Raw genomic sequence first — 72089 nt, forward strand, 5'->3', positions numbered from 1 at the left:
CCTCGAAATAGTGTTGATGAACTGTGGTTGGTAATACTGGGGAAAATGCCTAGAGGAGAAATGTCGTGAAATTCGCAGACTCTGGGCTCAATCAGTGGATGGGAAATCCTGGTATGCTAGCGGAAATGTAATGCTTTTAACCAGGACTACGAATGCTGTCGAAGGCTGGTGTGAGAAACTAAACTCTTTAATGAATCAAAAAAACTTTTGATAAGTACGCTGAGGAGGAAACAGTAAATGCTAAAACTGAAAAAAAGACTTCATTGTTCCACCTCTTCAAAGAAAGAAGAAAAACATACAAACTGCTTGACAAAAGTTAAGGCATTGTAAGATTATGTAACGATTCTGGGGATTTAGAAAGGTGTTTAATGGCTTTCGCCTTATAACCAAAAACAGGGTCAGAAATTATTTATGAAATAAATGCAGTAATGTTGCATAAAGAAAAAAGGAAAAAATATAAATGCGTTTGAACGTACGTACGAGCTGTGTGCACAGCCAGTAGTTAATATGGATAAATTTGAAGGAATGTTTTTATTATGAAACGGTCGATAGGGCCTGTCCCACTGTGGCGGTTTCTCTGACGGCCGGACAATCCCGGATAAAATAGGTGTGGTCGGAAACGTCAAGTCGACACGACGGGTCGCAAAGTCCACGTTTGGGAAGCCCACGACACCGCGGACGCCGGTGTTGTCTTCCGGCCCCCGGGGCCGTGTCCAGGTAAAGAAGTCGCACTTTTGTCGGCGCGCCGGCCTAATGAGGGCGGCACTCGTAATGAGGTTCATTAGCGGGCGGTGGGCGAGCAGTCCGGCCTCGGGGCTGCCGACGCCGCAGCGGCCAGTCCTTCCCTGCCTGCAGGGCCCGGATCTTGTGGAAACGGACAAGAGGTGCGCGGCTCTCTAAATAAAGCGGCGCGGCTACACTACGAACAGCCGTGCGGCGCTAGGTAAGCTGACATCCGATGAGGGTTCCTCACCTGACAATATACGAGCAAAGAAATTACGACGGTGAGTCACTGAAATCATATATTTACATGGGTCTCTAACAGAGGGCGGCTCCGGAGAGCCGTGAGTGTTAAAGCGCCACTTCCGGGACGTGGAGATGAGCCGACCGCGGTTCGAATCCGGCCGGCGGACTGATGACGCGAGTCAGTGTGTCGGCCAGACTGGATGTGGTTTTTGTGGTATAAGACTTCGTACGAGATGTGGGCTACAGAATGTTGCGGAAACTGTCGTCACAGGAAAGCTGGATAGGAGCAGAAATGATCGGCGAACAAGTTAACACAACAAACAGAAGATTTAATTAAGTTCTACTTCTCAAAGTGTACGAAGACTCATTACAAATAAAGCAGCAAGAAATGAAGTCCAGCTATCAAGGACGAGGCTCGCTGTACTAAGTACGAATGATGGTGTAGTAGTGATGAGGCTCCAAGTGGGATGAGCGGCTGCCGCCAACCGTCTCTTATCGCGGCAGATGACCTAACTCATAGTCCAGCGCCGCTAGAGGCGTCCGTCAGTGGGCCTACCTCCCGTGCTACCCACATCGGCGTCAGGTGGACATCTGTTATTTCGCTGCCTGCTTCGCGATTCCCGTAGTGTGGTATCAGTACGTGCTACCAAAGTTTTTATGACGTTTACAACATATTTCTAGGTGAATACCGGGCTGGTACCCAAGACCCGCCTCAGCTCCACGACTCGCAAACATTTGGAGAACGTTCACAATCCTTCACATGGATTACACTACACGCATACAGCTGGAGCATACCTATACCTTCCCAGGCGACAAAGGTGTGGCGACAGCAGAAAGAGCATCGTGCCTCCCCTTAAATTAATCATACCAAATCAGATAATAACCATGCCGACCCCTAATACATGCAGGACAAAGCCCAAACTAAAAAGAGGAATAAAACTGTAACAGAGTGCGATTGAGCCAGTGGTGCAAAGTGCAGTGATTACGAATGTGTAGGGACCACATAATGAGCTTGCAACAGTGTGTTTATACAGCAAAAAAGAGGTCTGCGGTTTAGTTTACGATACTGAATTCTTAAACACTGTAAACATGACGACAGGGCGGCGCCGACCGCCACAGTTCGTGCAACGAATTCAATTTCTGCGAGGACGTTTTGTGGTCTGAAACAGTCTGCTACTGGTCCAGGATAAATTGACGAGTTTACTGGTGCTGCCAGAAGTGCAGAAAATTGGCACTAGTTAATAGATCTAAACGCTAAGCTGCCCCTAGATGCGAAGTGTTACTGGGCACATTTTCACAAGTAACGGTGCCAGCACTGTTGCAAGCAAGCTCCTCCCCTCTCGCCAGTTTTAATGCGGGAGCAAGACACGCCTCCTACCGATTTACTTTACTGTTCAGCATGACGGCCTAACCCGAATCTTTCGTGTTACACTAGGGCGTCGGAAGTGTTGCAGACCATTTCGCCCGAAAACCTAAACCTAACAGCAAACACTCTGTATGTTTTGGTAAGACTGGAAACAACTACCGCCTCTAATGTACTACAGTCTACTGAAAAGCTTTCCCTAGAGTATACCCGCTACTATACACTGCTCAATTATGTTTTGCACTCTTTCACGACATGCATAATTCATTATTGTTGATCGAAACCTCTTTCTCAATTGTCTTTCGACCGCAGGAAATCCCTAACGGAGGCAAAGGTAACTGCATTCTCAGTGTAATCCGATAAAGCGCGATGCGTCCCCGTCGTGAACAAGACTGCGACTGGCCAGAGGACACTGTTCACTATGCCGACAGTCTAGGATCCATGCACGATTGGTTTAACACAGCAGATAAACGAGAAATAACGAGGAGCAACGAGGTCGTCACGGGGTCGTTTAGTTGCCGTTAAAGCATAAGGAGATGATCAACAAATTATGATCTGCCTCGTAGTAATAGCACGGTTTAGAGACACCAGGTAATTACAAAGTATGGCTGTTGGCTACCCATAGTAGAGTTTAGTGAAACTGCGTGCTGTCTTGTAGAGGCAACTGTGAGGCATGTGTCGACCTGGGCAGCACGCAACCGCCTCCATATTATGCATTTGGTCTGCAGGCATCCATGACGAACAGTACAAACACCAAAGCACTGTACGGTAAAAGTGAAGAAGATGGAGAAAGGAACACCTGGATCAATGGTGCCCGGTTCTCTTCACCGGCCAGTGCCTAATTTGTCTCTCACACGCGATTATCATTGTAGAAGAGTACAGTGGCGGACAGATACCAACGCACATTTGAGGCACGTAATCACACGGGTTCAGCAGGAAGGTGGATCACCCGTCTCTTAAACTAGAACCATGTGATGTCGGGCACCACTCACCGATATCGAGAATAATTTGAGGGTTGTGCAGTATTCTGTGACGGAATCCGCCAACCGATTCTACAGCCATACATCAATACTATGGAGATAGGTTCGTTTTTTAAAGAGGATATTGCATGAGCAGACCGCGCCCAAGCCCTTCAATTGGTGAAAATGGAACAGAAGATGATGACGTGAGATTTCTGCTAACATGAACTCAATTCAGCACGATAAGGAGCAGTTCAAACTATGATACGTCACAGAAGTCCTGTTCACACAACGGATAATCTCAGGATTGACACCGCAGAAGAAGCAGACATAAGGAGCCACGTTTCGAGTATCTTTTCGGCTGTATGCCAAGAAGGATTCAAGTTTGTCATTATGTTTGAGATGCAGCACTGCAATAGGATACCAAATGTTATTCATGAGTAGATTTTGTTTGTTAAATGTGCAAGGATATGTAGTTTCTAAATACTGCCTCCATGCTGGTTATTATTTTGTTCTCATTCCGCAGCAAAGTTATTACTTTAGTTTTATAAATTTTATTCTTCAAATTCCTACTCCCATCGAATCAAATCCCACACACTTTCTCAGAACTGCATATGGCGAAACACATTTTTTGAGCATTTTGTTAGCACAAAGAATTTTTTCAAGCTGTTATACATATTACTGGCGTCCTTGGAGCGAACATCTACGAATGGCCGGAGACTTTTGACCAAATAACGAATATCGTTCACGTCCCTGCTATCTCGATCTCTGCACCTGGTTCTAGCTGGGTACTGTTGACTTCTTATCCCTGCAAATACGACTCTGACATATTCCTTTTGTTACTGCATTCCTTCACTGCTGTCCTGAAACGGACAGCTATACTTTTTAATTTTTCCAAAATGATGCTTCGACAAATTTAAAGAACTTCTTTTCAGCTTAGTCACATTTTTACTGTTGTCCTACTGTGGATACGTTATTCAAACTGATCGAGAGCAATACGATTAAGAGATATTTCTTGGACGTGGATGGTCTTGTTCCACAACGCGAATGACTCTGTGAAAATAGCACAAGAATCGCTTGAAAAATACGATTGAAACTTTCGGTGACCCATTTCACTTTAAGACGTACATTTTTGAAAAATCAAATGATTACCCTTTGTTTAGCGTCTTTTCTGCACATAATACTGTTACCCTAAATGCTGCAGATGCTGTTTCTTATGTGCGATGAGGTGAATAAAGGAGATGTCATAGTTTAGTGAAAACATAGAGTCTTGTTTGCTGTTGGACGTTAAAAGACGACGGACGGTGAAGTACGACTACAGAACCGATTGAAATACATTATCGACGTTCACACAGGAGGCACAATGCCTGCGTCCCGTTTTCTTTAGATGCCTCTCTAAATGAATGCCTACATTAGTCGCAGATATTCACGATTTATATCGAGCTAATGGAAGTAAGCAATTTTTGATTTACTTAGGAGCCATGTCAAGACAATAATGACGAGAAATACTCCGAGGTATTTATTCAGATGTAAGTAATGATAACTTCATAAAAAACGGGAATAGTATTGCATGAAACTGCCAAATGAGCTTTAAAACGTTGCAAACGAAATTTCGGTAACACAGAAAGTGCAACTGACTAAGCAGAAAAGCGGCCGTCAAGGGTGTTCGTACTGCAGATGCTTTATTTTGGGTTTTCAAGAACTTACTGAATATTCATCTAGGTCACAAAGCGCGCAGTGCAATAAAGTACTCTTTCAGTTTATGACACTGTATTTCTGCAGTTGCACAATACAACTTTACGGTAGTATTCAGCAACGGAAATGTTCCCTCTACATGCAATCAGTTACGTTTAATGCATTTTTATAATGGTACAATTGCTGCGCCATTATAATAAATTTCGTTGAGCCATGAATATTAAATATATCGTTGTTTCTTGCAGACGGAAATCCTGGAAATTCCACAAAGAGGAAACCTGAAATTTTTTTATTACTTTCTATATTCTTTCGCTACTACATTGTTCCTAAAGCTGCTTCAAAGCTTTTAAACATCAACACGTAAACTCTGTTTCAGAGGAACTTCGGCAGTTTACACCAGATTCAGAACACGGACATCAGCAAGGGCGTACCCAGTGAGAGACAGGGCTGCCCTCACCCATCTTCATAAAAGAAAAAGATTCCCACCACAGAGATAAATCAATTCAATATCAGTCTGAAAATTCAACACCTAATACATATTGACTAGTTCCAAGTATAAACAGACCTGTAGCGAAATCTCACAGCCACCCGTCATCCACCACGCAATTAACGCCGTTGCTAAATTTGTAGGATATCGCACACGTGGACGTGAATCATTAGAGTGAGGGCAAGAACACCAATTGCATCATGTCTGCAAAGAGTCGGCGGTTCTAATAGAAGGTATAGTCTGTGTTTACAGTAGTAAATTTGTAATGAAATGGCGTTGTACCCGGTAGCGGAATTATTAGACACGCTTTTAGTGTAAGAACAAGCATACGGAAACCGTTTGCAGGTGGATTGGTTGTGTAAGGCCAAACTCCCATATAGAGACATCCGACATATGCTAACCTTGCAAGACTTTACCAACAAGCAAGGAAAACTGCACACATGATATCACAGGAGGTCGGTCATGGAGGACAACGAATTACATAAACGCTTCACTTGAAAGAATTGGTTTACCAGTTGCTCGTGATATTGATGTCATATGGACTGCTGTGTGGAAAGTGATGCGAGAACAGCGAGTACACGACTACCACTCACTGCAGGCTGCTGACTTTATACTTCGTGTCGCGTTGAGTTACGGCTGCTGCAGCGCTGTATGGTAGATGACACCTTCCTGCGTAGCAGAAACGGAATGTTCAATAATTACTTCGACATAAATTCTGAGAGCGAGGGAAGAGTGATTGTCGATAAACACCTCCGTAAGGATTTTATTTCTTGGATTTTCACGTTACGGTCCTTTCGTGAGGAGTGTATAGGAGGAAATAATATGTTACCCGACTCTTACCGCAACCTACTCTTTCGTAATTTCAATAGTAAACCTCTGAGTGACGCACAACGCCTCTCTTGTAGCGTTTGCCACTGGATTATACTGTGCATCTCGTAATTTTCTCGAGCAAGCTAAGCGATCCCGTGACGAAACGTGGCACTGTTCGTTGGATCTTGTCTACCTCTTCTATTAATCTAACGTAATAAGGATCCCAGGATATGAGCAAGAATATCTCAAATACATGTTTTGTATGCTACTTCTTTCGTGGATGAATTACATTTCCTTAAGACTACTCCTTTGATTCTCAGTCTGGCACCTGCTTTCAAATTACTGTGTTTATGTTACGTAGTCATTCCATTAATTCCACTTAAGGTTGCTCCAGATTGTTACTCCTATGCATTTTACGGTAGTTAGTGATTCCATAAATTTGTCGCCACTAGTGCAATTGTACAGTAAAGGATTTCTTCATCTACGTATACGCAATTTGTTGGGTTTATTTACGTTCAGCATCAGCCGCCAGTCACTGCATCATTAATCAATCCTCTGCAGGTCTTCCTGCCAATAGCTACAGCCTTCTGACGTTACTACCTTTTTACAAGTATAAAGAACTTACGACGATATCCGTAGATCATTTAAATACAAGCTAAGGAAAAAAAAAAAAAAAAAAACGACGCACCACGAACGAATTATTCGAAAGGGACGGAAATCGGTAGACGATGATGAATCTGTAGGGACAAAGAAATTATCACAATTTCAGAAAAATCGGATGATTTATTGAAGAGAAAGAGTTTCATAAACTGAGGAAGCCAATAACGCGCTGGTCCACCTCTTGCCCTTGTGCAAGCAGTTATTTGGCTCGACACTAATAGAGTAGTTGGATGACTTACTGAAGGATAGCGTGCCAAATTATGCCCAACTGGCGCGTTTTATCTTCAAAATCCCGCAATAGCTGGATGGCCCTGCCCATAATGCTCCAAACATTCTCAATTTGGAAGAGATCCAGCGACTTTGTTGGCCAAGGTAAGGTCTGACAAGCACGAATGCAGGCAGTAGAAACTCTCCACGTGTGTGGGCGCCATTATCTTGCTGAAATGTAAGCCCAGGATGGCTTGCCATGAAGGGTAACAAAATTTGGTTAGAATATCGTCGACGTACGGTTACACTGAACGAGTGCCGCGGATGAGCCTGCTATGGAAAGAAATGACAACCAAGTTCATCATTTCTGACTGTCGGGCCGTACGGAGAGCGACAGTTACGTTTTAATATGTACATTTGTGCAGTGCGTGACTTAATACTATTTTCCAGTCTCCTGGAAACTTTTCTGTTTTCCAAATATTCTTTCGTTGTGATCACTTCAATTATTCTGCCATAATGGCGTCTTCCCCACTTGCTTTGTTGTTTTGATGACTTCAAGAAGTTCTAGAACTGTTTGTGGGACCTACTCCTCAATATTTTCCCGTTTTGCCGGAAATTCTAATTTAACTGTCGAACTGGACGGTTTAAGAGCTGTCAAATAATTTTGCTAAAACTGCATACTTTTGTTATTTATTCATATTTTTCCATTTTCATCTTTGAAACAAATATTTGGCGTTTGATAGCTCCTAAGTATGAGTGTAAAAGTTTGGTTACAATTTCTAAAATTATTTTTGGTGGTGTTCCTAGATTTCTATCTGCTGTAATTTTACAAATCTACTCTTTGATTTTTCGAGTTATTTTTTGTGTTTGTTTTCTTTATTGTTTAAATTGTTCTAGGAGTTCTTCTTTGTCTGAACATCACTACTTTCTCCATTTTCGAAGTCCTTTATTCTAGATGTTCTTCACACACGTCGTTTCACCATGCTGCCTTGTTGCTCTTGGCCAATCCTGACATTTTCCGTGCCGATTTAGTAAGTTGTACCTGGAGTTCATGCCAATAACCTTTCTTTTCTCAATTTATCTATATTTTCTGTTATAATATTGGCACTACTGGAGCTGTATCTGATTACTTTTTCAGTTTTATTTTTTGTTTTAGATGGGAGAAATCTTATTTTAACCTTAGAGAGACCTGAATCGAGTACTCTACTTCTCATCACCTTAACAGTCATAATTTATTCTGGATTCATTATAGATACGGCTGTGTGATACAGTTGAATTTCTCCTAGATTTGAATTTGGAGATGTTCAAGTTCTGATTATTTTTGGAAGATTGCGAAAATATGGACACATCAGTTTTAATACGCATACTGATCGGTCTTTTACGATTTCTATTTGTTCTAAGTGTGCTGGATATTCGTCTACAATATTCTTGAATTTCTATTCTTTCGCAATTTACCAAGTCGTCGAGAAGTATCTTAACATTGTTTCTGAGTATGTTGGAGATGTTACATTCTAAAAGATCCTAACGTTTATTTACTTTCTGCCAATTTCTTGTGTTATCGTCATTTGTAAGTACATGACAAACACAATTTGTAAGGGCGTAAATTTTATTCTTGCACTTTATAGTCAGTGTAGATATTCTTTCTGATTTTGACTTAAACTCTGTCATATTATCTACGATTTTTTTCCTTACATAAAATGCTGTTCCTAACATTAGTATATTTTGTATTATTCTTACTGCTGGTAATGTTGTGTATCAACTACATTCTCATCTGATAATCTCGTGTCCTGCACTGCTAAAATTTGCAAATGGTAATTCTGTAGAAGTAACTCCAATTCCTTCCGTTTTCCAATTTTCAGGAGCGAATGTACATGTAATGATCGAAAGTAGTACTTTTTTTTAACTTTAAGTAGGAAGACGTATAAATATATTTAATTTCTTCTAACAACAAATATTGTGACTCACCAGAATCGTAGATCGTAATGCATGAAACGATATAATGGTGGGCCGGCCGCGGTGGTCTCGCGGTTCTAGGCGCGCAGTCCGGAACCGTGCGACTGCTACGGTCGCAGGGTCGAATCCTGCCTCGGGCATGGATGTGTGTGATGTCCTTAGGTTAGTTAGGTTTAAGTAGTTCTAAGTTCTAGGGGACTGGTGACCTCAGATATTAAGTCCCATAGTGCTCAGAGCCATTTTGATATAATGGTGGACTCGACATCAGTGTTATTAAAAGGGGTAGTGCATCCATAAGAGAAGTTTCCGTTTTGCGAACTGAAGTTTTAAATTATAGGGAGCAGCAAATCCAGGGTCATCACTGATTTCCCAAAATAAGACTACGTTGTTAGCCACTAATATGTGGAACTGGTGCTCCTGGGGTACTATCACGAAAATGTGAAACAGCCATGCACTCTCTCTGTTATAGTCTTGGACAAAACGCAATAATAATAATAATAATAATAATAATAATAATAATAATAATATACTGAAGATGCATTTACTATTGTAGGTTTTTTATTTTACTCTGTGTATTTTATTTTACTTTATTTACTTGCTGGTACTACCTGCGGGTTTGATGTCAAGGTTCTACATCTGGTAGTTTATGCTTCTATCACAACAAACTCAAAGCTATCAGGCATCTTTTCAGAAGTTCAGTATGCGGTTTTAATACGTTTAGTATTTTTTGCGTAAGTATGGTGGTGTAACATATCTAGGCGAGTCATGTGAAACCAGTGGTTCGTTAGTATCAAATCGTTAGAGTACATGAACTGAAGTACATGAACTGAACTCCGATCTACGTGATAACTATTTTCATAATTTTGTGTTATTTAATTTTTACTTTGTGTGCTGAAATTTTTCAAGGATTATGTCTGCCGTACGTAAGAATCGTGGAAACGTATGCACTCAGTTTCATCTCCAACTCACATGGCAAAAACTTTTCTTTTGCGTCTTTCAGCTGGTTTTTTTGCTTCCGACCTGCATTTCTAGGAGAGACGACGTGTCGTGGACGCGCAGACCCGCCAGCGACCGCAGTCGCCTTCCCCCTCACCGCTGTGGTCCACCCATTTTCGGTTCGTCCCAGGCCTGTGTCCCCAGCGTCGCGTGGCCTTATTTACGTGAGAGCCGCATCGTCTGTCTCCTGCAGACAGCTCGCGCCGGCCCTGCAGCAGTCTATTCTCGCGACGCGCTTTTGGCTTCCCTGCCTCCTCCGTGCTACTTTCTCCTCGGAATACATCAGTGACGCAGATCCTCAGTTCCGCCAGTAAGCACTGATGTGTTTCCTGATGTAAACGGTGTTGACGAGGTTCTTCATTTTTTGTATCACTTGAAACCTTTCGCAACGATGACCGAATTTCCTCGACATCGCGTTTATTCACTACTGACATAACTTTCACCTATAAGTTCACATATAGCATCGTTTTGATACTGCTCCAGTTATTCTTTTTCATTCATGTAGATAGTTTCATGGACATTATACAGGTGTAAAACATTTGAAGTAAATCCTTTGGCAACCACATTGCATAGTTCCTACGTAAATCATAAGTCGTTTACTTAAGATTATTAAAGTTTTCAGTTTCTTTCTCTAGGACAGAACGTCAGGGCAATTAAGCTGTTGTTGTTGTTGTTGTTGTGGTCTTCAGTCCTGAGACTGGTTTGATGCAGCTCTCCATGCTACTCTATCCTGTGCAAGCCTCCTCATCTCCCAGTACCTACTGCAACCTACATCCTTCTGAATCTGCTTAGTGTATTCATCTCTTGGTCTCCCCCTACGATTTTTACCCTCCACGCTGCCCTCCAATACTAAATTGGTGATCCCTTGATGCCTCAGAACATGTCCTACCAACCGATCCCTTCTTCTGGTCAAGTTGTGCCACAAACTCCTCCCCAATCCTCTTCAGTACCTCCTCATTAGTTATGTGATCTACCCATCTAATCTTCATCATTCTTCTGTAGCACCACATTTCCAAAGCTTCTATTCTCTTATTGTCCAAACTATTTACCGTCATGTTTCACTTCCATACATGGCTACACTCCAGACAAATACTTTCAGAAATGACTTCCTGACACTTAAATCTATATTCGATGTTAACAAATTTCTCTTCTTCAGAAACGCTTTCCTTGCCATTGCCAGTCTACATTTTATATCCTCTCTACTTCGACCATCATCAGTTATTTTGCTCCCCAAATAGCAAAACTCATTTACTACTTTAAGTGCCTCATTTCCTAATCTAATACCCTCAACATCACCCGACTTAATTCGACTACATTCCATTATCCTCGTTTTGCTTTTGTTGATGTTCATCTTATATCCTCCCTTCAAGACACCATCCATTCCGTTCAACTGCTCTTCCAAGTCCTTTGCTGTCTCTGACAGAATTACAATGTCATCGGCGAACCTCAAGGTTTTTATTTCTTCTCCATGGATTTTAATACCTATTCCGAATTTTTATTTTGTTTACTTTACTGCTTGCTCAATATACAGATTGAATAACATCGGGGAGAGACTACAACCCTGTCTTACTCCCTTCCCAACCACTGCTTCCCTTTCATGCCCCTCGACTCTTATAACTGTCATCTGGTTTCTGTACAAATTGTAAATAGCCTTTCGCTCCCTGTATTTTACCCCTGCCACCTTTAGAATTTGAAAGAGAGTATTCCAGTCAACATTGTCAAAAGCTTTCTCTAAATCTACAAATGCTAGAAACGTAGGTTTGCCTTTCCTTAATCTTTCTTCTGAAATAAGTCGTAAGGTCAGTATTGCCTCACGTGTTCCAGTATTTCTACGGAATCCAAACTGATCTTCCCCGAGGTCGGCTTCTACTAGTTTTTCCATTCGTCTGTAAAGAATTCGTGTTAGTATTTTGCAGCTGTGGCTTATTAAACTGATTGTTCGGTAATTCTCACATCTGTCAACACCTGCTTTCTTTTGGATTGGGATTATTATATTCTTCTTGAAGTCTGAGGGTATTTCATCTGTCTCATACATCTTGCTCACCAGATGGTAGAGTTTTGTCAGGACTGGCTCTCCCAAGGCCGTCAGTAGTTCCAATGGAATGTTGTCTACTCCGGGGGCCTAGTTTCAACTTACGTCTTTCAGTGCTCTGTCAAACTCTTCACGCAGTATCGTATCTCGCATTTCATCTTCATCTACATCCTCTTCCATTTCCATAATATTGTCCTCAAGTACATCGCCCTTGTATACACCCTCTGTATACTCCTTCCACCTTTCTGCTTTCCCTTCTTTGCTTAGAACTGGGTTTCCATCTGAGCTCTTTATGTTCATACAAGTGGTTCTCTTATCTCCAAAGGTCTCTTTAATTTTCCTGTAGGCAGTATCTATCTTACCCCTAGTGAGATAAGCCTCTACATCCTTACATTTGTCCTCTAGCCATCCCTGCTTAGCCATTTTGCACTTACTGTCGATCTCATTTTTGAGACGTTTGTATTCCTTTTTGCCTGCTTCATTTACTCCATTTTTATATTTTCTCCTTTCATCAATTAAATTCAATATTTCTTCTGTTACCCAAGGATTTCTACTAGCCCTCGTTTTTTTACCTACTTGATCCTCTGCTGCCTTCACTACTTCATCCCTCAAAGCTACCCATTCTTCTTCTACTGTATTTCTTTCCCCCATTTCTGTCAATTGTTCCCTTATGCTCTCCCTGAAACTCTGTACAACCTCTGGTTCTTTCAGTTTATCCAAGTCCCATCTCCTTAAATTCCCACCTTTTTGCAGTTTCTTCAGTTTTAATCTACAGGTCATAACCAATAGATTGTGGTCAGAGTTCACATCTGCACCTGGAAATGTCTTACAATTTAAAACCTGGTTCCCAAATCTCTGTCTTACCATTATATAATCTATCTGATACCTTTTAGTATCTCCAGGGTTCTTCCATGTATACAACGTTATATCATGATTCTTAAACCAAGTGTTAGCTATGATTAAGTTGTGCTCTGTGCAAAATTCTACTAGGCGGCTTCCTCTTTCATTTCTTAGCCCCAATCCATATTCACCTACTACGTTTCCTTCTCTCCCTTTTCCTACACTCGAATTCCAGTCACCCATGACTATTAAATTTTTGTCTCCCTTCACTATCTGAATAATTTCTTTTATTTCATCATACATGTCTTCAATTTCTTCGTCATCTGCAGAGCTAGTTGGCATATAAACTTGTACTATTGTAGTAGGTGTGGGCTTCGTATCTATCTTGGCCACAATAATGCGTTCACTAAGCTGTTTGTAGTAGCTTACCCGCCTTCCTATTTTCCTATTCATTATTAAACCTACTCCTGCATTACCTCTATTTGACTTTGTGTTTATAACCCTGTAGTCACCTGACCAGAAGTCTTGTTCCTCCTGCCACCGAACTTCACTAATTCCCACTATATCTAACTTTAACCTATCCATTTCCCTTTTCAAATTTTCTAACCTACCTGCCCGATTAAGGGACCTGACATTCCACGCTCCGATCCGTAGAATGCCAGTTTTCTTTCTCCTGATAACGACGTCCTCTTGAGTAGTCCCCGCCCGGAGATCCGAATGGGGGACTATTTTACCTCCGGAATATTTTACCCAAGAGGACGCCATCATCATTTAATCATACAGTAAAGCTGCATGCCCTCGGGAAAAATTACGGCTGTAGTTTCCCCTTGCTTTCAGCCGTTCGCAGTTCCAGCACAGCAAGGCCCTTTTGGTTATTGTTACAAGGCCAGATCAGTCAATCATCCAGACTGTTGCCCTTGCAACTACTGAAAAGGCTGCTGCCCCTCTTCAGGAACCACACGTTTGTCTGGCCTCTCAACAGATACCCCTCCGTTGTGGTTGTACCTACGGTACGGCTATCTTCGTCTCGCGGTTCTAGGCGCGCAGTCCGGAACCGTGCGACTGCTACGGTCGCAGGTTCGAATCCTGCCTCGGGCATGGATGTGTGTGATGTCCTTAGGTTAGTTAGGTTTAAGTAGTTCTAAGTTCTAGGGGACTGATGACCACAGCAGTTGAGTCCCATAGTGCTCAGAGCCATTTGAACCATTTACGGCTATCTGTATCGCTGAGGCACGCAAGCCTCCCCACCAACGGCAAGGTCCATGGTTCATGGGGGGGGGGGGGGGGGGCAATTAAGCTACAATGCCTTTATGCTCGTTTACACACTAGTATCTCTGCTTCGGACTGAACAATCTACAGCTATAGCGGCATCCCAGGCGACTTGTCAAACTGCTACCAGCACCAGCTGCCGCTGCCGCATGTATGTACTGAGGACAGTACCGATTTAGGCAATTTGCTTTGAGACTGGCTGAATACTAACAGTTCTTCCCACCTGACTAGATGCGATGCGCGATGGGAGTACCACTCGTCTGTTTTTCGTGTGAAAACAACTACGGAGTACAATATGTACACAGTACTAATGTGTGGCAGTCTGTTCTGTATTTGTTGGCTGGATTTCGAATTTAGTTCCATCTTTTAATAGGCATAGCTGTTGTGTTTATTAATCCAACAGGGAGATGTCCTGTGCAAATCACCAGAAGAAATATTACAGCAACACCGGCCGGTTCCACCGTATACCTACTGTAGTTGAGATAGGGCTGCGTCATTAATCCTAGAACACTAAAGGAGGGGGGAGGGGAGGGAATTTTACATTGCTACTAAACCATCGTAGATTGTACTACTCCAAATTTATACAAATGTGTGTGAATTTCTAAGGGACCAAACTGTTTAGGTCGCCGGCCACGATGGTCTAGCGGTTCTAGGCCCTCAGTCCGGAACCGCGCGACTGCTACGGTCGCAGGTTCGAATCCTGCCTCGAGCATGGATGTGTGTGATGTCCTTTGGTTAGTCAGGTTTAAGTAGTTCTAAGTTCTAGGGGACTGATGACCACAGATGTTAAGTCCCATAGTCCTCAGAGCCATTTGAACCATTTTTTTGTTTAGGTCATCGGTCCCTAGACTTACACACTATTTAAACTAACTTATGCTAAGAACAACACACAAACCCATGCCCGAGGGAGGACTCAAACCTGCGGTGGGAGGGGCCGCTGAATGCATTCAAAGGCTTTCATAATTTATAGGTTAAGCATTAGTTTTAAATTAGCTTATGCATTCGTTTTAAATTAATTTTTCTTTCCATCACGTTTTATTTATTTTGTATATTGTGCGAGTCGGGAAAGGTAGATTCTTTTCATATACTTCATGCGACTTTGAATTTGGTTATGCAGTTATCAACTTTAACATGCAACACTGAGACAAGAATTAAATGTCACTGATAAAAGGCCACATTATTTGACAAATAACAGCCCCTAAATATGAAAAGTTTTGTAACTATGAAAGTGACATGCAAGCGTTTGATTTACACGCCGCATTGACACTGCTCATATTCCATCTATTCAACGTCACGCCAATGTTAAATGTTTAGGCAAAGGTGAGCGAAGAGCTTGTCAAAGTCTACTGATATTAAGGAGTGATCTACTCAAGAAAGACTACGGTAAATTGATGGCATAATGTCTATGTATCTTGTGAAGCTGTATCGGTAGGGAAACAGAAAACTTTCTGCTGTATTGATGTAGTGCTTTTGTGTTAGTTCTTACTGTTTACATGCATTGGTTTTGCTTCACGTTGTCCGTAAAACATAATTCCAGGTTAAAGTGAAAATACTTAGTCTCAAAAAGCGGCCTCCACAAGTTGTTAAACAATGGTTTCCCGCCCGCGTTACTTGGCACACTAGATAGACTTACCTGAAACAGACAAAATGATGGTCTTGGTTAGCTTTAGAGAAGCATGCGTTGAATAAAAACTTATAACACAGAAATTGAGGCACTGTAAGTGTAAGCAGTCATACATATTACTTCTCAAAACATCAACTCTTTTTCTGTTCACATAATAATCTTACAAGGATGAATGACACAACGTTAGAAAAGTTTATTACACGACTCCTGACAGTGAATACCGATTTTGTCCTAAAACTTACTTTTAGTATAAATTTTTAACATAAAAGTAACTTTTAACTATCATACGGAAAAGGGCATCATGGATGCCCAGCCTTATAACTATATTTTATGAAGCTACCATATTAATGACGAATAATAAAGTCCCTCTTCATACTGTCTTACGACAAGTACAATTTTATTTGTTTTAATGTACATTTTGACTGGATAATTTGTATACAGCATTGTCATAGGTAATAATCACCACTGCGGAGCTCCATTACCCCACCCAACATACAAGTTGACTTCTTTAAACGACTATACTTTCCGAAACGACAAATATATTTGTGATTGTCACTTTCAATTGCAATTCACCTTTTGCTTCTAAGGCTTAAGGTGCTTACTGTAACTGAAAATGTTTGTCGAGGTAAAGATAAACGGTATGTGGCCTCGAAACACTGGTCTCTGATCTCTGCCCGTCGCACAAGCCGGGACAAACATTACGAAAGCAAAACACATTTTAGGACACATGGGAATGTATATAAAAGGATGCATCATAAATTCAAGATTATTATTTCAAGTCATTCGGTTCATATTTAAAGATGTTTTCTCTGGATTCACACAACTGCCTCTATCCCATCGACTACACTTTTCCAAATACTGTCGCTACCTTAAACTATAACAGTGCGAAATTTTCACTAGGGTCCCTTAGTGGCATACAGTTTTAATGGATTTCAAGATGATTGCCCATAAGCGACACAAGTCATGAAAATTTCCTTCCCTTGTAAATGGACAATAAATTTTTTGATAAAAAAAGGGACGGCCGTTGTGGCCGAGCGGTTCTAGGCGCTTCAGTTCGGAACCATGTGGCTGCTACGGTCGCAGGTTCGAACACTGCCTCGGGCATGGATGTGTGCTGTCCTTAGGTTAGTTACGTTTAAGTAGTTCTAAGTCTAGGGGACTGATGACCTCAGATGTTAAGTGTCATAGTGCTTAGAGCCATTTTAACCATTGTAACGAAAAAAAGGAAGTTGACAGACACATACGAGCACTTCAGGGAAGTTACTGTATATAATGAGTTGGCATTTCTATCTGTTGATGTATCAGTTTGAATAATCATTTACCGAAAGTACAATGTTCCCATATAAAATCATAAATGTCATAAACACCTGCGAATGATGTTATGGAAATTTTTGCCAGCAATTTGTTTTCAACACGAAAATATTGAATAATAAGCCCCGCACAGTTCAAACGCTGTATTATTAGTATAAAAAAGTACCTAAGTACGCTCTAAAAAATACACGGAGGAAAAGAGCGATCTTCACATTTGAATATCTCCTGATCTGTACCGCAACAGTTACTTTGCATCTGAATACAAAGTATACTGTGTCAGGGTTTCCAAACTGTGTTCTTCGAAACACTGGTGTTTCGACATTTTTTCTTACTTTTTAAAAATTTTATTATGAATTCCATGTTGTTATTTATGATTTAAAACTAAAATAAACACAGGATAAAACAAGATTTTCTCATGTTTTAAAATTTGTTTACTTGTATTAAATTTCAAAATCAACAAGGTGTTCCATCAAAGTACCAATTCTCAAAGTGCTCCGCGAGGGAAAAAGTTTCAGAATCCCTCTGCTACGCTATAATTCTAAATTACTCTAGTGAAATGCTGTAGTTTATGAATAATAAGGACCGCATCAAGTGGAATGTGAGGGAAAGCGACCGGCCAGCAGTCGATGGTTGCGCTTGGACCGGCGAGTGGACGGGGCGAACGCAGCAGCGCCGTTGTGTGCCGGCACGCGCGGGTCCCTAACTGCCGCTGACGGCCAGCCAAGAAACTCGGCCGCCAGTCGATAGGCAAGTTACACTGGGCTGCAAAGTTTGCCGAACCGCAGCGCCTTTTTGGTCATATTAACGGCTGGTCACCCCAACCCCGCCAGCGCCAGCCGGGATGCCGAACCGCAGGAGAAAGCTGCTATCGCGGGAAGGAGGAGTGTGTGCGCTCGAGTTCCTCTGGGAGCACCGCCAACTGCAGACAAACGCGCCGCGCAACCTGTAGCAATTACGTCCTAGCCTCCACTGCCCTTCTAGAACTATATCCGCACTTTTCCTCATCGATCTCCGTTCCTATTTCATTTACCGAAGCTGCAGGAGAATAACGATTGTCGCACGCATTTGCATTAACTCTAATTTCTCTTATTTTGTTTCCGCGTTTATCAGGCGAGCAATATTCAGATGGAAATAATAGAGCCAAATGTTTCGCAGTCGTCACAGATTAATGAACATACTAACAATGGATCTTCAGATCTCACATTCTTTCACGATAGCTAGACCTGTGTGTCTACCCAAGTCGCTCAGGAAGGTAACTCCTAAATGCCTGAATGTTTTGCCTAATTATACCGAATAACTACCGCTGTATAATCATTTTCCTGTTGAGTTGCGATGCATATAGTTACTTGATTTCCGATGTTTTAATCCTGTAGTGTCTCTCAACGCCTCGAAACAGTTTTCGTCTGTTTATATAGGGTGGTCCAAAAATCGCCGAAAAAACGTCATGACTGGATTCCTCTTATAATACTAAGAAAAAATGTCTGATAAACATGGGCTCTAGAATGCATACTATAAGAACTATGCGCTCTTGTTCATCTTCAGTACTGTAAAACACACCTCTTATACCGCGCCACGCGGGATTAGCCGAGCGGTCTCGGGCGCTGCAGTCATGGACTGTGCGGCTGGTCGCGGCGGAGGTTCGAGTTCTTCCTCGGGCATGGGTGTGTGTGTTTGTCCTTAGGATAATTTAGGTTAAGTAGTGTGTAAGCTTAGGGACTGATGACCTTAGCAATTAAGTCCCATAGGATTTCACACACATTTGAACATTTGAACATCTTGTACCGCACGTTCTTTCCCTTAATATTTTGGGAGGAGACAGTATAGACCAAAACAAGACAAAAATTTCCAGTAAACATAGACTCTAAATTCATACACTAAGAGCCCATGTTTACTGCACATATGTGGAAGGCAAAGTAGGACCCATGTTTGTGTTGCATGTGGGATCAATTCCTGGAGTTTTGTCGTCGATTTTTTGAACACGCTATATAACATTGTCGTCCACAAAAGACCCCAAAGAATTTCTGATGCAGTACTCCATCAATTTTTATATCCTTACGCCAGACATTACTTTCGCTTCTAATGGTATCCTGTTATTAATAACGACAAACTGCTTCTTTTCCATCAGAAATAACTCCAAGACCACCTAAGTTCGTGTATTGCTTAGTAAACGAGCAACTGTAATTTTACCAAGCTATTTCACAATTCAGGATACTATATCAATATGAGCTCCGCAGTTTATACTCTACTGTATTCCTCATAAGCTAATATATCAACTATGAAACAGGAAAATGCAGCTACACATCACAAGGCATTTCGTTGCCGGCAACCTTTTCCGACAACCAGCAACGTATTGTGTAACAATTTTGAAGATGCAAGGAAACCTCGTCGACTGTCCTTTGACGTTAAATATGTCGATCCACTAGACAAGAATCAGGAACTCTAAATTCTAATAGCACAAGTTAGTAACATTTAACTAAACAGGACAGCCGTTTCTGCCAGAAGCACTCATCGTGGAAATTTGAAATCACACGTGAGACTAGAGGATATTACGAAAACGAAGTAGAAGTGCCACATGCATGCATGTCCGAAGGAACATTGCATCGTACTTCTTCATAATATAAGCACTGCTGTTTCGTATTTGTTCGCCAATAATAGGCCCTCGACTCTCAATAACTATGACCTTCCTGGACGGGAATATACGTAACGTGCGAGTGCACGCTGTGACACATGGACGACGACGTATGGAGGTTTATATCCGGCGGTGTCGTGATTCGTGCTCGGATGGCCGAAGCGGTGCCGGCACGGTAGCTGAGGGTGCTCGGTCAGAGGGTTAGCTACCCTTTGTAATAAAAACTGAGCGAACAAAGAACCTCGACGGCTATCACCGGACGTCCACCACGAACAAATCATCGACCAATATAGAGCAAAATGGTTCAAATGGCTCTGAGCACAATGGGACTAAACACCTGTGGCCATCAGTGCCCTAGAACTTAGAACTACTTAAACCTAACTAACCTAAGGACATCACACACATCCATGCCCGAGGCAGGATTCGAACCTGCGACCGTAGCAGTCGCGCGGTTCCGGACTGCGCGCCTAGAACCGCTAGACCACCGCGGCCGGCTATAGAGCAAAATGAGATTAAAAAAAAAAGCGCGTAAAGAGGGAAATCCTGGTTCGACTCCCGGTCTGACAAAAATTTTCACTGTCGTCATTTCAATATACAGCCGAAGGTGGTTCGTATTCGCAATTGTGAATACATTTCCTATAAAACCGGTTATTTAAGAATTCACGATGCTCCATCCAGCTTACATTTTCAGTTTCTTATTTAAAATCTGTTTCAAGTGAACGTTATCGTGGTATCTACGAAAAAAACTACATTTTTCATGCGTGTTTATTCTATTTCAACTACGCTCTTCTCTTTCGTATCTGTTATCCTCAACATAGATCTCCCAATGGGAAATTGCTAGTTCTGAAATTGTTAGTACCGTAAAATAACAACAACCTCAGGACTTCGTAGGTGATGACATTATTAATTCTTGTTGATTGTTTAACAGCTATCGTAAGATTAATTTTTGGGTTAAGAAGTTTTATAAGTTTGAATAAAGAGCTTGTATCTGTCACACTCTCTATAATATACTGAAACCAGCCATTTTCTATGTTACAGGTAACTCCATCTTCGCTGCACATGAATGAACAGCCTGAGCCTGCCTGAAGGAAACTTTAAGACAGTAAATAGACTAAAAATACAGTAAATACACTACCTGACAAAAAAGGTGAAGCACTCAGAAGGCGTGGTCGCATGTCAATGTAAGTCGGTACTCGTGCACATCATCGGAGATTATGTAAGTGATTAGAAATGCACGCAGATCTCAGCGACACGTAGAACTGTCACCAGGATTATTTAGAGTTTTTCGTGTTTAGTGCAGTTACCAGGCCTGGTAGGGTATATAACGGATGTGAATACCGTCAGACGTTAAGAGATCTCTTTGAAGGACACGGAGTTGCCGCTTACTTGTGTGAGATTGAGGGAACTCTGGCATCAGAACTTTATGTCACGGACATCCTCCATCCTTAAGTGTTACCTCACTTTCGACATTATTGTGTTGCCTTTTTTCAACAGGACAATGGTTATCGACACAGCTTGTGTGTCAATGAACTGTCTGCTTGATGCTGATTTATTCCAGTGGTAAGCAAGATTCCCTGTCCCGGGAAATGTGTGGGATCAGCTCGGACGGCAAGTCCGTCTCAGTGCCAGTATTCAGGATTTAAAGGAACAGTTACAACAACTGAGGGCGAGCTTGCAACAGGAGAGGTTATAGCGGCTTTATGAAACACTTTCCAACCGAAACCTTGCATGCATACAGCCCAGAGAAGGCGCTACGTCATACTGATAAGTGATAAAATACAACCACGTTCCTTGTCAATTTCACTAGGTTTTGCAATCACGGCAGTAACATCACACACATTCATAATTTGTGTTTCATTTCTTCCTCCTACTCTTCTGGGTGCTCTTTTGTCAGGCAGTGTAGATGTTAAGTATAGATGGAAGCAAAGCTACGCTTGCGATACCTTAAGTTGCAAATAAATTCTTGTAGAATTTGGACAAAGCTTTTGCTTATAATTACGGATATTACAAATTACATTGGTTTAAAATTACATGATTGCAAGAACTTTGAAAACTGATGCCGACGCAGTTTTCTCGTTTCCGATTAGCAACGCATGCGGCTTTGTTTCTATGAAATATCTACACCTCTTTGGAATTATTCGTTTAAGGATTTTCATCCCTTATAATTATTGTATTTCAATAAATGCTAACGTTCCTTCAAAGAATGGTTATAATCTCGTAAACAGTTAATATATCGTTTGGAGCGAACCACTTCCTCTAGATAACAAACGAGAAACATACCGGACAGGGAAAAACCTCAGTGACTCTTGTAATAATGACAACCTTCTTTCTCTTTGTTTCGATCGTATGTATGACAATATCTAATCAGATCTAATATTTAACCAGATGCACGACCGGAAGGAGAATATCAATACAAGTGAATTAACATGTAAGTGCACGTACACCCGCATCGGACTCACATACACGCCTCACTAACGTTCTCAGCCGGCCGAAGTGGCCGTGCGGTTAAAGGCGCTGCAGTCTGGAACCGCAAGACCGCTACGGTCGCAGGTTCGAATCCTGCCTCGGGCATGGATGTTTGTGATGTCCTTAGGTTAGTTAGGTTTAACTAGTTCTAAGTTCTAGGGGACTAATGACCTCAGCAGTTGAGTCCCATAGTGCTCAGAGCCATTTGAACCATTTGAACGTTCTCAAAGGAAACTTTTTGACTGCCCCTTATACTACAAGAAACATTCCCCTGGGCTTCAAGAGGACCATTGGTAGTAACCGACGGCACCATAACGGCTTTGGATTAGGTGAACATTACTGCGCCTCACTTACAACCCTTCATGCCTGATGTCTTACCCGACAGCGATGCCGTATCCCATCAGGGTAACTACCCGTGTGACAAAAGAGAACTGTGTTACTGTCGTTTGTGGAATACGAAAGGGAACTCACGTTGATGTCTCGGCCACCAAATTATTCTTATCACATCTGGGGCGCCAGTTCCACGTGCACGAAGTATCGCCCAGTAATTAACGGGAATTTCCTAACCTTTAGACAGCAGTCTGGTGCAGCAGACTTTTCGAATCCATTTCACGTAAAACCCGTGCTGCATTAGGTACCAAATGTGGTTCAACACACTGTTAAGCAGATGGTCATAAAGCTTTGGCTCATCACACCGGAAGTCGGTAAACCGTTTCCAAGTAATAAGAAATTCTCATAGTCGTGTAGCGCTGTTGTTGATATTCGAGAGGAGTAGGCTTTGTATCATTTTGGTTACTGTTGTCCATAGTTTCCCTACGTTACTTCAGGCGAATGCTGGAAGATTTCTTCCAGTACGGATTTGACCGACGCGAATCCCCACCAGTGTCCGGATCCGGCTCTGCTCCGTCTCCCACTTACTCGTCGTCGACCGAACAATACGCAGTACTTCACCTTCCGTGAAGTTATGTGACAACTACTGCGACTAATGTACTGCTATAGAAGAACCTGCTGTGCTGTAAACCGTAACCAAATAGCGTCGTTCCGGCAAGATACAGTGTGTTTCACCTACGACACAAGCGCTGTGTCCCGCGTTCCATTGAAAGCAGCACCCAGTAGGCAGTTGGGATCACCGCACGTCGATCCAGCCCTTTCCTCGGAAAATGTGCTAGGTGGAGTATCAGTTTTAGCCGGGAATAAATAACTAGGAATTCAGAATGATAGAACAAAAATTAAATATCCGTCTTGATTTAGTCGCCTACGTTGACTTTGTTACAGGAAATTAAACCTCATCAGTATCGTTCTTGAATTCGACGTGAAAGCTCACAAATGTATTTTGAGTTGATGTGCGAGGAACAGCAGCCAATTTCGTTCTCTCATACATAGAAAAGTTCATAAGGCAGTAAAGAGAGTACATAAGTAGCTGTTCCACGTTAGTTTGGAACACCTATCCCTGTCATTTTAACCTCGAAAGATGCTGTCAGCTTAGTGAACAGAGGTTATTCTTTGCAATGGTGCGAAAAATCCTATCATATCTAATTGTAACCTCTGTGCTCGTTTGTACTATTATAAATGTTTCTGCAAGTAGAACACAGTCTTTGCGTTGTGTGTTTCGCACTGCTGTTCCTTTTTAGCAGTCGATTAAAAACTCCCTTGCTATCAGTTGAAAGAAAGTATCCTTCTACATCGAATTCTCAGTGATTCTCATCAATCTGACAAGTATGGGCGCTATTAGATATGAAGTAACAATGACACGTATTTTAGACAATAAACAGCGTATGCTTCGTGAAATTACTGTAAAATGGCTATTTGCTGAATTATGTGATAGTGGAATGAATGTTCTTCGTAACATAGTGCCACACCTGCTCCCCCAAGTCACCATCGATCAAAAACGTTGGACGAAAACGCTCTTCGTCGTGGTTTTCACGGAGTTCAGAAACATCCCTGTACCAATAATGTGACGACTACTTTCTCACTTTTCCGGCGATGGAAACAGAGCTATCATTTCCTACAATTACTATAGCTGTATGGAGAATAGTCGGGAAGTCAGCCGTCACATCGGTATTCTATACTTGACTCTCTAAGCTATGCACACTTGTCTTTCAGATATTAAGATCTCCCGACTTTCGCCGACGTGAGAAACCTGTTTCGATGATGACTGTAGTATTTTCTGTACGCTGCCATCATCATTCATCACTCGTTGATTCGCAGACCAATATCAAATTTGACTGTGTAATTATAATTTATGTCGTCATTCCGAAGCGAAACACCATTTGCATAAGTATACAGTATTTTATTATCTATCATTTCGGGAAACGAAAACTATGATCGACTCTCTTGAGCGAAACTGAGATGATAATTTTCAGGTAAGAACTGAGAACCCAAATAGTAATTTCTAACATGGCATCATGCGAATGCCCTTCCTTTTAGACTATTTGTAAATCGTATTAATTTTACAAGCAGTATCTTTACAAACTTTGCTGAAATACTATCTGACTCTACGGGACCCGGCCGCAGTGGCCGAGCGGTTCTAGGCGCTACAGTCTGGAACCGCGCGGCCGCTAAAGCCGCAGGTTCGAATCCTGCCTCGGGCATGGATGTGTGTGATGTCCTTAGGTTAGTTAGGTTTAAGTAGTTCTAAGTTCTAGGGGACTGATGACCTCAGAAGTTAAGTCCCATAGTGCTCAGTGCCATTTGAACCATTTGAGCCAACTCTACGGGAGCGTACCTATATACTGGCCATATGCCTTCTTAACATTTTACATCCAGAGTTACGTTGTCATCACTTTCAGCAACCACTCTGTCATGTTACAAAAGTCACGTCGATTTACGAAGATAGTTATAGTACGACACAAACTAACGACTCTTTATATTAATGTATTCTCGCACTCTGAACTTCTGAGAGAACCTCTAGTACCATATTACGGAAGAACGGAGTTCAAATCCCTCTCTGGTCATCAGTTAAATCGATTTAGGCGAATGTCAGGCTGTTTTCTTTGAGAAGAACAGGGCTGACATCCTTCATGTTCTTGTCCTAACCGATTTTATGGTTCGTCTCTAACGACCACGTCGAAGAAACGATAAACAGAACTTTACTTCATCATTTTGGTAGCATACATAACGCATATGCACTAGTGAACTTCGCAAACAATACATGTGTAACATTGCTCTGTTCCTTTGTACACGCCGAACTGGAACGCCGATAACTTTAAGATATGAAAGTAAACGAAATATAGGAGCCAACGAGATTAGTTGACTCTGCTTTCACGATGCAGCCAAGTAATTTGTGGACGTCAGGAACGGATGCAGGAGGACAGAGTGATAATTGCATTATCATCGTCTTGGGCAATAAATGATACTACGTTTGGTATTTGACCATTTAGATTATCAGGTGTATACTATTAAAGCAGTGTGATGATAATGAAAGAAAGTAATATCCATTTACATTTGGCTTACGTAGGTCACCAGTCATCTGTTAGCGCGAGGAATGTTCAACTGCACTATATTTTTTCAAAAGCTGTAATTTTCAGTGCGGGTATCACCGGGATCACGAAGTTTAGATACCACAGAATATTGCTGTGGCTGTCCGCACCAATTAATTATATAATGCGGTCGCCTCGGAGAATTTTGGTGTACAGCTATTTCCAACTACAGATGAACATGGAATTTAGCAATAAAATGTAGCCAATGTGAAAATAATTATCCCGGCTACTGCCTGACGCACAGTACGGCTCAGTTCACTTTTCTGTCGCTCACTGCTCATTTCCAGCTTCCTCCCCTCCAGCCCCCCCCTCCCCCCAGTTCCTGGGCAGTTTAATTGAGACGCAATGTAATCGGAAATGTGTGAAACATAACAACAGTACAGGGATTTTAAATTTACGTTAACGCGAAGGTATTACGTGAAATGCCTATGTTTGACAGAGATGTGAACACTGAGTCAGTGGTGGCCTAATTTAATTCTGTGTAGGGAAGTGTGCGGAAACGGCCAGAGTTCTTCATCCGCAAGGCAACAAGATTTCAGCATTCGAACGTCATTTACAGGTGCACGTTATCTGCAACATGCAGTGACAGTATGCGTACTCTATATTGACAATAAATCGGACACACACCCGTGATGGTCTGTGAATGATGTGACGTGAAACTAAAATGAAGCGTTGATATTAACTGAAGGACAAAAAACGACGTTAGTAGTATGTTCATAAAGTACAGGGACAAATTAAGATGAATTCTCACGTAATATGAAAACTTAAAAGAACTATGCCTATTGATCAGTCCTCAAAATGTGGCGTCAACTTACTACATCCTACTGTACTTATTTATATTATTATGTATGTCTCTGGAAAGAGTGATACACACATTGCAACATTTCTCACCGAAGGAATTGTTTCAGTATCCTGAGATATGATAGGCTAGGGCTACGAGTGTTTTACTGTAGAACCAACACAGCGGGTTGGTAATATTTTACTCCCGTTTCTCTGGAGATAAGGAATTTTATCATAACGCTCGTCAAGCGAATCTTGGACATTCATATTGTGATTGGCAATCTTCTGGTGAGAATAGTCCATATTCTAGTAAATCATCATGCTCAACTGAAACCATTTTATCGAACTTAACAGTTACAATTCGTGTTAGGGAGACCACAGGATCCCCCGTACGCTACAAAAACATTACTAGCATTCAGTCTGGCCTGGAACGCTTTTCCTAGTAGTTTCGGAACATCATATCGCCACAACGAGTACAAGCATAGTGATGGCTCACAGAAAAAACGGAAAAGATGTTCTGAAAATGAGGTGGTTATAACATATTATGCAAATATTGAACAGAATTTTCATACATATTGTTCTTTTAATATTCTGTTTCCTATATTCGAGCTTGTGTATGTGTTTGTTAACCGGACATATACCAGAGCCTGCTAGATGAGCATCGACGTATCAACAGATTACTGTGTCATGATCGGGAAATATTTTAGTAAATGGAAGAAGATAAATGGAACAGTTCGGACAGAGCTTCTAGGCACACGGCCAGGGTTGTGTTCTACCGGGCGCCACACGGGCGAGGCAAACCCTAGTATCTGCAAACGACAACGCTTTCAGAAGCATCTGATTCTGACGGCCTGCCAGGGCTAAGGCACGGAGTAACGCTTATGAATCCGAGTCGAGCGTCAAGGATAAACTCGTGACAGGAGAAAACCAGCAGTGGACTTTGGTTACTAGACGGGAATTAATATGATTACGTGTAGATGCTATGTTCCAGTAAAGTAATGGACATGATCGTGTGCAGTCAGATGCAGGTGGAAAAAGGCGCTTTAGAAACGTATAAACGGTCAGTCGTCATATAGCCAGTCAGTAGTCAGTAATAAAAGCATAAGCAGAGTACCAGCGAAGGCATCAGAAACTTGCGTGACAGCAGCTACTAACTAACGAAACAATAGTACTTCGCCTACAAGATGACAGTACTACTCCGGGCAACGCATTGCTGATAGATGAGCAGCAGTTTTACAGGTGTCTTGCATATGTTTCATTAAATAGTGATGAACAGAGACAGTCTATCTTTGTCGTCCCAATTAGGAATGTAGCGGATTTCATTTGCTCGTAGGATTAAGTAGCTGAATAGTACTAGTCTCCGGTGAATTACGCCGAGGAGGCAGTGATATAATAGTTAGGCTAAGTGGCCGTTGAGTTAGTAGTTAAGCCCTGTGGTCACTAATCACGTAGACGACAGAACAAGCGGCAACAATTGACCTTGTGTCTAGACTAGGCACCCCAGGTAGTGCACTTTATACTGATCATAACAAAGAGACAGGTGGGTCTTGTCTCCCGATAGCGGGAAACCCAACAGCGAAAAGAGTTTTGACAGTAAAAAGTTGGTACTCATGTGTATGTGTTAGTGGGTGAGGCAACTCGCATACAAATATGTCTAATGATACATGAACTTATTTAACGAGTCCATGTCACCTTCGGACTATTGCAGATCACTATCCCTGTCAAACATCCTTCTCTGTTCCACAGCACCACCTTAAAACAACCAAGGTGGTTCTACTCCCTCTCAGGGGAAAAGACAACGAACAATATTGTTGTCGACGTCTTCATTGTGCCACACCGGCCACAACAAACAATTGTTTGTAGCTTAGACATTGATGAACACAAATGCAATTTCGATTTACACGAATCATGTGCAACTATCTCACGGCTAATTTATTTAAGGAGCTTCTAATTAGGCCTCACGAGGCTGACTTCACTCTTTCCACGAACCCCCCCCCCCTCCAAAAAAGGTAAGTCTTACGTTCTTATTAGGATTATATATCAGTATTCATTGACGCAAACCACTGCAATTCTGAGGCGGCAGTTGTTTTCCTTGCGGAGCTGAGAAATGAAAACAAACAGATAAGAGGGCGGAATAATTCAGAGGAGAAAAGGAAACCATGTCGAGTGCCGGTGTGGAATTGATGGACAAAAGAGACGCTTTGGATTCTGGTTGCGTGAAGGGGAACAGCCGGTCTGTGTGGGAGTGGTCGCGAAGGCCTCGAGGAAAAAGCACCTGAGGGACGGAGGAATGCAGCCCGCACAGCATGGGAAGCACGAGGGTTGCCTACCAGCTAGCAGGCGCAGCAGGGACGAGCACGGGGACAGGTATCGAAGGCCGCGGGCGGCGCGGCGCATTGTGTCGGCCGGAGCGGCGCGGAGGCGCTGAATAATGCATGCGTGACGTCAGGGGAAGAGGCTCCCTTGGGCCAGGATTCCGACAAGACCGCGGCTGCGGGCCGCGGGCGCCGGTTTGATGAGTCCGTAACCACTCACTCTAGTTTCGTTTCCAAGTTTCAGAACTACGCTGCAGTCGTGTCGACACAGTCCAGCTCATTGCATATATATTTGAAATTCCCCGGGAAATAAAGTCGGCAACACATATGAATTGCAAAGAAACGAAACAAAATAGCTGAGGAACCTATTTCACGAATAGATAGCTTTCGTATTATTTATTACTCGGCCAGAGGAAGTGGTAGCTCGGCCTAGCGTTTATTAGATGGGTCACCAGCCTAAGAACAGATTTGTTCCAGTTCAGAGTAACTCAGGTTGTATCCCCACAGTGAAAAGTAATCACGAAAACCGATCGCGGAAAATACCTTCGCCGCAATTTTACTGACAACATGAACGAAAACGGAGTGACAGTGCCAACAGAGAATGCGACGGAAGTCGCAAGCAAATGTTGAGAAGCAAAAGTAAGTGCGAAATTACGGAAAGTGGGACACGATGCCGCGCAAAGCGTAATTAAAGTACCCGTCCCAAAACGGAACAAGTAAAACGCACAATAAATAATTCATTTATAATATAGATAAATGTATTATTAGAATGCAACTTCGGCTATAGGATGAACACTGCAAAGAAAACCATCTTTGGAAAAGCTTCGCAGCTTTTGTCGCACAAAATTGGACTTCCACGCTTGCAAAGGAACTGTGAGAGAACTAGTTCCATCCATGGGATTAGATTTTAAAAGGTGCTCAAGTGAACGAGTCATTATATGCGGACAAGAGAATATACTTGCAAAAAGAGCGTAGTGCGTTAGATTTTTCACGAAACAATGAAGCATCGGAATTAAAACAGCCAGTAATTCATTTATTTTTCATCCACACTACACTGTGAATAAAATGTCGCTAACCGAGAAGTGCCCGCCGAGTATTGCCAAACAATAGTGCCAGGCAAGGCTTTATTGTTGTGTGTGCAGATCTTTCTTTCGGGGGCAGCTCTTGGTCTAGTGGCTAGCGTTGCTACCACTTGATGACGGGCTCCCGGGTTCGATTGCCGGCTAGGTAGAGGATTTTCTCCGCCCAGGGACTGGGTGTCCGCGTTATCCTCATCCTCTCATTATCGTCCGGGAGGTGGCGAGATTGGAACTGGAAAGATTGGGAACTTGTACGAGCGCTGATGACCACGATCTTGTGCGCCCCACAAACCATCATCATCATCATCACTACTACTCATCTACGACAGTTAACGGAACATTTCGGTGCTGCAAACCTGACCAGGTGGCCAGTTCACCTTGTCGGGTAACAGTTCTTGACTTTAGAACATAAACATCAAGCAATAAAACTTTTTCACTCGGCTGCGGAATGTGAGCTGTTTTTAAATATCTTGGCCGATTAAAACCGTGTGCTGGATTTCCAAGTATGCGAATGCAGCAAGGTAGGCAAAGAGCTTCTGTCCAGGTTGGAGAGTAGGAGAGAGGCATTGGTGGAAGGAAGGCTGTCGTGAGTTGTACCTGGACAGTTCAGTCGGTCCAGTACACGTTTTTAAGAAGTTTCGTAAGCAGTGGTTTTAAGATTATCAGCCCAAAACACTCAATTTCACACATACTTTTCACCAACAAACGCTTTGCTTTCCTTTTCATATACAATTGGCATGCTTCCCGCATTCAAAGAAAGAATGATTAGTGTTTAACATCCCGTTGACAACGAGCTGTGATACTAAGGCTTCGGGTTTTACATAAGATTGTCAAAATTATGCAAGCGCTTATGTTGAGGAAAAGACCTGCTATGTATGGTGGTAACAGTATTCTTCCGTGCGCAGCGCCTCTGTTTTTCACGATGGTTAGTATGCTGCACTTTAGGCGACTAATGCTGTCTTCGTCCCTCCAACTGGCCGGATGCATTGATGCGTGAACGGAGATCTTACGCCTTAATGAATATGCTTCAGATATTCCAAATTCGAGACATTAATAACTGCGAAAGATGTGATCGTGCCATTCCTCGAATTACTCGTCCATCGCAAAAGCAGTAAGTGGCTCGACATCATCACGTACAGGTGACCAGTGGATATGAATCTTTATTTGTATTCGTTCAGTCACCAACATTCGACATAATCACGCACTGCCTCGAGGAACACAGTTTACAATGTAAGATGTCTGTTGGTAGCGTGTCTGAAGAACTGAGCGACTTGCCATGTACATTCACAGATAATGTCTACAGTGTTTTGCAGATCTCGCAAAAAATTTCGTAAAGATACTGCAGGACTATAGCCGCAGGAGTACAGCAGGAATATTTTATTCTTGCCCCTCTGTGGCAAGGAAAATTATCCCGCCCCTGGAGAGACTTAAAATCTATAAAAATTCAAGCAACTTTGATGCCTGTTGCCAACGTCGTGGGTCTCAAAGACCCCGTGATCAGACAAGGTGCATTTTGGAGCTGCGCCGGAAGAAACACAAGGAGTGTTTAGTCCTCTGTTTGATAATACAGTCATCAGACTTAAAAATGCTTTTGGGATAGCATCATATAGTGAGCTACAGAAGTTAAAATATCATGTAACGTCGTTAATAGCTACCCTGACGATATGCAGCCGAGTACAGCGTGGAGTCCAGAAGTGGACTCAGCGAACGCGGGGGTAGAGGCTTCGCGGATTATAGTGATGGTCCTGTTACTTGTGACCGCACGACCTGCAGCATGCAATAAAATACATAGGCCTATAAACTTTTATCTGGGACGTATCGTCCAACAAATAAATTAAAAATTGTTCTCATCCCGCGGTTCCGCCAATGGTTATTGGTTGTAAGACTAATGCTGTAACTGGAAATCGCCTCCTGAGTATTCCCTGAAAGGGAGACTCTTTGTTCCACTACGGCTCACCTGGTGTTTGTCTCATTAAACTTTGGCTCTACAGTGGCTCATAACCTGAACAGTCCATTATACGTTTTAGCGGCAGACGATGGAAACGTGTAGATAAAAAACCACACGGCAGTCAGTTAGTAATTGACAATGGCCTCAGAAACGCTACTGAAAGCTGGTCGAGTTTGATCCACATGGCGCAACTTGAAATCTGACAACATATTACTAAAAGTTTAATAATTGCCGACCAAGAGACCCAACCACTCACTGTAACAAGTACGCTTGCCATTACCTGTTTCGAAGAGTAAAGCCAGTCTTCAGATTACATGCATTCTTCATTGCATATCTAATCTATGTATTAGATGATGAGGACTGCACGATATCGGGTTTGCCGCTCTTGGATACAAAACGTAATGCATTAGCAACCAGTCAGATACAGTGTTCATGGTTATCTCTCTTGGAGCGACATGATCAGAGGACTAAAACACGTGCTTGATGCTATTTTACTCATCGAGACAGACGGTGGCCTAGCATAACTTCAGAGCTTCATTTAAAGGTGCCATCGTGAGATACCTTCAGATAACAGGATTTTCTATGCAAACACTTACTGTTACCTTAGTGAAATGATTTCCGTTGGCTCTTGTATTGTCATTCTGTTGCCCGTTGGGGATTCTCACGTCTTTGGGCGCAGACTGTCACACATAAAGTGATAGAAGCCTCTGGGCCATTACAGTATTCGCTGATCTCGTTAGTAAAATGGTCATTGGTAGAATACCTGCAGATCCTTTACATAAGTTTTCACCTGTTGCAGGACGTTACTTTCATCCAAAATCCAAGTAGTGGTTCTGATCGAGCATAGAAACCACGATATAGTACAACTTTCACGTGGAACGCCATTTATCATGACACACACACACCAGTTTTGACAGAATCACTGATAGGTAAGGGGGGAGTGACACAAGAATAATAGAATCTACTATTTCGAAAGGAATTTATCAGAAACTGATGGTCCTACTGATACACAAAGAAAAAAAAAAGAAATTGGTAAATATACTGAAGTAAATCGAAAAAGTTTCGAAAACGAATTAATAAAAATAACGTTAAGACGGTGGTTATAATGCTTCAAGTGTTCTACAAAGTCTCCCTCCACTTGAGTAAAACGCACCGAACATTCATACAACTATATGAAAAAGTCAGAAAAGTTTGAATTAACGTGCATTAGCACAACTGTTTGCGCTCCGAAATAAATACCTACCTGGAAGCACTACGTACTCGTTACCACAATAAACAGCTTTGCATGTTATGAAACATTCTATTAATAATTGATCCACCGCGCACAACGGTAAGATTATCATACTGGAGAAACACTTTAGTGTATTCCTGATTACATTTATAAAACAAGGGGCCCCTGATCATCGGAGACGTATCGTTCATAAATGGAAATCGGCATCACAATATTAAACAGTTGTATAATATAAAAACCAACATAGAATCTTACTGAAATGTGACTTTTCAAATAACCATAAGAAATAACCCAATGAGTCGGTTCAGGACGACTACCAGGATGCGGAAGATCAGAATGCCAGATTCTCTGTGCTCACCCCAATCTCTGTTTGGATAGGCAGCTGAGGGCTTGAAAAGGGAGGGGGGGGGGGGGGCAAATAAAAGTGGCCCGAACGAGTGGATATACGTGAATGTATGCATATAACCATACCCTGTCAAGCGCACACCACATGTACTAACACCACATAATCCACATAATTCAGAGCGTAGTGCGGGCTGTGTCAGTGAGAGTGGAGCAGTGCAAAGAGGACGATGGTGGTCACATGGCGGTGGAAAGTTACGTGAAAGCAAAGTCATGAACGGTGTGGTCAGTTGTTTGCTGAGAAGTTTAACGGTGACAAAATGCCAGCAAAGAGGGCTATTCACGAAAATGGCCTCACACAGGATCTGTTTTGACAAGTCAAAAAATATTGCGAAACGTGCCCACACACCAGAAACTGTGGCTGTAGTTCACCAGAGCAACCTTCAGAGTCCTACTAAATGAACCAGACACGTGTCGCAAGAGACCGGCATATCACGTTGATCATGCGGACGAGTACTTCACCTGCACCTGCACATGCACATGCATTCCTACCGAGAGTCTGTTGTTCATGCAGTCAAACTAGTAGATGTTCCTCAACGCCTTCAGTTTCGTGAATGGCTGTGCCCTGAGATAATAATGAGTGCCTTGGACATGGATGTATTCTTTATGTCTGATGAAGCTTGACTTCACCAGAGTGGTTATGTCAACTCACAGAATCAAGGTTCTGGGTTCTACGAAAAATCACCTGCACGATCAGCAGGTTGCGGTTTTCTGTGCAGTGTCTGTACGGTAAATTACGGTCCCACTTTCTTTCATCAGACACTGACTTCGGCGCGTTACATTTTCAACATTTTGAAACCATATGTGGTAGCACTAACAGAGGAAAAGAGCTACAGTTACTTCCAACAGCATGGAGCAACTACCCATACAGCCGGCAAAATCTTGGCGCATATTTACACAATCTTCACGCCTGAAAGAGATGTTAGCAGAGATCATTCTCGTCGCGGCCCTAGCTGGCCACCCAGTCACCTATCTGCGAGTGTGCAATTACTTTGTGTGGCGAGCCCTAAAGTCTAGGGTGTATTGCAACAATCCTCATAATCTTCAAGAACTGCAGCAGAACATTTCGGATGAGATTGCACCAATTCCAGTAGTCCAGCTTAGTACCCCCTTCAAAACCTTGCTGAATAGGGTCCAGAAGTGCCAAGAGACGAATGGTGATCACTTTCAACATCTGCGACAGTCAAGTGTACAAGGCGGGATGGTTCCTCTGAAAGGGCACGGCCGACTTCCTTCCCCATCCTTCCCTAATCCGATGAGACCGATGACCACGCTGTCTGGTCTCCTTCCCCAAACCAACCAACCAAGTGTACAAGGAATTAAATTCACAGGCAGATTGCCTTTTCCCATTTTGTTACAACTAAATCGCATAGCTGCCACAAGCGGAAGAGGACTTTTCTTGTGCTTCACGGTTGTCTTTGTTCTGAATGATGAACAAACGCTACACGGTTCGTCTTTGGTCATTGTCACGTACCTCAGAAAAGCTGTACTCAAGCGTTGGGCGGCATCCTTGAGCGGCTCTGAGTACTGTATTTCCTTTCCTCTGCTCTTTCTTTGCACCCTGGAACTCTGTTCTCTGTTCCTCTTTTATTTTCCCCACCCTTTAGAAAATGTGACGAATATAAATATGCGTCGAAGCATGAAAATAGAGGGGAACACTGCAAAAGTTTTCCTGATATTGTCTACAAATATGCATAGACAATTTCTAAGGTTGGTAACGAGTTTGAAGGTATTTTAGTAGTAGTTGACGGAGTATTCACAGTGTGTAGAAGGGGAAACAATGCAAAGGACTGGATTAACAGAAAATATTTCATGAGAACAGAAAAGCACGATCCCCTCTGAAATCCATGCTGAATAGATACTTGCTACATCTCCACTGTGCGCTTGGACGAAGGCGCCGTTTTGGCCATGCCTCAGAGATTAATTCCTCGAGACAACATCATCATAATAGTCCAAGCAGTGCCTGATTTCCACTCAAGGATGCCACCCAACTCTTGAGCACAGGTTTTCTGAGTTACACGACAGTGACCAAGGACGAATACTGCAGCGTCTGTTCTTCACACTCAGAACAACGACAATCGTGAAGCACAAGAAAAGCCCTCTTCCGCGTCTGGCAGCAAACAATGCATTCGCAAATGTGATTTACTTGTAGTATAAGGGAAAACGGCGGTCTGCCACTGAATTTAATTCCTTGTAGACTTGAATTGTGCACAATGGGAAAGTTTTCTTGCCTCTGGGGATCTTATTCGGTCGGAGTAGGAGAAGATCTGTTTTGAAAAAGTCAAAAAGCATTCCGAAACGTGCCCGCACATCAGAAAATGTGTCTGCAGAATATGCTTCAGAATCCTACCAAACCAAGCGAACGCCTGTCGCAAGAGACCGGCATATCACGTCGATCATGCGGACGAACATTCCACCTCGACCTGCACATGCACACCTACCGAGAGTCTTGTTCAGGCATTAGTGTGACAAGAAGCGTAGCACGATCTTACAGGCGTATTTGCTTGTAGGGTGCGATGGAAATTCTGAGAAATTGCAAATTAGAGAGATTGGAAGCAAGACATCGAACACGTTTTAAAATTGTAAGATTCGGTTTTTGGAAACAGAAACTACAAATAACCTTCAGCCCATTATGTATCACTGTAGATATTGTAAATGTAGCATTGGATTAAAAGCAGCACACACAGAATTATGTGAAAATCGTTCTTCTCACTTTCCATTCTTCGTTCGAATAAGAAGACACACTTCTGAACATCATTAGTACATGCTGCAGATCGCACCTCAGAGAAGCCTCCTTAACACCCTAGGTTAATGCGGCCACGACGTGACGTGTTTCGCCAGCGACACGCGTCTTTAATGCATCAGAATTCTTTCCGCCGGTGCTGGCTCCTTTCAGAAGGAAGCGTCGATGCCTCGGCGCGCCGGCGATCGCGTCCGCTCGTTCGGTTTTATTCGCCAGTTAACGGGGCGCGCGGGGCGCCGTTCCCCGCGTAAGGCAGGAGGCCCAGACAGCCCTGGCCTCCGGTACAGCGTGCTGTCGCTGCCCCTGCAGAGCACGCCCAGCTACTAGCTCCTGCACCGCTTGGCAGATCCGCTGCCTCAGCAACAGATTTGTTCCATAGCCAGGCGTCTTGTCGAAACCACAGAAAACTGGAGCTCTTTACTACGTTTTTTCTACATTTTAAAGTGAAGTGCAAAACTCGAGGACAAAAGGAACTCGCCTGTTGTGTAATTGCCAAGAAACGTAGTTCCTTGAAAAGTGAACCAATCATGGAAAGACCTGCTATAGTGTAGTACAGTCCAGTCCAGTACAATATAGTACAGTACAGAAGGTAACTAAAAGAAATAAAAATGAGAGGAACAGATATGACACTTTTATTCAAAGACAAAAATTACACTCCAGTCATCGCGATTTGTGATGCTGCCCTGGACATTGTTCTTCATAGTGTGTGAGAGCATCACAAACGACAATGTGTGCTCAGTAACGTGCTCCCATTCCGGCCACAAGGTGATAAGGAGTTCTTGTAATGGGACGTTTCATTCCTCCACCAACTGCTGTATGGTCGTTGTTGGATGTGGACGTACAGCAGTACGTCTCCTCAACTTACTCCACACGTGCTAGATGGGCCCAGGAAGGCAGCCCAGTCACTGAATATCTTCTCGTTCCAAGAACTGCTCCACCTGCACAGATCCACGCGGTCGCGCATTGTCACAACAAAAGTTAATTCAGTGTCGGATGCCCGTCTGAAAAGACGCCCATGGGGAAGGAGCACAGAGTGAAAATGAAGTTGACCACTGAGTTTATCCTGTTCAATGATTTGAAGGTCAGTTTGCCTGTACAGTATTATGCCTTCCATAACCATAACACCTGAACACCAAAACGATAATGTTCCACAGTGTTCCTGGGTGCATTACGTGTTGAACCGAGGAACGTTGTCGAACATGATCGTTTTGGTAGTCCAGTTGTTATGACGTGGGGAAGTAGGATGTGGTATGGGCATACTGACCTCCAAATCTTAGTACACGATACATTCACCTATCAACGTTATTGTGACACCGTATTCCTTCCCAAAGTGCGTCCTTTATGGGACGAATTCGGCCATGACTTCATTTTTAAGGATGGCAACGCGCGACCATACGCGAGTGCGCAGGTGGAGCGCTCTTGAACCGAGACGGTATTCAGCGAATGACTCGTCTGCCCGTTCCCAGGACTGGAATCCCATCGACCACATGTGGTGTCAGTCGAGGAAACGTACTGTGGCACGTCCACATGCACCAACGACCATTCAGGAGTTGGTGGAGGAATGAAACGGCCTATCATAAGAACTCCTTAACCTTGTGGCCGGCATGGGACCATGCTACAGAGCACGCACTGTCGTCCGTGGTGCTCTGACATCCTATGAAGAACAATTTCCTACCTTCACTAATGTCCAGGGGAGCATTATAATTACCGATGACTTCAGTGTAATTTTTGTCTACGAATACAATAAAAGAGTCACCTCTGTTCTTCTCATTGCGTATTTCTTTCAGTTACCTTCTACACTGTTCTGCACTGTACTATACTATAGCAGGTCTTTCCAAGGGTCGTTCACTTTTCATCAGGCTAGGTCAGTACAGTTCTTTATCTTATCATAATTTTTTCGTTTCTGCGTACCTAGTCTGATGAACTAGCTGAAATACGTTTTATATATTCTGATTGTTACATGTTCCACGAAGTTAATGTTAATTGTTGTTGGATGCCTTAGCATATGCTGCCCTAACCAGTATCATCTTCTTGTAGAGATTTTCAGTGCACTTTATCGATATGTACAGCTACATTTGTATTCCAAAAGTTACCGTAAAACGGGTGGTACATGGTATAATAAAAAACGTCCCATAGTCAGGCAATGAGAGTAGGGTGGCAAATGCAGGAAACCTGCACCGCCGGTCATGACGTGATCTTAACGGAGGTAGTTTGCCGTTGCCTTCCTCCGTCCCGTTATCAAGTGTCAAGTGTGTATCTGTGTCGTGTGGATGTGTCTGTGTGAGTGCTTGTGTTGTCGTGAATAAAGGGAAGAGAGAGTCCAACCTGGTGCCGAAACATAGCCTACTACTCTCGAGCCGGCCGCTGTGGCCGAGCGGTTCTAGGCGCTTCAGTCCGGAACCGCGCTGCTGCTACGGTCGCAGGTTCGAATCCTGCCTCGGGCATGGATGTGTGTGATGTCCATAGGTTAGTTAGGTTTAAGTAGTTTCTAAGTATAGGGGACTGATGACCTCTCCTTAGGTTAGTTAGGTTTAAGTAGCTTCTAAGTCTAGGGGACTGATGACCTCAGATGTTTCATAGTGCTTAGAGCCATTTGAGCTACTCTCGAAAAGCAGCAAGACGATCGCCGAGCGTAACGTCCCAATCCGACAGACGGATCACCATCAACAGTATCACGTGCCCTCACTTCTTCGCACACTGTGGCGGAGAAGTTTGGAGTTTAATCCAGGTACTGGTGGTCAGAAACTTTACTCCACCACCTCTCCTCTTCTTGCCGGCTAAGTACTGCCAGTGAAAATTTCATTCATCATCAGGATTCGAACCGACTTACTTCTGAGTCGAGTGACAGCGCACGGGTGTGCGTTAGCGACCCAGGCTACGGAGGCGGATGGGAGCTGGTATACAGTGCACAAATTATTCCCTGTTTGTTCTTGTTCCATTCGTATATGGTACGTGGAAAGAAAGATTATTGATTCTCCTCTAATGGAACCGGAATTTATTTGTTTTTTTAATCATCGTCGTTTCAGCGTATCACAGCGCCTGTACTGTAGCTCCTCCAATTGTTGGATGCCTTTCTGGCACGCTTGCACTGAGTGAGCAAATCAGTGACGGAGCAACCAACTCTTCTTTGGTTCATTCTCTATCTCAAACTTTGTGAGTCCCAGACTGACGAACAATAAATACTAATTTATTGAAGGAGCATTTTTTAAGCGACGCCTTTCGTAGGTTAGCTACACTTCCTTACCAATTTTTCGATAAATCTGTCTGGTATCTACATTTCCTCATAGACAATTAACGGTTGCCATTGACATCAGTTGGTGATGCTGACTATGAAGTCAAATTATGTCAGGTATTCTCGTCTAATTCGACTAGTTTCAGTCGTTTTGCGTCAGCAGACAGTCTTTGCGCCAGCAGCCTACGATCTTCCACACTCTATGCATTTTGAAACAATTTTCTAATGACATTGAGACAGTGTTGCATATGTTATCTCGGCGCGTTATTTACGAGTATCGTGAATGATGATATTCCTCTCACGCTTCATCGCTTTCGCTTCTGATGACATATTCTTACTAAGAAAGGCCGACTGATTTCTGCAGGCTATTTTCGGTATGACAGACCTGTTCAGAGTCGGATTTTGTAATATATACTTTGTTCATTAGACGGTAGTAATGAATTCCATCGAAGATTTCCATAACGTCAAAAAACGCAACGTCGACTTGGTCTCCGCCGCTTACGGTCTCCTGGATCCCGTGAGTAAACACAGTAAACCGTGTGTCACATAGACAGCTCTTTTAAAATTGCTATTGATTCCTGTAGAGGAGCTGTTCGCTCTCCAAAACAGCATACATGAGCAGAAAATGTGTAGCATAATATTAAAACAAATAAAACTCATTCCGCCGTTCCTGTGGTTATTTATACCGTCCATTCACATCTGTCCGGTGACTTAACTTTTAACATACATCTGTAGCACTCATTATACTTCAATACTAGACTGAAACACAGAATTCCAGTTTCAAAAATACGAATCCTACGATAATGTCTGATTCCAGACGCAAAGCATTTTTCTGTATCATTCTGCTACACTGCACACTTCTTTCTGTATTGTATTTCCAAATTAGATACGTGACAATTGTTCTCTCCTTCATATCAATTCGTTACTTAATTCTTTATTTTCTAAATCATTAATTCAACGCCGTGCTAAGAAGCCTGTCCACTTAATGCAACGGTTCTCATAAGTCTTCCTTACTTTTTTATCAAGGTCATAGAGTCTAATCATTGGTATCTTGTGCTCTTATTCTGGTTATGAAGATTTATTTTTCTGATTGTTAACAAAACTCAGACAGCAGCGACAAAGACAATTTTAACACAGCGTTCTGTTTCGATTTTTAATTTCATTAGTCCTACTTGCTTTTTAAAGAAGTCTATATTTTCGATCTACCTCGGCATTTGACTTACATTCTTCTCCGGATTTTAATACGCAATTTATTCCTTGTTGTATTCTTCACGTCTTATTTAGATACGTAAAACGAAACGAAGATATCATTTGTACTGTCTGTTTCTTTAATATTTGAACGTAGAAATAAAACTGCTTCATGATTATATTACCGTCACATTAATCATCGATCCACTCGTTTGGAGTTTTTGTTTCTGCTCCGTTATACGTTATTATATTCAGCAGTTTACAAGTGTAAGATGCCCAACGGACTACCTAGAGATTTCACATTTATTTTCACTGTTGTTACAATAAAGTTTCTGTCACGAAAGTCTCATGCTGCCTTTTGTGACATGGATCTTTGACACCAGATCGTGCTATCTGTACTGGTTTTAATACGTCTCAACTCTCGTCAACACTTAGTCCATAGTTGGTGAACCCCAATTTTAAAACAAAAACCTGAAGATAAACATAAGTTTAAAATGTTACCAACATGGTGGCCATTCGAGAAGCTCCCTCTTAATTTTCAAAGAAAGAAGGGTTTATGATCCGTAACAATCAGCTAGAGAATTACACGAATAAAACAAGAGTGTCTTTGAGCATAGTCTGATTCATTCTCGAAGTATGTCGCATTTTGTACACAACAAGGCAAATGATGGTGATAACAAAGTCTGCTTGATGTGGTGTGCAAGGGTCCTGGTGTTCACAGGTCCCTACAGGTAGAAATCTGAGTGACTTAAATCCGGAGAACCTGGTGGCACTCCACCGGACCTCTGCGAGCTGTCCATCACGGGGGAAACTGGATATCCTGGAATACCCCGACAGGTGCCCCGTAATGAGGTAGGGCTCCGTCGTGTTGACGGGAAGTTACGTAAGGCAAACGCCATGGGTGGTTCATTTCAAACAGACACGCCGACTTCCGTCTACATCCTTCCCCTATCTTCTATTCATTTTAGCACCTAGTGAGCTCATAGTATTACATGTTGAACCTTAATCTTCCTGCCTTGCTTTTACATCTAGATGAAATCAGATGCGTGGTTAGATGGCAGAATGGGTGGAAGTACGGTGTGGGGTGGACTGAAAAGGGAGAGTGTCATGTAGTATGGGACGGCAAACGTCCGTATTAGTATTACAAAGGTGTTCAACATCCCATTGCTGAGAGGCAACTTGCATAGCGACTGATATGCAGTGGAACAAATGTGGTACATCTTGGCTTTAGAGGCTGTTACATAGACCTGTTAGATAATTGTACTAACTACTGCTTCTCAGTCGTTCTGGTACAATGCCTTTTAACTTTTTTTGTTTGTGAAGAATAATACCTACTGTCATACTACACAAAAAAACGAACATCCTCCCCCACCTCCCCCTCCCCCACCAAATACACACAGGCGCGCGCTCGCCGTTCCGCTCCCCACGGGAGCACAGTAAATTTGTCCTTATATGCACCCTGACGTGTCTTACCTTGTTCTTGTGGTCATTCTACGAGAGATTTTGCGGAGAAAAATCTTACCACTTTACTGTGTAGCTAAATTATTAGTTTTCTGAACCCTTCCAATTGCGTGTTACGAAAAAAAAAACACTTCCATAGATAACCAAGTTGATCGTTCAGCATAGTAACAGACTCACACTAACCGAACCCGCTAGACACAGATGTAGCAGCATACCTCCCAATCCCAACCGCGATGCAGGATTAGTCGTAGAAAAAGTCATGAATCTGTAAACGATACAGCTTATAATATTGATGAAATGACAGTTTCAGAGACTTTACTGGTTTCATAGAGATATTATTTTATGCATATAGACTGAAGCGGTGAATGGATATTTGTACCATGGCCGGGCATCGAATACGGGTCTCCTGCTTACTAGGCAGGTGCTTCAGCCACTAAGCCACCTTGGCATTGCGGTTCACACAACTGCACAGATTACGTGGCACGCCTTCCTCCTCGATCCGAATTCTCATTGCCGTCCCAGTCTACTTTAAATTCCCCCTTCCACACCAACAGTCTATATACATAAAATCATCTCTCTATGAGACCAGTAATTTCTCTGAAACTGTGTCACTTCATCAATATTACAAGCTGAATCCTTTACAAATTCACGACATTTTACGAGAGTTTCCTTAACGTACCAAAGTCATCAATTTGCCTTTTCTATAATAGATGTAGCATTCGTTCTTCTTCACATGTAACTCATCCACAAAAGAAGAGGCATATAAGGCGATTGTTCACCCGATTCTTGAGTATTGTTCATCTATCTGGGATCCCTATCAGGCAGGACTGATAGAGGAGACAGAGAAGTTCCAACGAAGAGCGGAGCGTTTCGTCACGGGATCGTATGGCTGGCGAGAGAGCGTAACGGAGAGGCTAAACAAACTCCACTGGCAGCCGTTACAAGAGAGACGTTGTGCATCACGGAGAGATTTACTACTGAAATTTCGGGACAGCACTTTTCAGGAGGAGTCAGACAACATATTACTTCCCCACATATATCTCGCGTATTGACCACGAGGAGAAAACTCGAGAAATTAGAGCCAATACAGAGGCTTACCGACAATCATTGTTCCCACGCACTATTCGCAAGTGGAATAGGATTGGAGGGATTAGAAAGTCGTACCGAAGGTACCCTCCGCCACTCCTTTAGGTGGCTTGCAGAGTATGATGTAGATGTAGATAAAGCTACACCTACACATTGGTCTCAATTTAGGATATACGACTAATTCTGTGTTCAAAATCTACACACATCAAAAAAGGTTTGCATCACCCCAGTTTCCCAGAACTCCTGAAGATAAACGTTGACTGTGGGTATTGTATCACAGACAGAGCCACATTTATTGTTCAGAGATGTCACAAAACCGCCCACAGATGTAAACAAACATGCATGATCAGCGCATATTACACGGAGGGGATCCGACAACCTGTAAGTTCCAATCATTCCACAAGGAAGGAGGTATACGGCTCGTGTTGTCTGTAGTTGAACCACGCCTAGACAGTCAACACCGAGGTTCGATCGCGTCCGCATTGTTACTTTGTGCCAGGAAGCGCTCTCAACAAGGGAAGTGTCCAGGCGTCTCGGACTGAAGCAAAGCGATGTTGTTCGGTCGTAGAGGAGATACAGAGAGTCAGGAACAGTCGATGACATGCCTCGCTCAGGCCACCCAAGGGCTACTACCGCAGTGGATGACCGCTACCTACGGATTGTGGCTCGCAGGAACCTTGACAGCAACACCATCATGTTGAATAATGATATTCGTGCAGCCACAGGACGTCGTGTTACGACTCAAACTATGCGAACAGTGTCTATGGTGGATTTCTCAAATGTTACTCACTGAAGGAAAGGAAATAAGGGTTACGATTTATATTGTGTCGATAACAATATCGCTACAGAAGGAGCACAATGTTAAGGATAGAGATGGGAAACGGCACAGACCTTTTCAAAGGAAATACTCAGACATTCTCATTCATCGATATGCGGAAACAACGAAAGTCCTAAATCTAGATGACCCAGTTACTCAAAGAGGATACTGTCCTACCTACAGATGCAGTATCAGCAGTCAGTATGTTATGTGTATGTGTGTGTTTGTGTGTGTGTGTGTGTGTGTGTGTGTGTGTATGTGTGTGTGGATGTGCATTTGCATGCGCTCCTGCTGCTACTGTGCTACTGAGTAATAGCCGTCCCATCTGCTTTCTTAGGTATACTCTTATTTGATCTTGTTGTACGCTCGTTCTGATTTCCTCTTTTGTCCTTAATGTGACGAAATTCAAATCCTGTTTTGTTTTGTTTACGCTTTCACTGTGAAAAACACGTATTTGCAGCTGAAATGTAGCTTGTAAACTATTATCGGGATTCATAGCAAACCGTTGTAACAGCCACTGTTTCACAAAACGTCCTCTTGATTGCTTTTTGTGTTTTAGAACGGAAGATAAAGAAGTACATTTTAATAATAAGCTAACAAAGTGACAAAAGTCACAGGACACCTCCCAATATCTTGTCGGGCCTCCTACTGCCCGGCGCTCTGCAGCAACTCGGCATGGCATGGCCTCAACGAGTCATAAGACGTCCCCTGCAGAAGTATTGAGGCGTGCTGCCTCTATAACCGTCCACAACTGCCAAAGTGTTGTCGGTGCATGATTTTGTGCATTTGTCCCATAAATGATCAATGGGATTCATGTAGGGCGATCTGGGTAGTTAAATCATTCGCTCGAATTGTCCAGAACGTTCTTCAGATCAATCGCGAGCAACGATGGTCCGGTGACATGGCGCACTGTCATCCATAAAACGTGCATCGTTGTTTGGGAATATGAAGTCGATGAATGGCTGCAAATGGTCTCCAGGTACCGAAAATAACCATTTACAGTCATTTTAGTTGGACCTGATAACCCAGTCCGTTGTATTTAAATACGGCCTACTCCATTATGGACATCATGCACAATGCGTTGTTGACAAATTGGGTCTGTGGCTTCGTGGAATCTCTGCCACACTCGAACCCTACCATCGTCTCTTACCAGCCGCAATCGGAATTCATCTGACGGGGCCACGATTTTCCAGTCGTTTCGCGGGATAGGCCCTGCAGGAATATCGTGCTGTTAGCACAGGCATAGCCTATTAACGTTAATTTTCGCCATACTGGCCTAACGGATACGATCGTCGCACGACTCACATTAATTTCTGCTGTTATTTCTCGCAGAATTGGTTGTCTGCTATCACTGACAACTCTACGCAAATGCCTCTGCTCTCGGTCGCTAAGCCAAGAACGTCGGCCACTGCATTGTCAGTGGTGAGAGGTAAGGCCTGAAATTTGGTATTCTCGGCACACTCTTGCCACTGTGGATCTCAGAATACTGAAATCCCTTACGATTTCCGAAATGGAAAGTCCCATGCTTCTATCTCCAACTATTATTCTGCGTTCAGATTTCCTTCGTGGGGTCATAATCACGTTGGAAACCTTTTCACATGAATCAGGTGAATATGAATGACGGCTCCGCCAATGCACTGCCCTTTTTTACCTTGTGTACTCGATTCTGCCGCCATCTGTGTATGTGCACAACGCCGTCCCAAGGATTTTAATCCTCATTGTATATCGCTGTGTAGTGATTTTTCAGACCTACACATTTTCATGGGATTTCGTGGGACATGCTAAGATATAAAGGTACTGTTCGTTCTGTCACTTAAGTGTCGTCAGTATGAGTGTGTTGTGTGGATGACTGTGATAAATACTTGTACAGTGAATTGTCTTTGAGCTGTTGAGGAACGAAGGGGTTGAACACGGTGTCAGCAGACAAACTACCACTCCTGGACATAACCGATGAAGTTCTCGGACATTGAATTCCTTTCCAGAAAACCGATCTGCTTTAACAGTAACATTCACATAATTCATTGGACAGTATGAACAGTTCTGGAACGAGGACTGTACACTATTCTTTTTCTTCAACATATGTGCAGCCTGTTTTAGGGTACACAAACGATAAACATTTGTACATGTACTAGAAGCACTTATTTCTGTCATCAGATTCCCTGTTCGCTGCCACAAAGGTCAATTACTCTAAGGGAAAAAATTCACGTGTGCCATATAGCAGCAGTGCAACCTTCTGTAAACCTTTTACTGTATCATCGTATTTTTAAGTATTTTTTTTTTCGCTGTGGGGGACCATCACATTGTAGAGGTATGTGAAAGCCACACCGTAGTTAGTCATTGTTGCAAATCGAAGGTGTATGCTCCAGCATATGGATTCTATCCCAGTGCGCTCACCTCCCTTTCTCGTCGCTGTGCGTTCAGCAGTATGAGCGGGTCTGCAAGCGGAGTGGTTGCGATGATGAATGATAATCTACTTCAGCATGGCGATTCGAAACGGCTACCCCCACCCCTTCGTCCCCCCCCCCCACCCCAGGTTGACGGCTTTACGCATCAGCGTCTAGAATGCTGGTATTAGGCAAATTTAAGTAACTATAATTAGCTTAATCTAAGCGGTTGTAAAACAAACATGAAAATGTTGTTCCGTTCTTAAGTAACGAGATAGTTTCCTTCTCAGTACACGAAAGAGTTCCTGGTAGAGGCCTTTCCTGAGAACGGCGACGGAAGGTGCAACGGGAGAGAAAGAATAAAGGGAGTTTTCATATATAATAATGAAATCTCAAAACTGAGGATGCAAAGAGAGCAGAGACAGGAGTCGGGAAGACGGAGTCGCGTGGGTAGCGGCCTCTGTGTCGGTGGGCAGAGGGTAGAGAGGGGGCGGCGCCGCACCGCGGAGCACTTGGCTGGCATCCGCGAGCACAAAGCGGGAGTCGCGGCTTTGTCAGTGCTCCGCGTCGCGCGGAATTATGCATGGAGCCTCAAAGGGAGGCCGAATGAATACGTCGGGACCGACCGAGCACTCGTTAAAGCTCATTAACGAAGTACAACGAGGCCACGCCGCTTTGATTACATTGATTTCTGCTTCGATTCTGGCATTTCTAGCGTGTCCTACAATGTATTCAACATTAGAAGCAGCGTACTTATAAACGAGCCGACATTTTAAATGAGTTTCGTTTTGGTGACAAGTTGTTGCTTTAATTACAGTGATACGCAATAATGCGAAACTGAAAATGTAAAGGCAACAGTTCCAATGCGGAATGTAAATTATTTTGAATGTGACAGGGCATAATGACGTGACTGGGACGAAACGATCTTCACAACAGCGATTATCCATTCCACCAATCACGCAGTAGCCGCTCGTGCTGTTTAGGCAGCCCATACTTTCGGGCGAGGTGGATTTGGTGTTCGTAAATGTTCCAGAATCTTGCGTTCAGTACCGCAGCAAAGTTTGCATAAGAAATTACTTGCACATGGAAAATCTAGCCAGATTTGACTTGACTGAGAGCTTATTGGCAGGCTTCATGCAATAACGGATGGAGCGTCATCTACAAAATGATTACTTATCGAGCGAGGTGATTTAAATCCCTGTACGCCCATCCAGTTATGAATTCACATGGTCACCCTAAACTGCTTAACAGAAATGCCAGGTTGATCCCTTAAAAAGAACGCTGTCGATTTCCTTCCCAGCCTGACCTCAATTCTAGCTTACGCTCTGTCGCTAATGACCACAGCAACGATCGCGTGTTACAATCTAATCTTTCTAAATTTGGGTATTTATTCCATTAAAATATAAAAATAATCCTAATCTACATTACCGGTCTCAGCCTCTAGGTTCAAATGGTTCAAATGGTCTGAGCACCATGGGACTTAACATATAAGGTCATCAGTCCCCTAGACTTAGAACTAATTAAACCTAACTAACCTGAGGACATCACACACATCCATACATGACGTAGGATTCGAACTTGCGACCGTAGCAGTCGCGCGGTTCTAGGACTGAAGCGCCTAGAATCGTTCGGCCACCGCGCCCGGCCAGCCTCTAAGGAAGAAATACTAGAAAGAAAAACAGGATTTAGCGTCCCGACGACAATTAAGTCACTAGAGACAGAGCACAGGCTCAGAAAGGGGAATTATTACGAAGGAAATCAGCCGGGTTGTTTCCAGAGGAACCACCCAGGGATTTTCGACATTTGATTTAGGGATAGGAGATCGAAAATTTGGATGGCCAGATGGGGACCTGAGTCGACACCCTCCCGAATGGATGTTGAATTTCTTAACCACTGCACCAACTCACTGGGTAGCCACCCAGAGGTTCCACATTCCGTGTTTTTGTGGTATTCCAAAGACGAGGCAGTCGTACATGTTGGACATTTATAAAACAAACAACGCGGGGGGGGGGGGGGGGGAAATCCGCTAGTGTTCGTCAGAAATACCTTGTTACAGTGACTGAAATAAATTACCAATTCAGTTCTTCTTGTATCAGTCGCTTCTGATGATCGCGATAGAGACAGTTGTCGAAACCTCTAGACTTAACTTCGATCAGATGCAGTAGCGAAACCAAGATCATTTCACACAAGTGTGGCAGTTGCTGCATGGATCTCTTTAAGACAATATGTACATGTTTACAAGAAAAATTAGTTACTCCGGATGTGGTCCAGGGAAGTGTGAGATGGACGTTATCATATGTTACAATCAGAGGACAGTGCTCCTTGGAATCTCAGGCTTTTCACTATTTTTATGCTGTCTAAGATGAAATGTTATCCGTTGAAAACTGCAATATTATGCCATCACTTCTAGACAAAAAATATGACTGCAGCAAGAATAGGAAACTATCTAGAAAGCTAACAGTAAAAGGAAATCCAACGTTTAATTAATCATAACTGGATGTAATCACGTGATACAAATAATCGAGTGTAGGAGTGCGAAAGAATATCGCGTAGAACGTGTCTTACTTAGGTTGTGGGTAAAGCAAACCTCAGGCCGTGTCTTGTTTGTACGTTGTTTGTAGAAACTGGGCATTGACTGACACTTTGCTTGTACTAGAATACTGATCAGGGTAAATGCTACCTGCTGCGAAATTAGACTCCTCATACTAGAAAAGTGGATGTGATAAGTACCAGGTTGTATTAACTGTAGGCTTTGATCGCTTACAAAGGTGAGCAATAACTTTCATAGTAAAAGTAACATGAATAATAATAATACATTCATAGGACAAAAACAAGGAAAAACATAATTGGTGCAGTGCTTTATTATTTAAATAATGAACGACACCACTGCAGGCTTTCTAAAAACCTCGATTACAATGAACTGAATTAAAATAACATTCTCATTGCCTTGTTTGTATTTACGCGACGATGAAGGGACATGTACAGGGCGGAGAGTTGTATCAAACAAATAATGGGATTGAAGACTTACTACTGCTACGTACTACTATTTCTAGTACTACATAATAATATTATTAATAATAATAATTCTTGGCATTATTAAGCGATCTAAATATTTTCAAAAAGTTTTTAAAACATTTTTCTCACAATTTTTTTGATAATAAAGACCGCAAATAAAAACACATTAAATAATGACAAGTTTCACCTGTTCATTACAACCACCTTCAGATCAGTTATGGCAAATCTTTTTCAAGGTAGTACTAATAACAGTAACGAATCGTTCATTCCGTAATTATAAGGGTACAAAAGTAAGATATTATGAAAATGTGAGCTGTAAGAGAGATACATTGAAGTAGACTGCTCCAGTCACAGACTTCGAGAAATGAAAAATATTTATTCGAATAATACGGTGAAAAGTACGTTCAAGAACAAGGGACGTATTAGGGGAAAGAACATTAGCTGTTGTTTGAAGCAGGAGCTGTGATCCAGTTCTCTGATATTCTGATTTCCTGCTACACAAAGCTTTAGAGAAGGAGTCTTTGTAATGGGGTGGTAGAGAAAGGATTTCGCTGGTGGGAATGCGTGTTGACGCTCTTTCAACTAGAGATTTGTTGATCAGAAAGCACTGTATTATTGATGTTATTGATGAATAATGTATTACTAAGAGACAATACGAAGAGCGTTCACTAAGGAAAGCAAGTTGATTTTAGTCTGGATTCCAATACTACATATTATTCCCCACTCCTTTGGCTACAATTCCGCATTCTTCAAAATAATCTCCGTGCAATGCGACGGCCTTACACGACCTTACTGGGAGGGTCTGCACGCATGGTGTCACACTACTTGTCGGGGCCAACACCTTGCTACGTGAATAGCATCCCCATATCCACCTATTACTTCCCGCGGAGTGCATCCTTCATTAAGCCAAACAGATGGAAGTCGGATGGTGCGACGTCGGGCTGTGAGGTGGATGAGGAAGAACAGTGCAGTGAAGTTTTGTGAGTTTCCCTCGGATACGCACACTTGTGTCACGCCTTGCAATGTCGTGGATAAGGAAAAGTTCCGTTGCATTTTTGTGGTGACGATCACGATGAATTGGTTTCTACAATTTGCTGAGGGTAGCACAATAATCTTCAGAGTTGATTGCTGCACCATGCGGTAGGAAATCAAACAGAATAGACCTTTCACAGTCACAGAAGACCGTCGCCATGACTTCACCAGCTGAGGGCGCGGCTTTGAACTCTTCCTTCGGAGTGGAGATGGTGTGGCTCCACTCCATGGATTGCCGTTTTGTTTAAAGTTCTAAGCGATGCAACCACGTTTCATCTCCTGTGATGATGTTCGACAAAAAATTAGCACGATGAACCTCCTAATGCGTAAGAAATTACGCACAGCTGATCCTTCGTTGCTCTTTATGATCCTCCTTGGCGACGAACCCAATGGGCACACACCTTTGGGTACCCTGTTGGTGTGTCAGCACTACCAAGAGAGACGTCAATTGCCGGCCGGAGTGGCCGTGCGGTTCTAGGCGCTACAGTCTGGAACCGAGCGACCGCTACGGTCACAGGTTCGAATCCTGCCTCGGGCATGGATGTGTGTGATGTCCTTAGGTTAGTTAGGTTTAATTAGTTCTAAGTTCTAGGCGACTGATGACCTGAGAAGTTAAGTCGCATAGTGCTCAGAGCCATTTGAACCATTTGAACCAGAGACATCAATTGAGCAGCGAACTGTTTGTTTGTGATCCGTCGATTGCGTCGAGTCAGAGTGTCCGTACGTTCCAACTTTGCAGGAATGACAGTTGTGTGCGGCTGGTCGGCACGCGAGAGATTGGACAGGTTTGCACGAGCTTGTTGGGATGATAGAGCCTCGCTCAACGATTCACCGTGCTTTAGTTCATTTCCAGGTCTTCATAGCTTATGAATACCTGCGATGCTCTGGTTTTCCGCCAAAAGAAACTTAATGACAGCTCTCTGCTTGGAACGCTCCTTCGCTACAGAAGCCATTTTGAAGGCTACGTACAGCGCCGTCACCTACCGCTGTGAAACTATAGGGGCTGAAGCCAAAATATTCCACGAAGTCCCACAGCAAATTCCTAATTTTACCTACCGAAATTTATGGAGAAAAAATGAGTTCCATATTGTACTGAACGGCCTTGGTAATTTCTTATTATTACGTTCATTTGTCACTGAGGATCTACGCCTACTGCGAATTTCACTTATCCAGGTACGTGCCTTTATTCCCTTTCCTGGATAAAGAAGCGCGCTCGGCGAGTTTGACGCTAACCACCTGTGAACGCCGTCACTGTGCCGGCGGACAGGGCCCTGGCGGCGCGCAGCTGGCGTCCATCAATCACCGGCCGGCCGGTGGCTGGGCCTGCGCATTCGCGGGCCGACAAATTAATTACTCCGCACCGGCTGGCCGGATAAATAATGAGCCTGCAGCCGCTGCGTGACGCGCCGCCCCCGCAGTACGGCTTCCTGCTGCCCGCGTCGATCCCTCTGAAGAAATAACACGTCGCTCCAGACTTCCCCGACATATACGTTAGCGTGGCCTCGCTCGGCAGTCGCTTCAGACAGGTGATCTCAGACAAGAAGCGAGTGATACATCAGCAGGGCAACTGCTTGTCCACTGTTTACTGTGGGATATGTGGTAGTTAGTTCTTTGAATGATAGCAGTTTAGATTTTGGCTCTTACGAAGCAGTGCACGAAGGTTACCACCTAGCACCTCAAATTTCAGTGATGCATTCTGAAAGGGCAGAATGGCAGTTAAAGGTGTCAGAGAAGCATATCTGACGCTACGGTTAGTAGTGGAAAGAAAAATAAAGGAAAACCGTTGTGTTTGTGAAGGTAGTAAGTGCTTAGCCAGTATAACATAGAAAAAAGTGTCCAGAATCGTAAATAATCTGTACTACACATGGAGGCAAGTTGTTTGACATAAGCTATATATTTGATACATAATTTTTAAAGGGGAAACGATGTAATAAAATATCTCGAAAATTTCTTGGCCAACTTACTTCAAATATTTACACGATACTCTAAAAAAAAAAAATAAAAAAAAAAACACATTGGCGCACATTAGTTACATCAATAAACATGACTGATTCGCTTCACATTTTCCTTAATGCTATGGTAGATTTTTAAACAATTACATACAGGTTTTCTGTTAGAACTGACTCTAAGAAAGAGAACGCTATGCTGTGCTGCGAAAATGTGCTGTTTAAAAAAGGATTTTAGGCTAGTGAAGCGAAGATTGTGGATCAAGCACGAACTAGAAAATGGATCCAGATTTTAGATGCAATCTAGAGACGTAAAAAAATAAAACAATACGGAAAATGCACTTGATGGTATGCAACACGAATTTGTTACGTATAAATACTAAGGTGGCTGAGAAATCAAAAACTAAAGCCGGATCCATAGTCTAGGAGTAAAAATGTTATTTTTATTAAAAACACGAAACCTCAACAAAAGTACTCCACTCGTATTAATACCCATGCGGAAGAAGATTTTCGAATTTTACGTGTGGAATACATAATTGTGTGGATCTGATTTTAGGATCCTGAGAAAAACGGACAAGAATAAACTACGCTTGAAATTCAGTGCAACAAAAGGAAGTTATAAATTAAATGGGTAGTTAATATGAGACACGGAGAGATACAGGTATGACATAATTCAATACTGAAAAGTGACTGAAAGTAATATTCACAATAGGTGTGTAACACTTTTTGCTTCTTCGTATGGTTTAAAAAACTGGATCTGCATCGAAAATGAAACCTGTCATCGGAGTTCATATCCCTGCACGTTTGTATGCGTGTTCACGTCATCATTTATATTTAAGATAACAATATATAAACTTCGCGATAGTTTTTATTCTCTCGCAAAGAGGAAATAATATTGCTAGAAGAGCGATTCAAAGCCACGGACACAGATGATGCCCATCATCTGAACGCAGGCCTTCTAACTTACCACTGAGCCACTGTTCTAGCTGGCAAACGCTTTCTTCCTCAGATGTGTCTGCAGCGGGTCGAAATCAACTAATTTTTACATTTCTAGCAAACTATGAAGTTGCAGTCCTGACATATATCAATAAAGATTGCTTACTTTCGAATATTATAACGATTTCATTTGGTCCGAAAAGGATTCTCCATCATGAGCTTTGACCAATAACATTTTCTGAGATCGGTCCGTGGTGTCATAAACCCTTTCCCAGGAGATGCTATCGAGTGTATCCCGACTGTTGGACGGAAGCTTCGACGAAATCGGTCATTTGATGTAGGTTATATCTCTGTAACCAATATGTTTCGGCAATGTATCTTATCGCAATATCAACGTACGAGTATGTCCACATTCCCAGAATAACGAGGTGAGCCCCTAGTGGTGAAGTACTGAACGCTCCCGTCATCCGCAGGAGAACCCCATGCTGCGTTCATCTTATAATGGCTATGTATCCTACGTCGCGAGGACAATATGCTCTAAAACTCAAAAGTGGCGATAAGAAGCGGATCGTTATACAGGGAGTCGCAAGAGGAATGTCATCACCAGGATATTCAACAGTTGCCTCTGTCAGGGCTATTTGACATCCTCCTGGAAGATTAGTAAGGTTCGTGCCAATTTCCAACCCGGGCAAAGTTTTAAGTCAACCAAGAAATCACCAGTACATTAACCTCTTATCTACCATGGTCAAGGTCTTCAAACGGGTGTTACTGCAACGAGTGAAACTCCTTCTCACCAGTCATGACGTCATATGGCCAAACCAATGTGCCTTCAAGCCATAGCTCTCTGCGAAGCTGTAACTGCTCTGGGTCTCAGAAAACATCGCCTGCAGTCTCAACCGTGCCAACCATACATCAGCGGTATTCATGGATGTGGAGAATGCATACCATAGGGCCTGGAAAGAAAAACTTCTCCTTCAGCTACTGAATCTCCACATTTTTCCGGAGTACCTGTTGACGATTATCTCTAGCTTCCTACCGGACCGTCGATTTTTTTATCAAGATTGGGGGGCAGCAGCGATCTACCATCAAGGCTTTGCAGCAAGGAATTCCACGGGTCTCAGTGCTGTCCCACACACTGTTTGTAATCGATGTTAGCGAGGTACCTGTGCTTGTAAGTGGTGCTTGCACAATTCGCCAACGATACAGCACTGGTCACCAGCAGTCGACGAGTTACTGCCGTGATTCACAGAATGCAGCACCAACTCAACCTCGTGGCTAACTGGCTGGTAAACCACCTCATTCAGTTCAACGACGAAAAAAGGAGGGCCATAATGTTTATATATCGCAGACCCGGCCTTCCAGACAGTTAGTGTTAAGTGGAACAGAAATCACCTGGACAAACCCCGTCCTGTACCTCGGTGTGCATTTCGACAACAAGCTGCTCTTCAAACTCCACCTGACTGAGAAGAGAACGAAAATCCTTGGACTGTCCATCAGCTGGGTGTTGTGTGATGTTCAAATGGTTCAAATGGCTCTGAGCACTATGGGACTTAACATCTGTAGTCATCAGTCCCCTAGAACTTAGAACTACTTAAACCTAACTAACCTAAGGACAACACACACATCCATGCCCGAGGCAGGATTCGAACCTGCGACCGTAGCAGTCGCGCGGTTCCGGACTGAGCGCCTAGTGTTGTGTGATGTCCTTAGGTTAGTTAGGTTTAAGTAGTTCTAAGTTCTAGGGGACTGATGACCATAGATGTTAAGTCCCATAGTGCTCAGAGCCATTTGAACCATTTTTGTCCATCAGCTCTCTCCACTCTTGGCCAGCACATGTATGAACGACCATACAAAACGCCGCCTCTATGAAGACACAGTCCTTCTGGCCATGTTGTTTGGGTGCTCCACCTGGGGGATGACGTGTGCATCCAATATCAAACTACTGCAGGTTTCCGAAAATCGATGCTTTCTGATCATCCATGGGGCACCCAGATGTTCCAGGATCCGTCACCTGCACCAGGATCTCGACATGCCGACTGTCCAGGAACTTACCATTTCCCATATACACAAACTTTTGGACATAGTGGACGCACTGAGGACTTTGACAAGACACCTGGACTACATGGGAACAGTTGCCCCTGCACACTAGCACCACATCCAAGCGAGGCGCCACAGTAAAATGTGGAATAAAGTCAAATGAAATCAACCCACACCTCACATTGCCTCATCTACCACCCCAAAAGGGCTGAAGGACCTTTCCGAGCCGACAGCTCTTCTTATGCTTAAAGAAAGAGCGAATAACCCATTTATCTCTAGGAAGTCCAGCCACCAAGGGCTTCAGAGCGCAACTACCACAAAAAAGAAAAATGGTCAATAATCAGGGATACGACAGCAAAGATCATTCGAAGGAAAAAGGTCAAGTGAGCATGGGCTGTTACATGCATATCTGAAGAGCTGCGAACACTTCTTCGATCCTGAGAAAGAAATCGCTTCTACTGCCTACTTTACGAGGAGGTTGTATGGACCAAAACAAAAAGCTGTCTAGTAAATGTGGTCTCATAGATACCTTATGAATTATGAGCACTTGTTCAGTTCAAGAGATGAGTTTGACAGTAGCAAATATCAATAAGTGCTTATAGCTCTTGATGTACGTATTTTAGAGCCCTTGTTTACTTGAACCATTTTCTCTTGTTTTGATCCGTATTACAACCTCCCAAAATATGGAGCTTCAAATAGAATCGATTTAATTAAGAGTATCAAAGATGAAGTGCTCATTGCTCTTGAGGAATGCATTTCAGAGCTCATGTTTACTAGTCTTATTTCCTTCGAATGATCATTCCTGTCATATCACTGAATATTGACCGTTCCTCCTGGGGACACCCAGCACAGTTTCACAGCCTCCACAGGTACATTGTATCTGGCAGTGTCAGCGCTTACAATTTTCTGTGTAATTTCAGATGCATTTAGACAGACGTAAATGGTATCGATATAACCGGGTGACAAGTTTTATTTCTAAACGGCGCCAACAGTGATTAGATATTGGATCCAACAGGACAGGCAACTCTCGTGACAAACATTGTTTTTTTTATTAGACATGGAACACCAGGGTTTCCTGAGATTCTACGTCCTGCACAAGGGAACTATCTCCTTTTTGTATTAGAGTTAAAAGACAAGCGTTATGCTAGAGGAACTTCACACCTGCTGTTGCTGCGCTGTTTTGCCAGTTTTGGGCCGCGTGGGAAATTCGGCGCCCGTTTCCGCCGCACCGTATTTGTGTATACATGGCTGCCTGCGGGCGGAGGCCACGACGGCATATTGGGCCGGTCGCGCAGGCGGCGGAGTTTGCCGGGCACGACGAGGCGGCCGTCTTGTCAGCAGGCGCCCGCCTCGCCCCGCCAATTCCTATGCGCGGCCCAGCCGGCTGCAGCGTTATGAGATTCCCGCTGGCGCGAGGTAAATCCGGCGTCGCAGCAACTTTACTGCCAGCCGTGCTCACCCGAGCCAGCGAGACGACGCCGAGCTCAAGAACCAATCTGGAATTTCCGTCTCCATTACTACAAGCAAGTTTAACGGATCAACTACTCCGGACAGTTTCTCATTTACGAAAATCGGGGCGGGAAATGTACCTGCGGGCTTACACAATTTAAATTAAGTTTTAAAACTAAACACATCTTACACATGGAGTAGGACAGATCACAAGCAAATGGGTCGATCTGTATTCAGAGAAACCTGGTTCACGTCATAGAGCTTCGATAGCGCCTATGCGATAGCAGTATAAGTTTCATATGTCGTTGCATTTCGCTGTTGTTATTATTCTAAAATGTGTATATTCCTCCTCTAAAGGAGAGACAAGGCTTCGAAACACCCACCTGTCGACACAGCTACGTGGCAGATGCACAATACGATTATAGCAGGTCAAGTGTGACCGTAAATAAATAAAGTTTCTTATGCAAAGTCTTATGATTGCTACACAAACCATTGCAGCTATAAAGAGGCGCTACGCTACTCTTGGATAAAAGTGAAAAGTCGTGAAAATCATCCTGCTGGTTACAAAATCAAAACAGTGTCAAAAATATTCCATGGGCCATCCAACGGAAGTGTGTGACGGTAAAGACGCCGTCTTGTGCTTCAGAGGAGCTAACAGAATATTCATAACAAATTAAAGATGTGTAGTTAAACATACACATTTAATCTGACATCATTAATCTCTCTAGGCAAGTAATACCAGTCATGTTCGTTTCAGAGTAAGCTGATACAATAGCGACATAGTTATCTATCATGTAAAACCCCTCGCTCGTAGAAAGATCCGTACCCAGAGTCTGGAGAGTTACACACGTCGCACCAACACCCAAGAAGGGAAACAGGAGTACTCCTCTGACTTACAGACTCACATCACTAACGTCAATTTGCAGAAACGATTTGTTGATAACAAAGATTCAGAAAGTAGCGTTGTTATGAAACACAACTATCTATTTATTCTCTCGCCGAGGTAATGAGTCCTATCGAGAGGAGCAGTCAAAGTAATTCCACATTTTTAAATTTCCAGAAGGGTTTTGACAACTTTCCTCACGACGGACTTGTAATTAAATTGCCTGCCTATGAAGTATTGTGTATATTGTATGACTGCATCCGTCATTTCCTGTCAGAAAGGTCAAAGGTCGCAGTTCATAATAACTGACGGAAAGTAATCGAGTAGAACATAAGTGATATCTGGCATCCCCTGATTCTGATATACATAAATGATTTAACAGGCAATCCGAGCAGCCCACTTGGACTGTTTGCAGATAAATAAAAATGTCGTGTGACTAGGGCCTCCCATCGGGTAGACCGTTCGCCGGTTGCAAGTCTTTGATTTGACGCCACTTCGGTGACTTGCGCATCGATGGGGATGAAATGATGATGATTAGGACAACACAACACCCAGTCCCTGAGCGAAGAAAATCTCCGATCCAGTCGGGAATCGAACCAGTGCCCCAAGGATTGACATTCTGTCGTCCTACCACTCAGCTACCGGGGCTGGACAGTTTGCAGATGATTCTGTCATTTAAAAGTCTTGTAAAGCCACTAGATGATCGGAAAGAATCGCAAAATTGTTCGGACAATATATCTGTATGAGGCAAAACGTGAAATTGACTCTAAATAATGAAAAGTGTGGTGTCATGCACATGAGTACTGAAAGGAATCCGCTAAATATGAGTTACACGATAAATCATGTAAATCTTAGAGAGTCAGTTCAGCTACAAACGTATGGATTACAGTTACGAATAACTTAAATAGTAACGATTACATAATGTTGTGGAGAAAACAAACCAAAGACTGCGATTTATTGGCAGAACACTTAGAAAATGAAAGTGCTTACACTACGATTGTCCACCCTCTTCACTAGTATTGCTGTGCGGTGTAGGATCCGTATCAGAGTGAATTGATGGAGGACATGATATTATCAAAAAACTGGGGGAGTGTGCCACGGATATGATACACGAATTGGGGTGGAAGTCATTAATACAAAGGCGTTTCACCAACTTTCTCCTCAGAGTGTGAAAATATTTTGTTGGCGTTCACCTACATAAGGCAGAAATGAGCGTCATAATAAAATAAGTGAAATCGAACCTCCCACAGGAAAATTTAAGTGTTTGTTTTTCCGGCAGTGTTCGAGAGTAGAAAGGTAGAGAAGTAGTTTGATAGTGGTTCGATGAACCCTCTGCCAGGTACTTAATTGTGAATTGCAGGTTAATCATGTAACCGTAGATTCAAATGAATACAAAATAATAAAGACACCACTCGTGTACCGGACGTCGAATATTTCCATTATGTACCAATATCCTTACAGGCATGAAGTTCGATTAGTCGGGCCAAACACTGAAACTGGCCAGTTTCATGTATTTGTAGAGTGGTCTACCCATGCTTACCAGTCGAGTTTTGTATCTTCCGCGGGTAATAGAAATTCTAATAAAATCGGTCCTTCTTCACAGATCAAAGTAATATCACGAAAGGAGTGACTTTACAACATAAATCTTTAGTTTCACTCTTGATTCAATAATATAAAAAGAACGACCTCGTGAGACCACCATAAATGCGAAGGACACTTACTTGACGACAGGAAGTATACACAAAGACTAGAAAACGCCACTGTATTACAAACATCTTCCCAAACGAAGCCGCTATTCGTGACGGTTTATGTTCTGCAAGTGTGCTCGAAGATTATGTAATCCACAGAGATCGAACGTATGAGTTTCGACTCTCATGCAGGTGTGTGTTGTGTTATCATTATTATTATTATTATTATTATTATTATTATTATCCTTTTGTCAGACGTTATTATTATTATTATTATTATTATTATTATATTACTTATTATTATTATTATTATATTACTATTATTATTACCAGCATCTACAATTAGCAGGCATCAAAGATGCATACTCCTTTAGAAAGACTGCTTCGTTTATTTGCCTCAGAAAAGAACCGTTTGTAGCTTGTCAAAGCTGACCACGAGTTGCAAGGACTTTATGGGGTACTGCAACATCTACCGTGTAACAGACGAGCTGTCGACGTTGATCCCTGTATGTGCACCATTTGTTTCAAGTGAATCCACAGGAAAGAGGCTACTGCCATAAGACCTGGCCTGCCAGAGCACAGGTCCTGAGCTTTTTCTCCATTTGCCACGATACACGGCTTGGAAATAACCCCAGTTGACTGTCGACGAGTATAGTGGAACCGCTTCATCTTAAAAAGAAATATTACAACGACCCGACAACGGACATGTTCCATCAGTGGTCAAGATTTCATCCTGGAGAAGCTGCAAACAGCGTGCTCCAGATGAAGATTGCGGAGGTGATCATTGCCGACAGGTCCTTCACAAAAAGACGCAGCGAAAGGTCATATAGCATATTTCTTATTAATTCTTCGTAATACAACCCACTTTCCTCACGTATCACAAAGGGTGCTTTTCTGATCCAAATTAGCAAAGCGATCTTTCCCCATACAAGGTACAATAGATATACAAACAAAAAAATATACAAATACAACCTATTTTAGACTCAAGCCGTATTAAACATGAGTTCAGTGGTCTCTAGTATCTCTTTACCGAGGGAGCCGGCCATCCGGACTTAGGTTCTCCATGATTTCCCTAAATCACTCCAGACAAATGCCGGAATGGTTACTCTGAAAAAGGCAAGGGCTATTTCATTCCCCATCCATTCGTAATCTGAGTTTGTGCTCCGTCGCTAATGACCTCGCGGCCGACGAGACGTTTAATCCTCCATCCTTCTTTTTTGCCAGTATCTTAGGGTGAGCTCCTGAATGTAGATTACTGTGAAGCGTAACTTCCAGTCGAGATGCCTCAGTAATGAACGACCCGTTTCTAGTCTCCGCGTTTACTCTCAGTTGTAATGTACGTGTTATACGCATTTATGATCGTTTAATGAATCTGATCTCTCTCCACTATTGAATTACGAGTGCTGCCAACGATTTCTGCTTGCTTTTAATCAGAAAAACCGTAAAATCTCTGTACATAACTATGGACTGAAAGAGGCGGGTAGACCACTCTATACGTCACATTGTTACTTCTGTAAGATACACATATTAATTTGTAGGAAACGTAAAACTTATTATTACCGAAGGTAGTAAAACGACTGGAAAACATTCTGCTTTCCAATATTAGATTTTTTTTCTTAAGCATCTGTAAGTTTAAGTCGTCATTGCTCTTTTTCTATTCGTTACAAGCTACAGTGTCTTTTTTACCGTACCGTGGAATCAGCACACCTATGAGCAATAATTCAGCGGGCAGTTTGACTTATCCGCATTCGCAGATCACAGAGTGGTTACGGAGATGAAATTCCCTAGACTGTCACTTATCTTGTCGCAAGTCCAGCGAATCCTCTATAAAGTGTGACTTACACATGAAAATAAAACGCTCATTCGTAAGGCAGTATCATCTAATTTCATTCAGTTTCCTCTTGGCTTTAATGTAAGCAGTTCAGGGAAATTTAGGAAGAGAATATCACTGGACACAAGTGTTCGTCTTGGGTTGAATCTGGGTTACAGGCACTGAAAATGGAGCTGGTTTACCGTTCGATTAGTAAGGGCACATAAATAGCTGTTCTGATGCTGAGGTCTATTTATGTCTTGCCAAGAACTGACCCCTATCCTCGGTTGCTCACGTGTTGCTTCCCTATTTTTGCTTACTACCGACTCAAGTGAGATAGTGTTCAAGGCACTACACTTACTCTTTTAAAGGTCATACTAAACTGGTTCCTTAAAAAGAGATGTAGCTTGCGGTATCGACGTCATCATCCACGGCAGCACCTAGTGTGCCGCCGGCCAGAGTGGCCGAGCGGTTCTAGGCGCTACACTCGGGAACAGCGAGACCGCTACGGTCGCAGGTTAGAATCCTGCCTCGGGCATGGATGTTTGTGATGTCCTTAGGTTGTTGTTGTTGTGGTCTTGAGTCCTGAGACTGGTCTGCTGCAGCACTCCATGCTACTCTATCCTGTGCAAACTTCTTCATCTCCCAGTACCTACTGCAACCTACATCCTTCTGAATCTGCTTAGTGTATTCATCTCTTGGTCTCCCTCTACGATTTTCACCCTCCACGCTGCCCTCCAATACTAAACTGGTGATCCCTTGATGCCTCAGAACATGTCCTACCAATCGATCCCTTAAGTTGTGCCACAAACTTCTCTTCTCCTCAATCCTATTCAATATTCCTCATTAGTTATGTGATCTACCCATCTAATCTTCAGCAGTCTTCTGTAGAACCACATTTCGAAAGCTTCTATTCTCTTCTTGTCCAAACTATTTATCGTCCATGTTTCACTTCCATACATGGCTACACTCCACACAAATACTTTCAGAAACGACTTCCTGACACTTAAACCTATACTCGATGTTAACAAATTTCTCTTCTTCAGAAACGCTTTCCTTGCCATTGCCAGTCTACATTTTATATCCTCTCTATTTCGACCATCATGAGTTATTTTGCTCCCCAAACAGCAAAACTCCTTTACTACTTTAAGTGTCTCATTTCCTAATCTAATTCCCTCAGCATCACCCGACTTAATTCGACTACATTCCATTATCCTCGTTTTCCTTTTGTTGATGTTCATCTTATATCCTCCTTTCAAGACACTATTCATTCCGTTCAACTGCTCTGCCAAGTCCTTTGCTGTCTCTGACAGAATTACAATGTCATCGGCGAACCTCAAAGTTTTTATTTCTTCTCCATGGATTTTAATACCTACTCCAAACTTTTCTTTTGTTTCCTTCACTGCTTGCTCAATATAGATATTGAATAACACCGATGAGAGGCTACAACCCTGTCTCACTCCCTTCCCAACCACTGCTTCGCTTTCATGTCCCTCGACTCTTATAACTGCCATCTGGTTTCTGTACAAATTGTAAATAGCTTTTTGCTCCCTGTATTTTAACCCTGCCACCTTCAGAATTTGAAAGAGAGTATTCCAGTCAACATTGTCAAAAGCTTTCTCTAAGTCTACAAATGCTAGGAACGTAGGTTTGCCTTTCCTTAATTTAGCTTCTAAGATAAGTCGTAGGGTCAGTATTGCCTCACGTGTTTCGATATTTCTACGAAATCCAAACTGATCTTCCCCGAGGTCAGCTTCTACTAGTTTAACCATTCGTCTGTAAAGAATTCGCGTTAGTATTTTGCAGCCATGACTTATTAAACTGATAGTTCGGTAATTTTCGCAACACCTGCTTCTTTGGGATGGGAATTATTATATTCTTCTTGAAGTCTGAGGGTATTTCGCCTGTCTCATACATCTTGCTCACCAGATGGTAGAGTTTTGTCAGGACTGGCTCTCCCAAGGCTGTCAGTAGTTATAATGGAATGTTGTCTACTCCTGGAGCTTTGTTTCGACTCACGTCTTTCAGTGCTCTGTCAGACTCTTCACGCAGTATCATATCTCCTATTTAATCTTCATCTACATCCTCTTCCATTTCCATAATATTGTCCTCAAGAACATCGCCCCTGTATAGACCCTCTATATACTCCTTCCACCTTTCTGCTTTCCCTTCTTTGCTTAGAACTGGGTTTCCATCTGAGCTCTTGATACTAATGCAAGTCGTTCTCTTTTCTCCAAAGATCTCTTTAATTTTCCTGTAGGCAGTATCTATCTTACCCCTAGTGAGATAAGCCTCTACACCCTTACATTTGTCCTCTAGCCATCCCTGCTTAGCCATTTTGCAGTTCCTGTTGATCTCATTTTTGAGCTTTTGTATTCCTTTTTGCCTGCTTCATTTACTGCATTTTTATATTCTCTCCTTTCATCAATTAAATTCAATATTTCTTCTGTTACCCAAGGATTTCTACTATTCCTCGTCTTTTCACCTACTTGATCCTCTGCTGCCTTCACCTCTTCATCCCTCAAAGCTACCCATTCTTCTCCAACTGCATTTCTTTCCCCCATTCCTGTCAATTGTTCCCTTATGCTCTCCCTGAAACTCTGTACAACCTCTGGTACTTTCAGTTTATCCAGGTCCCATCTCCTTAAATTCCCACCTTTTTGCAGTTTCTTCAGTTTTAATCTACAGTTCATAACCAATAGATTGTGGTCAGAGTCCACATTTGCCCCTGGAAATGTCTTACAATTTAAAACCTGGTTCGTAAATCTCTGTCTTACCATTAGCCATATAATCTATCTAAAACCTGTCAGTATCTCCAGGCTTCTTCCATGTATACAATCTTCTTTTATGGTTCTTGAACCAAGTGTTAGCTATGATTAAGTTATGGTCTGTGCAAAATTCTACCAGGCGGCTTCCTCTTTCGTTTCTTACCCGCAATCCATATTCACCTGCTACGTTTCCTTCTCTCCCTTTTCCTACTGACGAATTCCAGTCACCCATGACTATTAAATTTTCGTCTCCCTTCACTATCTGAATAATTTCTTTTATTTCATCATAAATTTCTTCAATTTCTTCGTCATCTGCTGAGCTAGTGGGCATATAAACTTGTACTAATGTGGTAGGCGTGGGCTTCGTTTCTATCTTGGCCTCAATAATGCGTTCACTATGCTGTTTGTAGTAGCTTACCCGCATTCCTATTTTCCTATTCATTATTAAACCTACTCCTGCATTACCCCTATTTGATTTTGTGCTTAGAACCCTGTAGTCGCCTGACCAGAAGTCTTGTTCCTCCTGCCACCGAACTTCACTAATTCCCACTATAACTAACTTTAACCTATCCATTTCCCTTTTTAAATTTTCTAACCTACCTGTCCGATTAAGGGATCTGACATTCCACGCTCCGTTCCGTAGAACGCCAGTTTTCTTTCTCCTGATAACAACATCCTCTTGAGTAGTCCCCGCCCGGAGATCCGAATGGGGGACTATTTTACCTCCGGAATGTTTTACCCAAGAGGACGCCATCATCATTTAACCATACAGTAAAGCTGCATGCCCTCGGGAAAAATTACGGCCGTAGTTTCCCCTTGCTTTCAGCCGTTCGCAGTACCAGCACAGGAAGGCCGTTCTGGTTAGTGTTACAAGGCCAGATCAGTCAATCATCCAGGCTGTTGCCCCTGAAACTACTGAAAAGGCTGCGGCCTCTCTTCAGGAACCACACGTTTGTCTGGCCTCTCAACAGATACCCCTCCGTTGTGGTTGGACCTACGATACGGCTGTCTGTATCGCTGAGGCACGGAAGCCTCCCCACCAACGGCAAGGTCCATGGTTCATGGGGGGAAGGTCCTTAGGTTAGTTAGGTTTAAGTAGTTCTAGGGGACTGATGACCTCAGAAGTTAAGTCCCATAGTGCTCAGAGCTATTTGAACCTAGTGTGCCGCGCAACGCTCACAGCTATACAGGAGACGGCACGTTTGAACCTCCCGTCAGCATGCTGCCGTGCGAACTTGCTCCTCCATCGGCACACATACACGCTGCTGCAGGGCGCTAAATTCTCTTGACCACATTGCTTGCGACTCTCAGTGGCCGCTCTCAGAGCATTGCCTCCAGAGATTCACAGTATGTACAAACTTATCAACATTAGCACGGAAGACTGCAGTGAGGGCAATACATCAACGTAGGACGACGCTACTAAACTTTACTAATTGTCAGTGCGTATCGAAGTGCATTAGCATTCAAGACTAATTGCTTCTCTCGAGAACATTACTCTCAATGTGTACAACTCAGTACCATCAAATTACCTACGGCACTTCAAACTTGTGTATATCTAATTTATTAAGTGTACATATTGTATTTGAACTTAGCAACTCTGTTTTCTTCTTATAGATGTTGACTGTTTCTGTGAACAAACGGTAGATCAGTTTCTTTATGTACACTAATATACAACAGCTTACGCTCTCAGTATAATATACGGAAACAGGTTTCAAGGTGACAGCTGCAGTGTAAACTTGTCCCATACGTTCAACAGGAGGCTGTAGTAACCGTAATCGTATAGTAGCCGATTGTAGAGAGTTACGCGTGGTAACTACACATAATGGTATGATAAAGATATACTTTAACCAGCATTAAACTTAAATGCATGGCCTTACTGCCATTTCAGTGGCGAATATTTAAAATTTCGATGCTCACATTTTACTACATATGTTATCGATTGGGAAACGCGTGCGTTGATAGAAAATTGGCGGTGTTATACTCTGATAGTTTATTGTGCCTATTGATTCTGGTGTCATATCCATTCTAAAGTGTACCATCTTCCCTTAAGACACCACTCACACACTTTCTTAAAACAGCAAGCCATGCTATGACTGTTTGGCTCTCTCTGTATCTCACATGTTGTATATTATATATTACCAACCTCAATTTACTAACCCCTGTAAGAAGACTACCAGTCGACCAAGCTCTGTTAGGCCCTCGGACTGCTTCAGGCTCGAAGATCTGCAGCTCGTTAGTTGGATCGAAGAAATAAAAGAAGATCAGAAGCATGTAAGCACGGTCACAGTAAAATATAAACCCCTTACGAGAACCAAAAGGATAGATCAAGTACAGCGAAAGAAACAAACAAAGACATTTAACCTTTATTTACTTTAACACAATTTGTTCGTTTCACTTGCCAAAATCATGTTTTCGCCGCGTTTACGAATGCCACCCCAGCTCTGGAAACTTATTTCAATTGTAGCGCGTCCGCCCATTTCGCTCGATCTCCAATTTCTTCCCATCCGATACTTTTCCACTTCTTTGAGCGATCAGTTTGTACGGTAAAACCCTCTGATTGGCTTCGTCGGAATTGGTAATAACAATAATCTTGGAGTGGTGCGCAAGCTCTTCATCTCTGCAAAACTTTGAAGACAAAATACTTGGACCTCGCCATAGACATTACCTTGTCTAGTTTCTCCGTCCCTGTCTGAGCACTCCCAGGAGTCGCTGAGCCGCTACACTAATCCGGCGAAACCCCTCGTTCCACGTATCTGCCGGCTACTGAGGACACACAATATCGAGTCGATCGTTTCAGTCTGAATCCCCACGGCACCAGATGCATTAATATTCAGCTAGTAAAACGTTGGCTAGAACGTTCTCGAGCGAAGAAATAGTATTCTTGAAGGTCAAAGGGAATCCAGATGGCAAATGGAAGCCATGCTCCTACTACGATGTAACCTGAGGACAGCATTACATGTTAAAAGATGACAGTATCTCGTTTAAGAATCCTTCTGCTTCTATTCCAGATACTTACTGATATCTGATTTATTAGTTCTCGGATCATACTATTTGCCATATGCCATGGAAGTTTGGAAACTACTATAATTCTTATTAATAGGAGTAAAAAGGTTACTACGAGGTGTGTGAGAAAAGTAATGAGATTGCCAACACTGTGACCGATCTGACAACGCCGTGTTTGTTGTTCAACCTATGTTCGCCGGTGTGTTCATCCCTTCCAGATGCTCAGTCCCAGTTTCAAAAAAATGGTTCAAATGGCTCTGAGCACTATGGGACTCAACTGCTGAGGTCATTAGTCCCCTAGAACTTAGAACTAGTTAAACCTAACTAACCTAAGGACATCACAAACATCCATGCCCGAGGCAGGATTCGAACCTGCGACCGTAGCGGTCTTGCGGTTCCAGACTGCAGCGCCTTTAACCGCACGGCCACTTCGGCCGGCAGTCCCAGTTTCAGCTCCGTACAGCCATCACGTGATTTTTCAGAACATCATCAGTGAAGTTGCGTTTTCATTGTGTTTAACGAGAATGGAACAGCGGAATCTTGTATTAAACTTGGGCAATCCACGACTGTGACCTTCGACAAGTTTGAACAGCCCTATGGAGAACATTCACTGTCAAGAGCACTGTTTTTCGCTGGCACAATTCATTTTTTGGAAGGTCGAGAACAGGCTGAAGATGAACTTCGCTCAGGGAGACCTTCAACTTAAAAATCCATGAAAATGTCGAACATGTACGTGCTCTTGTGAGATCAAACTGACGTTAATAATAGGGATGATTGGTGAGCTGTTAAACAGCTTCACCATACGCCAAATTCTGACCGAAGTTTCTCACTTGCGAAAGGTTTGTGGCAAAATGGTGCTGGAAGACCTCACAATTAAGCAGGACAATTGAAGAAAAGTGTGCGTTGATCTTCTTCAGAGGATTGCCAATGGCTACGAATATTTTCGCTGTGTGACCACAGGTGATTTACAGTCCCGAGACAAAGTGGAAAAGCAAGACGTGGCAACCTGAGAAATCTGTTCGATCGAAAAAATGTGGAATGAGAAAATTAAATATCAAAACAATGCTGACTTGCTTCTTTGATAGTGGGGGTATCGTGCATTAAGAATTTGTTCCTCCAGGACAAACTATCGACTAAGTGTTTTAAAAAGACGTCCTTAAAATGCTCAGGAAAAAGATGAATCGAGAAAGACCGGACACTGCAGACAACGGGATGCTGTATTATGACAACGCCACATGTCATGCAGCCGCTTCCATCACGGAGTTTTTGAACTCAAAATTCATTCCTGTTGTTCCACAGCCCCCCTATTCACCTGATCTGAGTCCTTGTGACTTTTTTCTTTTCCAGAAATTGAAAAATGTTTTAAAATGACATCAGTTCGAGACTCTGGAGAACATTTAAAAGAACGTGATCTACATATTAAATGCCCTACTAGTTGAAACCTTTCAGCCCTGCTATCAAGACTAGGGCCAACGACTCTGCCGTAGGGAACTAATCTGAAGAGGACAATATTGTCGTTTCAACAAAAAAACTTTGGTAGATTAAAAAAATCCGAGTAATTACTTTTCTCACTCCCCGCGTACATCCAAGTTACCGCGTATGCACCATCATGAGTAGGTCTTTTTTTTTTTTTATTTGACCCAATGAATTGTTAGGAAAGTGCAACAGAAATTAATATTGAGAATTAAGCACGACGATCCGGGGAATGGATTTTATTATTCGTTATTCATTTCTCAAGCAGGGATCCGTGAATCAGTGATTTCATAGGAGTACAGGAAAACGGCAGAATGCACGTAAGGGGAGAACAAAAAAGTTAATTACATCCCATAAAATAAACATTTATTAGCTTGACAGATTTCCCCTTTCTCACATCGTATGCCAAGAACAGTTTTATTAGTATGGTTCCTTAAGGGGAACTTTTGTTCACCGATGATAGAATAAGAGTACTCTTGGAAACGCAATAAGCTCTGAACCACGTTACTCACAACACTCGTATGTGTCAAAAACTACTACAGGAGGTTGCACATATTTTGCATGCCAGCAGGCAGTGCGTGAAGTCGTGGAAATTTCCCACCGAACTGTGTTCATTGTTTTGTCTGGTTAAGTGATGTGTGTCAAGAAAACCTGCCTCCCACCGTTTTTAGCGTTGTTTTTGCCATTGGTCCGCCACTCAGTGTACGTAATCCTTTCATTTACTTAAATTATCAACCGAGAGAATTAATGCTGTTTGGTATTGTGTGAAGCCGAATATTTACTTACATTCATTGTTTTCTTTTTGCGAACCATGATTACGATCTCTGCATAAAATTATCATCGTAGTAATGAATAATTGCTTTTATTGCTGAGTGGAATGAATAACCAGATAATTTCAAGTTTGTGTCTGCAGAATTTTAGCAGCCTTAAACTATTTTTGTTGGATTGAGTTCGAAGTTACCGACCATTCTCAATGAGACCATACAGTCCTGTCCTTTTCAATTTCCTGATCAGAATGAATGCTCACAAACCAGAGGAAGATATTGATACGTTGCAATTGACTGGGATTACGTAGTAGTAATGACCTAATTTCGGATTATTAGGTTTGGTTTAAATTTGGGCTATAGCCAGATTTTGGACCAATTTGTGTGTGACTAACCCGTGGTGGACTTAGCTTCTTGTTTCCTTTGAGATCCATTTGTAGACGAAGTGGTTCAAATTTTTGACTAGTGTGTAAATTTTGGGATAGCAAGCGATTTGGTAGTGGGAGGTGCTGTAGCCTAGCGGAAACAATGTAAAACAGCACTCCAGACCAAGGCAGTTCTCTGTAAGAACCCCAACGTCAGTTCACTGTCGCATGGGACTGTGGTAAACATAAACTCAGCTAGCACAGTCTTAAAAATAATTAATAAACAAAAAATACATTGTAAATTGAGATTTTTGGTCATTTTATGAACGTCCTTCCTTACGAAAATGTAATTAATTAACCTGTTTTTCGAGATTCCAGAAGCCAAGTAAGGTAAAAATAGAAGTCTGGAGAAATACGGTTTAACGTTTCGTTGGTGAGTTCATCAGAGGAGCAGCATAAGTTCAAACCTGCCTTGGCCTTTTCAAAGGAACCATCCAGGAATTGGCTTCAGTGAACCCACGGGATACTTATATTTCGATGCCCAAACAAGCGATTACAGTCCCCTCTCCTGCCGAATACGCCACCTGATTCAGCAGGAGGCAAGTGTCTATATCGCGTGATTGTGTGATACATCACAGTAATCAAACTAACTTTAAAGTATTGCACAAGTAAACTTCGACAGCAGTGTGCGTTTTAAATGAGGAATAGAAGTATCTCAAGGAGAAAAAACAGTAGCTTCCAACACAGCAAAACCGTGACAATTAAGCAATGCTTGTGTGAAAAAGAACAGTGTAAACGTTTAAGAAAAATCAAAACATCGATAGGAGAACCTTACAATATGTCGGTACTAAAAAATTAGGCTGTGGGTGTCTGAAACAGGACAATAACAGTGTAACTGTTTTACTGAAATAAAAATATCGCCACGAGAGAAAAACTGGCATCTTCTGGCATAGGAGTATCATGACACTTAGGAAGTGAGCGTCTGAAAAAGAACAAGTGACAATCAGTGCAGCCGTTTAACTGAAAACTAACCGCGAGGCCCCGGTAGAACGAGTGTGGCAGAGTAGCAGATATGAAAATGCAGGGAGAAGGTGGCGCGCCACTGAGAGGTAATCTAGGAGGCCCGAAATGCCGGCGCATGCCGGGCGGTGCAGCGCAGGGTTATAACCGTAAGCTAGTCGCCGGCCTGCCTAAGCCGCAAATTCCCGTATCTCGGCAGTCGCAGGGGCTGCCGGGAGAACAAAAAACGAAAGCGCCCCCCGCCGTGTGCAAGCAGTGGGGCGTGAGGTAGCCGCTTCCACGAGAGGAGTGCCTGCAAAGTCGGCAGTAAAATTAACGAGCAAAAAGTCCGCGTCAGCACGTACCAGTATTTGGGGTAGCAGTTACAGCCCTTCACCGGTACGCAGGTCTCGTGGCCCACACGGAACTTCACAACTGCGCCACTTGACTCGGCTATTGTACTTATTCGCAGTCTCGTCCTCTGCATTTTTCTTTTCTTTTTAGTTTTAATTTTGACGTTGGGTAATCGCAACCGACATCCAAGTTTCTTTTGGAGGAGGACATTATTCCACCAGCCTGTGCTTAAAAATTTTTTAATATTTTATTTTTACTGCTAGTTTCGAGCACTACTCTTTCACAAGTGCATAAAAAATATAATATAAAACACCAGAAAAAAGAAGAAAGCTGAAACATAATGCTCATACACCTAAATCGGATGTAGCGTTAAACAAACAAAGCAGTTACTTACAGTAACAAATGTGAATGTATCGTCGTCGTTACATTGAGAAATCGCCTGCCATGCATATTTGTAGGCAATACGGGCGTCAACGGTCATCATCTAAAATGCAAAGACCATTACCTGAAAGTGCTACGGGTAACAACAGCATTACTATGTTATTAAATTGTCGCGTAAGGCCAGGAACACCCAAGAAACAAACCTCGCAATGTTTACCACAAATCACACTATCTACACTTCTTCATGTAACTGTCGCATGTGCAGGACAGCGAGGGAAAACTTTAACTGCCTCTCAAAGAGTAAAAATTCAAGTATTTTACTGTACTATCGACGCTATTCCAGAGTAGATCTTTGTTTCATACAAACAGTTACGTGGGAGATATGGGTGCATAAATACACAAGCTGGTATCACACATAAGCACCGGTACCGAAACTTTTAGTACACCTGTTAAAACGTATTTCTCGGACAGATCACAAATATTTACACTGAATAATAGGTACAGTGTTGGTAAGCTACGTATATAGTGCCGAATCTCAAAACTAATATCTTAGTATACAAAGCTGAAGAATGTGTGAATTTAAATGTACGTCAAAGTGTTGGCAACTACAGCACATCACAACACAGAGAACATACAAAACAAATCAAGTGTGTGCGAAATGGACTTGTTAGGTCTCATAGACAATTGAAGCTTGCACAGCTAATCTTTAAGGTAAAATTGTGAGAGTGGTTCTAAGGTAAAACGACCAACATTAAGAGGTCACTATGTATACCA

The sequence above is a fragment of the Schistocerca nitens genome, chromosome 2, assembly GCF_023898315.1.
Source record: "Schistocerca nitens isolate TAMUIC-IGC-003100 chromosome 2, iqSchNite1.1, whole genome shotgun sequence".
NCBI classification, from domain to species: Eukaryota; Metazoa; Arthropoda; class Insecta; order Orthoptera; family Acrididae; genus Schistocerca; species Schistocerca nitens.